Source organism: Pelobates fuscus, chromosome 4 (genome assembly GCF_036172605.1).
Source record: "Pelobates fuscus isolate aPelFus1 chromosome 4, aPelFus1.pri, whole genome shotgun sequence".
Taxonomy (NCBI): Eukaryota; Metazoa; Chordata; class Amphibia; order Anura; family Pelobatidae; genus Pelobates; species Pelobates fuscus.
The window spans coordinates 296874396-296936264 of record NC_086320.1 but is presented as its reverse complement, the minus strand read 5'-3'; the positions used below and the strand labels follow the sequence as shown (position 1 = coordinate 296936264).

The 61869-nt window shown below is 43.4% G+C and overlaps 1 protein-coding gene across 2 annotated transcripts; it reads right to left on the bottom strand.

The window, feature by feature from the left end:
* Positions 1–10467: 10467 nt before the first annotated feature.
* On the bottom strand, positions 10468–53405 carry CMTM8 (CKLF like MARVEL transmembrane domain containing 8). 2 transcript variants are annotated; one of them, XM_063450678.1, is made up of 5 exons: positions 53150–53405; positions 52633–52778; positions 19538–19711; positions 12626–12745; positions 10468–11205 (listed from the first exon to the last, which is right to left on the bottom strand). In XM_063450678.1, exons 1-5 carry the CDS (start codon positions 53316–53318, stop codon positions 11128–11130), a joined length of 687 nt encoding a protein of 228 aa, XP_063306748.1. In that variant the 5' UTR covers positions 53319–53405; the 3' UTR covers positions 10468–11127. The 2 variants fall into 2 exon arrangements, with proteins under 2 accessions (XP_063306748.1, XP_063306749.1); XM_063450679.1 differs by lacking the exon at positions 19538–19711.
* Between the last annotated feature and the right edge of the window lie 8464 nt (positions 53406–61869).

Below are 61869 nucleotides of genomic sequence, written 5' to 3'. Positions count from 1 at the left end.
GCAGACCTTCCTGCTTAAAACAGTTATATGCTAGGCAGACATATCATGGGGAAAACAGTAATATGCTAGGCAGACATATTATGCTGGAGACGGTTAGCGTTTTGGCATGTCTTGCAGACAGACAGGACTATGTGAAGATGGGTAAAGGAAGTGGAGGGCAAGATTAGTGAGCTGGATTCAGCTCGCTGGTAGATGTGTTTAACCATTACAGCGTGACTGTGAGTAATAGGGGGCACATGCATTCAACCTGCACCCTAGGGGGATGGTGTAATATGACAATCATTTTGTATGGCATATCACAGGATGGCATCTTCACAGGCTACAACAGAACCTGTTCTATGTTGCCTAGAGGACTTGCACATATTCCCTTCATATTCCTTAGTAATATTCTGCCTTAACAGGGAGTGAGAAGAGGAAACGAAAAATAGTGAGCTTGGAAAGCGTAACCTGTTATGCACATTTGCGGTCGAAGCCGGTTGAGTAAGGAGGTCAAACGCTTCATTGATAAAAATAAAAAATTGATCAAAATAAATAAATAATAAAAAAAAATAATAATTAACAAATAAAGTCCCACCGTCGTTGGTACATGACCAGTGTCCCTGCATAACTACATAGAGTCCTTTGGTGGTTGTGGGGAGGCAGGCCGCACGCCCGCATGCCGATAGGTCATCCTATTCCTCTGAGGGGAAACTGTGGCGACGGTGTCGGGTAGTACTGGAGCATATCACCCTGGGTATAAGATGCTGGGGTCTTTGAAGGGCAAGTGAGTCGGGTGTACAGGCGGGTTTCGCTTCGGTGCTTGGCGTCCAGGTAGCCTTGTGCTGTTTCCCGCCGCGCTGATCTGCGGCTCCGGCACCGTCGCGGAGTTGTTCTGGAGCCTCGAGGGGGATTTACTCCCACGTGGCGTCGGATTGCCGGGCGGATCCATTCCGCTACTGCTCGCATTATTCGCTTGAAGAGCAGTCTCCGGGCATGTAGCTGTATCCATATGCTGGCTCGGAGTCGTTCATAAAACTCCAGTGCATGCTCGGGAGGTTCGGTAAGTGTGTGTGTCGTTGTGGGCTGCTTCCTAGCCGCCATCTTGATCGGGCCATGCTCTCCCCGCTTTACTCTGGGCTTTGTCGCTTGGTCAGACTTTAGTGTGGGGGTAGCCGCCCCCAGCGAGGACCGGGATATCCCCCTCCGGTCCAGAGGGGGGGGTTGGCAGGGCAGTGTTTGATTGCCGCTCGTGAGGAGGTTCTGTGCCGGGAGATCGTCCGCTTCCCCCAGGCCTCAGGCTCCAGTCTGGTGTAGGCCGCGTAGCCGGTTCAGGCGCTCTTGTTATGTTTCGTTGCAGGACGGGTATCATTTTGTTCCCCGTGTGGTCCTGTTTCTCTTTTTGGGCTTCTCTTGTAGTTGGCTTCGTTTGGGTAGTCATGAGGGTCGCAAGAAACGCGTCTGGCCATGTTGCCTGTCAGGCCCCGCCCCCGAAGCCCATTTTCAAGTAAGGTTTGCAATACTTGCTTCACATACCTATGATGAGTGTGGAGATCGGGGGAATAAATGAGAATATAATCCAGATAAACTAATACAAAAGTATAAATGTAGTCTCTGAGAACATCATTAATGAAATCCTGAAATACGGCCGGAGCATTACATAAGCCGAATAGCATGATAAGATACTCATAATGACCACTTCTTCTGTTAAATGCAGTCTTTCATTCATGAACTCCTTAATCCTTACCAAATTGTAAGCACCCCCAAGGTCGAGATTTGTAAATACCATAGCGCCCTGGAGTCTGTCAAACAATTCTGAGATAAGAGGAACGGGATAAGCATTTTTGATGGTGACCTTGTTCAATGCCCTATAGTTAATACATGGTCGTAATTGTCCATCTTTCTTGGATACAAAAAAGAACCCCGCAAATGCAGGTGAAGAAGACTTACGTATGTGACCCTTAAGTAGAGACTCTTTGATGTATTCCTCCATAATCATACTCTCCTGAGGTGATAAGGCATATTATGCCCCTTTAGGGGGCATAGTGCCGGTTAACAAATCTATGGAGCAATCATAAGATCTGTGGGGAGGTAGCGTATCAGTGCTACTTTTACTAAACACTTCTTTAACCTCCCAGTAGGCTGAGGTGTAGGAGTAGGTAGAGTAACAATGCCCACTCTTTTAGTAATGGGTAACATACATCTACCACTACACTCTTTTTTTTTTTTCATTCTTTATTTTATTGAAGCATTGAGTGAGCGTTACAGATATGAAGAGGAGGAGATATATAACTGATATTAATGCAAGAATACATTGAAAAGTGACATTGCATATTCTCCCCAGAGGGACTGCTTCATATTATAGGTTATAGTTAGTAGCTTTATCCTAGTTGCAAAAACAGTTAGATAGAAACAGGTAGATAACGTTAATATGAGCAATCAGGTTTTAAGTGTCATGTATAGTAAAACGCTTATCTTCCCCTGAGGCTAGTAGGACACTTTGCTTAGTAAGGTATTCAGTCTGGAATAATACGCTATGTGGCATTCTTGCTGGTTCTGCACAATCTCATACTAGGCTATAGGAAACAAGCTAGTTACAAATTAGTAGTAAATAAACTGTGCTAGAATTACATACTATCCTGGCGTGCCACGTTCTTAGACATTAAAGGGTTAACTGACCAGCCAACAGAGTATATTATAACGTAGGTAAGCTTATTCAACATAGATAGCATGTCAACGGTTCACACATTTTAAGCCGGCAAACATGCGTGTTTTACCACCCCAGGCCCACCCCCCATCGACCAGATGTAAGTCCATGGCTGTGTGGCATGAAACCTGTCACAGAATAGTATCACACCTAGGACTAAGGATATCTTCTAACCGGACATTAGAATGGCCGGACTTAACGTACCAGAGAATAGTAAATATACTAGCTGAGGTCAGGGACACAGAACGAGACACAGCGATAAGGAAAAGCCAATAGTCAAGGATACCAGAAGTCAGGGAAGTCAAAACGAAGCCAAAGTCAAAAACCAGAGACACACGATCAGGAACACGCTCTCGGATAACCATCTAAGGGAAACCACGACAGGGCAATGAGCTTAACCCCTTAAGGACACATGACATGTCTGACACGTCACAATTCCCTTTTATTCCAGAAGTTTGGTCCTTAAGGGGTTAAAGGACCACTCTAGGCACCCAGACCACTTCAGCTTAATGAAGTGGTCTGGGTGCCAGGTCCCTCTAGGATTAACCCTTTTTATTATAAACATAGCAGTTTCAGAGAAAATGCTATGTTTATAATAGGGTTAATCCAGCCTCCAAATCCTCTAGTGGATGTCTCACTGACAGCCGCTAGAGGCGCTTGCGTGATTCTCACTGTGAAAATCACAGTGAGAGCACAAAGCGTCCATAGGAAAGCATTGTAAATACTTTCCTATGAGACCGGCTGAATGCGTGCGCAGCTCTTGCCGCGCATGCTCATTCAGCCGAAAGGGAGGATCGGAGGCGAAGAGGAGGAGGAGAGCTCCCCGCCCGGCACTGGAGTAAAGGTAAGTTTTAACCCCTTCCTCTCTCCAGAGCCCAGCGGGGGGGGGGTCCCTGAGGGTGGGGGCACCCTCAGGGCACTATAGTGCCAGGAAAACGAGTATGTTTTCCTGGCACTATAGTGGTCCTTTAAGGAATAAGTGAGTTTAAATAACCGTCTTGCAGATCCGATTGGCCGTACCTAGTCTTTTACCCCAAAACGTGCGTTTCCGCGTTTTTATAAATTGCATGTCGATAAAGTTTCCTGCAGCACATCTGGAGTCCATCAAGGCTTTACATGAAAAATTCTTCTAGTTGCATAGAGCAGTAATATCAAAGAGAAATCTACTTTGGGTAGTACTAAGGGACATATCCATAACACCTAAGACCTGTTCTCTTATGGTTCTTAGGTGCCGCAGTTTTCCGGACGTATGGGACAAGCATTTCTCATATGTCCTTTCTTGCCACACTATAAAGTTACACCTCCTCTTGGGATAATTCCATCTGACTCCATCCGACACTTGGGTGCTGTGTGGGGCTGCGCCAAATCATGGGTTTACCTCCTCACATCCTCCCCTATCGACCGGACTCCATTGGAGGACCCGCTTGGAGGTCTGCTCGCTTCTCCCTTCGACGAGCCTGGTCGGGTGAAACGCGCGCGTCAAGGGATTTAACATGCAGCCTGATACACTAAACAGGATGATGTTTTTCTAAAGTTCGCGCTCTATTTTGTCTTATGTTTTCTGACAAGCCGGGTGGGATTTAGGTGCCCTTGAAGGCACGGGCGGGCTATCTATCAACAGCTTACCTACAGGATATTATTCCTTACTTCTCTGTACTACTTATAATCTCTGTTTTTTTGCCGTACTTTTCGAGCACAGCATATTAGCGTGCTCTTTCTAATAAGCTCATTACAAGCATCAGTGGTATGTCTAATACAGATATGCACCTTTTTATGATCATTGAGGTCTACTGCTAAATATATTCCTATACTTGTTACCAATTGCTACCTGACAAAGTAACTATCGTTACTTGTTACAATATATTAAGCTATAGCCTCATAGAACCTTTTTTTTGACACATTGTCATTCAGGCTCTCTGTCTTCACTGAATATCCTTATTTCATACGGAATGCCCCCCTTTACAAGGTTTATCAGACATAGTTTCCCGGTATGCACAGATGTGTGCTTCAGTACATAATATATATAACAAACTTTAGAACCTCTTTATTCTTTAAGTTATCAGACCGTGGAACGCACTTTAGAATCTTCTTATTCTAAGTTATCAGACCGTGCATTTCATTTATTACATTTCCATTTATTCAGTTTATTTATTTTAGGTGTTCACTTTTTTTTAGTGTGAGTGTTACACTCTGGGTGATTGTTATTTTTAAACAATTTTTAAAAGTATATTGTTTCAACAAACTCTTTTTTGTTTTCAATTCTTAAGCCCTTTACTGGCATTTCAGTATATCTATAACACCTCCTCAGGTGTTCCCAGTACCCTTTACACTGGTACACTATCCCCACTTCTTTGTGTTCATTTCGATTAGGGGTTATCCCCCTTTCTCTGTAGTGTACCTAAGCGAGCTGTATTCAATCATTTTTTCATCTGCTCGCTTCTCTGCACATTGAGAGCGAAGGCAAGAAGTCAAGGCCTTTGAGATAGGCCGCATCACCCAACCTCAGCTGTTGGGGAAATATCACATCGCTGCTATTCTGGGATTCGGCAAGGCTGGGGCTTAGGATCTCCAACGCCAGAGGACACAAATCACTTGCGGTGGATACCGCAACATGTACCGCATCACCTCTTAAAGCTGTACCTCATACTTGCAACTACCCCCCTGTGCAGCCCCTTTAGGCCACACACAGGAGCTTCTTCCTCTTTTGTCAGGAGACTTTAGAGCCTTATCAAGACACCATTAAATATTCCTAGTGGTTATCAGACCTCCGTTCCCAACATCTTTCCTCTCTATTCTTTGCACTCACTCACTAACACTCTCTCAGTTGCTGGGCCATATACCTGCACACATAAACTCAAACTGATCTTTCTCTCCACAACACAACACTACTTACAGTCACATCCTCACTCCCTCTACTTCCTTTACACTCCTACAGCGAGATTGACTCTCTCTTATATGCTAACACCACTTGTCTGCTCTAATTTCCCTCCTCCTCTCTGCTATGGATAAATACATTGATAAATCCTCCTCTAAACGACATAGCAGCAAACCTTTAAAGACCTGCCGAGAAACAACACCTCAGACAATCCACACCTACCCTTTCCCCTACTAGCTCTTTTATGGTGATCTTCTCGCCCCTCAGTGCTTCTACTCTCATCTCACAGCAAGCTTCAGAAACAGCCTCTGAGGTGTGTAATCTCCTCAAACTGATCTTTGATTCCCAATTCAAGGACCTTAAAGAATCTATTGATAATGCGGATAGGTTATCCCACGGGAAAAGCAGAAGGGGTTCCAAATAACTGGAAAGGATGATTGGATAGGCAGAGTCCTCTGAGATGGGCTCCCTTCCCTTGAGGAATTCCAAAGAATACTAGGTTAGGTTTAGTACGTAGCCTGCCAGATACAAGATGCAGGATTGGACGCCATTCAACAAAGAAACGCTCTGTGATTCTATAAATTTGTAGTAATATGTGGGTGCAATCCAAGTAAAAGATGTGAGCCAGGCTTTTTGAAAAACTAGAATTAGATTATTGAGGAGTGCTTTTACTCTCGTAGTAGTATTTCTAGTTCCCACCCTCCATCCATTATCCCTTTAGATATAGGCCACGGGGGATGTAGGTTTAAAGAAAAATTGAAATATTCAAAACTTCTATAGATTTTGAATGTTTGTACAAGACCACAGTGTATGAAATCTGCTCCACATTTATACCAACTATTGGATAATGATAAATCGATTTGAAATTATAATAATGAGTAACATATGCTCATATTTTAAACTAATGTCTGAGGTGTGAAATATAAAAATTACATTTTGATATCCATACCTTGTCCTGGAATTGTCTATATTCATCTTAACCGTCCAATCATTGTTACAAGTTCTATTCTTGCTCCTAGCACGCACCATGGAGAAAGCATATTTGGACGTGGCGAAATGGCGTCACTTATATGTTTAAATAAGTGGCAGGTTTTGTAAAATATAATATATGCGCAGAAAATAAAAACTATCCTAATGACTTAGAATCTACACAGATAAGAGAAGGGGAGGCTTTCCCACTGCTTGTAGGGGGTCACATAACTGTAGAATGGCAATATCAAAGGGAATTTAAATTCTTGTTTTAGTTTATGGTGTGCCCAGTTGAACATGAAGGATTGACTATCCCAGCTTCCCTTGTGGGAGAATGCCTAAAGCTTCAGTTTTATCATAATTTATTTTAAAACTGCTGTGTGGAATTTATCAAAATTCTGAAGAAATGGGATTGGAGTTTTAGGATGTGGGAGGAAATGTAAGCGTTCGTTTGCAAATGAGGCTACCCTGAGTTTCACTGCCCAACATTTACACCCCTCACACCTTGGTAAATTAAAGAGAAGAAGTGGGCACCCCTGTCGAGTAGCACTCTTTTTTTTTTTTTTGAATATATCTTTATTGTTTTCACAATATAAACGCATATATCAAACTGATTTATGGTAATGCAGGTAGTCGCCCACGCAGGGGCATAAACAACAGTAGATAAAGGTGCAAACATTTTGTCGGTTACGCAGAAGCAGATTTGTCATAGCTTGTATAGTATAACGTAGTCAGTGAAGGCAATTATGTGCACCAAGAATAATATGTAGCTTTACAGTTCCATGGTGTAGCGTATTATTGAACTACATAACAGGAATTAACATAAGCCTAACTTTAAAGCTTTTGTGGCTGAAGCGGTGTATGTGTCTGGCATTGTGATGCTGTATTATATCATAGCTATTAGCATTATGCCAATGTCCCATTAATTGCACTATAAGCATGCTATGGATTAGGTGGACAAATATTAAAAATAATGGCTTTCAGGCTTTTAGCACAAGGAGTACATTTGTTGTTAAGCTGCTGTGCAAGAATATATAATGGAGCTATCTGATTAGCAAGTATGCAGTGGTAAGCGCTGTACTGCAGTTTTAATATGATAACACTTCAATCAGGTGCAAAATATGGGCAGCATAAATGTGTGTTAGCGAGACAGCTCAAATGCATTACAATCTTATTTCAGAGGCATGTATCACTAAGCAAATAGGTATCACTTGAAAACAGACAATGCCTGGTAGGGCGGCATCTAATGCGTCATGGAGGAGGCATGCAATATAACTAAATCTGTAAGCAACAATATAGGAAACGTCTAGAACTAGAGTGCATGTGGGCTCCCTTACAGAGGAGAGGCGACTTAGTTAGCTAAAACAAAACTGATGAGGGTCACCCATGGCCTGGTTGTGGTGCGTCTCCCGGGCCGCCGAGACTCCGTCAGTTTCCCCCGGGACGTCCTCGGCCCAGCACCTGAGTCCTCTGTGTTGCTGTGGGCACTCGGGAACTGAGACAGTCCGTTAGACCCCCACACCTAGAGTCCGCGGGTCACCCGCCCCCTGCACCTCCCCATCACCACCTCAAACCCAGTGAAGATTGTGTCCCAGTGTCTCTCCCGGTGCCGGCCTCATACTTGGGACCGGTGCACGCGGCCCCCGGTCCGCCGGAAGGGCCGCGCGAGCCCACCCCACAGGGCTCTCAGGGGACCTCCCAGACCCAGAGGCCCGGACACTCACTTCTCCTGCGGGCCGGCAGGCATCACGGGGGGTCCATCAGGGGCCCGGCAGCTCCGGGGTCCGCCCCGGCCATCCAGGTCATCTCCCCAAGGTGAGATATCTCCTTTGGTGCCTCTGCATTCCTCTTTCAATGGTGATGTCCATTGCAGCTGGCTGGCCGTCTCTCTGCCATTGCCAGGTTAGGTAGTCGGCATAGTGTCCATGCGGGGGCTCCCGCTGTGGCACCAGTCGCCACCATGTGGCCGGGATATCCCCCGCCGGCCATGGGGGGGGAGACGGGGCCGGGCCCCGGGCCGAGGGTCTCCCCATGCCGGGGATGTTTGTCTTGCGGCAGGTTGGCACTGTGTTACGCCATTTCACGGCGCCATGCCACTTACAATGGCGGCCGATGCTCATATGCCGCATGTAGGCCGAGCCCGCCCTCCATGCCCGCCCGCCATGCGGTCAGAGTTATGCGGGTATCGGGCGGGTGTCGGAGCTTTCCCCCGTCAGATGCGGTAGGTTGTGCTATTTTCGAGTGGGTCTGGGTCCTGGTTGGCGCCGTTCCCGGCGGCTTGCTGCTGGAGCTCATGCGGATGGCGTCCAGTCGGCCCGGCGGCCCGGCCCCCCTCCAGGGGCCGGCTTTGTACAAAGACTGTGAGTAGCACTCTGTTTTAAATAAAACAAAAAAAAAAAACCTGAAAAGTAAAATAAACATTGTGTAGTTTTGATTTGTGTAATCATTTGACTAACACAATTTAAAAGTGAATAAATAAAAATGAGTTGCTCTACATACCGGTTAATTGACACATGTATGGTCAACAGCCCTGAATTTGAACCCCTGATCAGTTTCCACTACAACACAGAAAGTTCCCATGAATGCAGGGCTAGATTAACATTACTAGCACCTGTAGGCACGGAATTCTCCAGTACCCAAAAAATAAAAAAGTGATAGTCTAAATAGGGGGGAAAAAAAATACAATATATGCATACACGTGTCAGTGTACTTGCAAGTGTAGTAATGTAAATACCAAAAGTGCCATTTAAGGCGCTCCTGTAGAATATTCTATTAATACATTAGCTGCAACTACCCTTGACTTAAGTCTCTCAAGCAAAACAATCCAATCACAAATCAGTGACAAAGTAGAGGTGCACTCTAAAACCAATATAGAGCTCTGTGAATGCCGTTTATAAGGGGCTCTAACTTAACTTTTTTTATTGTAAGGTATTTGTTTCTCATTTGTACAAATGAAGGTTATTTTTACATATGATTTACAGTTTGTGTACCTTTAAGTGTTATCTTTTAAATACAAAACAAAGTTAATGTAATTTAGGTCAGAAGCCCCTATATACCTTTGCCCTTTGCTCCATACTTCAAAAAAAATTACAGGGGCTCTCTGAACAGTCACATCTAGGGCATTAGCATTTGCCAACAGCCAGGGCCGCTTTCAGAAATTTTGGGGCCCCTAACACAGCTCACAGTCTGTGCCCCTGGGGGCCTGCACCCAGGGCCCATCTCCAACTCTCGCCCACAGGAATACACACAGGCACAAACACACGCACTGATACAAAAGGACACGGATACACACACACACACATACATAGTGGCACACAGACTGAAATATGTACACATACATATAAATATTCACATATACAAAGACAGACACAAACAAACATACATCTAAATTTTTTCAGCCACCCTCCTGTTTCTTACCTTTTCGTCGTTGCAGGAGGGTGGCTGGGGCTGATGGGAGTCGGCTGGCTCTCCCTCTTAATTGCCTGGCTGTCTCTCCTCCTGTGCAGAGTGAGCTTGGAGGAAGTGACCGGCTGGCTTTTAAAAAAATTTTTTTTTACAGGGGCCCGGTCGCGCTATTACACAGCCGCAGTGCTGACTGGGCCCTTGAAGATATAGGGCAGCGTGCGGGCCCGTGAAAACGATCATGGTTGTCACCCCCTGATGGTGGCCCAGCCAAACGCCAACGTGGGGCACATTTCTAAAATAGTAGTTTCAATAGTCATTACCAACTTAATTTTTAATTTTTTTTTAATTTTAATTTTTTTTAAATCAGCAGACTCCAATAACTACTATAATCAAACCAATCCCTATATTGTTAGACTTTCTTATAGGAAGAAAAAAAACAAAACAAAACAGACATTTGTTGTTGTGTAAACGCATACAAAACAGAGAATATAGAATGTGCATACAAATAACAGGGAGAAAACAAAGCAAGCATATCATTTCCAGTACTTTTATTACATAGTTTAGTTTATTTTCTTTTTTGGCACAATATTAAATTTAAAGTTAAGACATTTTTCACATAATATTATAGAGTGTGAATATTAAAACACAGACATTCATCCTACAAATATACTCTTTTTTTCAGGCTCCATGCATGCTTCTCCCCCGCCAACGTCAGCCAGAAAGGGAGACCTAATGTGTATGCGCAGCATTGGCTGCGCTCGCATTAGGATTTCCCCATAGCAAAGACTGAATCAATACTTTCCTATCTGAAAAATCTGACACTGGAGGTCCTCATGCAAAGCGCGAGGATGTTCAGCGTCAGATAACGGACCAAAGGTCTGTTTCAATTCTGGAAGCGCCCCCAGTGGCTGTCTGGCAGACAGCCACTGAGGGCATACTTCGAGCTGCATTGTAAGCTTTGCAGTTCTCTGGAACTGCAATGTTTAACATTGCAGCACTAAGTGCAATAGGGACATCTCACCCAGACCACTTCAGTTAGCTGAAGTCCCTATTGCACTTAGTGCCTACAGTGTCCCCTTAATAAACACATTGTAAATCAAAGCACTAAACATTACAGAGGTGAAGTTTCAAGGTGCAACTTGTTCAAACGTTGTGCAGTGTATGGAATTTGTAACAGTTTCTATTCGACTTGGTATTAGCTTCTCGTTCTCCAAGACTGGAAACTAAAATATGTGCTTCCAGCATAGCAGGCTGTGACCAGGAAGGCAAAAAACTATAAAAAATAAATAAAATATATATATATTAGATACAATTAGATAACAATGGATTGTGAATTGAGATATAGGCATATCAAATTAAAATGTGAAAATGTACACTGAGTCTTGCAATGGATTTTAATGTGATTCTTACAGTTTTATGTAACATACCTTACGCTTTCAAGGAAGTTAATTTTTTTATTAAACACAAAAGTAAAAAAAAAAAAAAAAAAAAAAAACAATAAAAGGCATCATAACCACTAGAGCCCAGACTGGTTCCCTGGTTATGAGGAAACAGTTTAGTAACCCGGTGCCCACTTACATGAGCCCCTGCCGAGCTCCAGGTATCCTCTCCTGCCGCTGACTAGCTGGAAGTCAACGCAGCCACCATTTATTCAGACTACCATTCCGAAACAATGAATCCAACTCTCTGCATTCAGGAATTCTAGTTCCGGGCTGGTACTGGCTAATGACAACTCCAGCAGCAGTAAGGTTAAACTCTGTACGTTCAGCATTTCATAGCGAAACGCTGCACACACAGACTCCAGGCACCACTGAAGTGGTCATAGTGCTTGGAGAAACTTTTTTTAAAGTGCTGTGGGTAAAAAAAGCTACACAACAAACAAAATGGGGAAATGTGAATTATAGTTCCAGTTGTAGTCCAACTAGGGGATAGTTAATACATATGTATGCAATGAGAAACGTGTAGTGTGAATATATGCGCAATCTATTTCTCAGCAAAGAAAGAAAAAAAAGAAAAAAGAAAAATCTTGTTCAGTCTTCTCCGCCAGAGGAAATCCCCTTGATATTGGTCCTTAAAGGGTCACTCCAAAAACTATAAACACAACAGCCTGCTGTAGTAGCTAGTGCGCAGTCCCATTGTAATCTTTCTAACCATTTTGGCATGGGTCCCACCAGGTGCCTGCACTGCTTAGGATTTTCTTGCTTTATAGAAACTGGGTGACATTTTTGTGCAAGATAGGAATTTACTCAGGAAATTATTCATTGGCATAGATACGTGGCTTCTACAGTGTGAGAAGACTACAAGCAGTAAGGATGCCTGACATGAACCAAGGTAAGTGTCCAATCATGCTAAAAACATTTTGGCAGTGTAGGGTGGGGTGAGGTCAGTGAACTCATGGCAGCATAACCACTAGAGCAGACTGGAGTAGTTATGGTAGAGGGTTTCTTTAATTTCACCCACAGGATCTACGCACCATATCCCCTTTTTTGTTGTAGTGGTTAGGATTTGTTTATGTATTTAAAAAACAAACAAACAAAAAAAAAAAACCAACAATTTAAATGTAGTTTACTCATATTGCAGATATTAAAGAAACACTTAAAAAAAATTAGTTGTTCACGCAACTGCAGTTGAGAGATACCTTTTAACTTTAAGTTTGTTTAAATAAATGTAATCCATGTTGCAACACTACTTACTGCTGATGCGGTCCAGCTGTCGTAGTTGTGCCTCTGATGAATATCTTCTGAAACAGAGGTTGCATCTACAATAGCAGCGATGAGATATAAAACACAGGCACTTCCATTAAACCACAGCCCCTAGTGAAAAGAAAAAAAACACAAAATTAGACAGCTAAAATGCTGACCCTGGTATTAACAAAATAAATGCAGATTATTTACTAAAAAACAGTAATGTTTTCGCTCATTTTCTATAGCCTTCCCACTTGCTTTATGTCTGGAAAGCACAGTGCCCCTTGGTTAGGAATTATTCCCATTTGCCCACACACACACCATTCTTATTCTCAAACTGATGTCTTCATCTCTCCACACTATGCTCAGTTTTGTTTTTGTTTTTTGCTCCCGACATATTGTGTTTAGACCATGCCCCTAATCACAATGCAGTTGATCAATTCTGCTAATTTCAGTTCATGGCCCTTGAGGTTGAATTCTCTACTTTTATAAATTACGGAACTTTATGAATTGATCTGTTCTAATATTACCAATGATTTTGTGGAGATCTCCACATCAGAGATGGCTTCACCTAGTATATGGGCTGCCCATCATGAGGCTTTGCAAGGCTCCTTTATCAAAACATATATACTTTAAAAAAAAAAAAATGGCTAGCATCCTTTCAGTATCTAGCGCGAGCTGGAATTTAAGCACAAATGTAACCCCTCCCCTTAGACGTATCAGGACTTTCTCTACACTCAACAGGACCTTCAAGTTTTTAAATATGCCTCTTGCGCACTCCCTCAGCAGCGAATCCTCCACTCAAACTGGAACATCTATTAAGGATACTCAAAGTACACTCTTTCCCTCACTACAGGTATTACATTAATATACATAATCACTCCCCTGCTCACTCTACTGTGGACACAATCAAGATTTTCCACCTGGAGTATTAAAGTCTGGTTTTGCTCACCTGGAGGAGGACTCCATTATTTATTTAAAAAAACAAACAAACTCAAAAAAAAAAAGAATGAATCTCCTTGACTGTATACACCAATCATGACTTTCGGCTGAGTGTAGTCCCTCCCCCCATGTTGAATCCATTATTTCTTTTGAGTTTCTGAGCTCCATTAATACCCATTGACTTTAAGATATTTTCAACTGCATAGTTGTGCCCTTCAAGTTAAAATACGTTCCGCAACTACCAGAGACTTGAAACATTTCAAATCCACTTGTTTGCAGGTGCGTCTGGGTGTCCGGGGAGAATGCTGGGAAGGCGGGCGGCGGGGTGGACGCTTCTCCTTACTTGGCCCCTGTCTTATGTCGTCTCGGGGGGCTGCCGTTTCCACTTCATGTGGCATTTTGGCGGACTTTGGGTCTGTGCTCTAATCGCCTCCAAAAGTCTTCACAGATCTTACTGAACCTGGCCTCAAAGCCCTCTCTCCAGGCCTACAGGGTCTCATGAGGTTGTGGCTCGGCGGCCATCTTTGTTACTGTATGCGAGCTTTGTTCCGGCCGGGTACTCCCCTGCTGTAGGTCTGAGGGTTTTTCCAACTGGGACCGGGATGACCCCCACCGGTCCAGAGGGGGGGATGCGGGGTGTTGGTATAGTTGCTGCTCGGTTTGGTTCTCATGTTGCAGTTTTTCCCAGCCATCAGGCTGCCTGTCATGCTAGGCCTTAGGCATGGAGTGTGGCAGATCTCGACGGAAAGTCACTTTTTTGGTGTCCACGAGCTCCCACTCGATGCAGCAATGAGCCTCCGTTATGTTGGTCTGTAAAAACCACAATTATGACGAATTTTCGTTGCTTTTAGGCTTAGCTGTGCCAGAGCTCTCTGCAAGTATGTCTGGCCAGCTCTGCTGTCAGGCCCCACCCCCGAAAAATCAATTTTTAAATAGAATTTTTCCCAATCTACAGGGAGTGCAGAATTATTAGGCAAGTTGTATTTTTGAGGATTAATTTTATTATTGAACAACAACCATGTTCTCAATGAACCCAAAAAACTCATTAATATCAAAGCTGAATATTTTTGGAAGTAGTTTTTAGTTTGTTTTTAGTTTTAGCTATTTTAGGGGGATATCTGTGTTGCAGGTGACTATTACTGTGCATAATTATTAGGCAACTTAACAAAAAACAAATATATACCCATTTCAATTATTTATTTTTACCAGTGAAACCAATATAACATCTCAACATTCACAAATATACATTTCTGACATTCAAAAACATAACAAAAACAAATCAGTGACCAATATAGCCACCTTTCTTTGCAAGGACACTCAAAAGCCTGCCATCCATGGATTCTGTCAGTGTTTTGATCTGTTCACCATCAACATTGCGTGCAGCAGCAACCACAGCCTCCCAGACACTGTTCAGAGAGGTGTACTGTTTTCCCTCCTTGTAAATCTCACATTTGATGATGGACCACAGGTTCTCAATGGGGTTCAGATCAGGTGAACAAAGAGGCCATGTCATTAGATTTTCTTCTTTTATACCCTTTCTTGCCAGCCACGCTGTGGAGTACTTGGACGCGTGTGATGGAGCATTGTCCTGCATGAAAATCATGTTTTTCTTGAAGGATGCAGACTTCTTCCTGTACCACTGCTTGAAGGTGTCTTCCAGAAACTGGCAGTAGGACTGGGAGTTGAGCTTGACTCCATCCTCAACCCGAAAAGGCCCCACAAGCTCATCTTTGATGATACCAGCCCAAACCAGTACTCCACCTCCACCTTGCTGGCGTCTGAGTCGGACTGGAGCTCTCTGCCCTTTACCAATCCATCCATCTGGCCCATCAAGACTCACTCTCATTTCATCAGTCCATAAAACCTTAGAAAAATCAGTCTTGAGATATTTCTTGGCCCAGTGTTGACGTTTCAGCTTGTGTGTCTTGTTCAGTGGTGGTCGTCTTTCAGCCTTTCTTACCTTGGCCATGTCTCTGAGTATTGCACACCTTGTGCTTTCGGGCACTCCAGTGATGTTGCAGCTCTGAAATATGGCCAAACTGGTGGCAAGTGGCATCTTGGCAGCTGCACGCTTGACTTTTCTCAGTTCATGTCAGGGTACCTGAAGTCTCTACCTCCGAGAGAGGTAGAGATCTAGACGTCTATCCGTCCGGACGGGCTGTGTCCTCTGTTCCTCGCGGTCCACCCGGTCACGTAAACGCCGGCCGCGAGGGAGTCACTTCCTTTTGTAGCAGGACGTCCGGAAACCGACGTCATGAGGCCAGCCCGGAACGACCTGTCACTCAACCCTTTAGAGACTAATCAGATCTCGTCGGAGGCGTGTCTATCCCTCTGAGCCAGGGTATTTAAACTTGCTTCTCCCATTTGCTCATTGCCCTGTCGTGGTTCTAGCCTGTCTAGTCACACAGTGCTCTGGTATTTTCTGTTATCCCTTTGGTTCCGACCCGGCTTGTTTGACTTACTCTGTTTACCTCTGTTATCCTTGACCCGGCTTGTTCCTCGCTTACCTGTCCTCTCGTTCCCTCGACCTCGGCTTGTCTCTGACCATTCTCTATACTCTCCGTACGTTAGTCCGGCCATTCTAAGGTCCGGTATACGTATCCTGTACCTGTTTGTACTCTGCGTGTTGGATCCCTGTCCCGATCCTGACAGTTCATGGGCAGTTATTTTGCGCCTTGGTTTCTCCACACGCTTCTTGCGACCCTGTTGACTATTTTGAATGAAACGCTTGATTGTTCGATGATCACGCTTCAGAAGCTTTGCAATTTTAAGAGTGCTGCATCCCTCTGCAAGATATCTCACTATTTTTAACTTTTCTGAGCCTGTCAAGTCCTTCTTTTGACCCATTTTGCCAAAGGAAAGGAGGTTGCCTAATAATTATGCACACCTGATATAGGGTGTTGATGTCATTAGACCACACCCTTTCTCATTACAGAGATGCACATCACCTAATATGCTTAATTGGTAGTAGGCTTTCGAGCCTATACAGCTTGGAGTAAGACAACATGCATAAAGAGGATGTGGTCGTCAAAATACTCATTTGCGTAATAATTCTGCACGCAGTGTATATATATATTTACTAGAAAAAGTGCTAGTGTGGTGTAAATATCAACTTATGTTCTTTAAAGGGACACTATAGTCACCTGAACAACTTAATGAAGCAGTTTTGGTGTATAGAACATACCCCTGCAGCCTCACTGCTCAATCCTCTTCCATTTAGGAGTTAAATCCCTTTGTTTATGAACCCTAGTCACACCTCCCTGCATGTGACTTGCACAGCCTTCCATAAACACTTCCTGTAAAGAGAGCCCTATTTAGGCTTTCTTTATTGCAAGTTCTGTTTAATTAAGATTTTCTTATCCCCTGCTATGTTAATAACTTGCTAGACCCTGCAAGAGCATCCTGTATGTGATTAAAGTTCAATTTAGAGATTGAGATACAATTATTTAAGGTAAATTACTACATCTGTTTGAAAGTGAAAGTTTTTTTTTCATGCAGGCTCTGTCAATCATAGCAAGGGGAGGTGTGGCTAGGGCTGCATAAACAGAAACAAAGTGATTTAACTCCTAAATGACAGTGAATTGAGCAGTGAAATTGCATGGGAATGATTTGGAACAGGAATTTATCGGAGACCCGATCGGTATGTGAATAAAGGCCTTTTACTTCCTGAAGACCCGTGTCCATATCTCTATGTGTGGCTTCTGTGGTTTGTTCCTGTTATTTCCCCTGTAACAAAACCAACTATAAAACCAAATTTTTAGCAATGTCAGTTTGTACTAAAACAGTGACTTTAAATGCCTAAATCTAAATTTGTTAAAAATAAATAAAATATGAAAAGACTCTCCCACTGAGATTAAAAAGTGTGGGTGACATGCAAATCTAAACTGTATATAGACTTTTTTTGACATCTTGTTACGACAGCTTAAATTGGATTTAAATTTGCATAAATTCACAGACATTTCTCAGTCTCAATTAAAACTCAAATAGTGTACATGAGAGTTTATCGATATGGGTCTGCTTAAAATAATGTAGCTGGGGGCACTGACTATAGAACCACACTAAAAGTACAAAAGGAGAACTTTAAAAAAATATCTGTAAACGTCATGAATAAAAAAAAAATAGAATATATATATATTTTTATTATATGTTTCTGCCCACCTTTTTGGGCACCCTGTGTAAAAACAAGCCAGCTCTCTTGAAACCAGGATTACACTCGCAAGCGACTTGGAATACTGCAGGATTATGAACCATTTAGAATTATTGCATATAGAGTTAGAGTAGGTGTTTAGGATTATTGAAGTCAGGGTTAGTATTGGGATACACTGGTTATTAGGGCGAGTTAAACATAGTATTAAGATCAGTGGTGTACATACCGCGGTCACAGGGGTCGCAGCTTGGACCAGACCAGTCACTCCAGGGGGCCCGGCCGCCCGCCCTGCGGACCCCTGTGACCAGGTACCAGCCACCGTCTTTTGCGGCCCCAGCCCGCATGGCAAACCGCCGGGGCCGCTGTCCAAGGGGTCCATCGGGTGGCCCATGCTGTTCAGGCCACCCGGTCAGCGCTTTAACAGCGCGACCTGGCCCCCTGAAATCACACGCTGGGAGGAAGTTACTGCACGTCACTCCTCCCAGCTAACACACAGATCCCGCGTGGGAGGAAGCCGAGTGGGAACTCTGACTCCTATCAACCTGAGCCACCACTGGACCCCAGGGAAAGTCACCCTCCTGCACCTAAAAGGTAGGAAACAGGAGGGTGACTTAAACATTTTGTGTGTGTCTGTCGGTCTGTGTGCCTGTCTGTGTGTGCGCTTATGTATGTATGTATGTATGTATGTATGCGCCTGCTTTTGCACTTGCATGGCAAGTATATGCAATGTGGTCAGGAGATGTTGGATGGTAGACCTAGCTTGACAGATGTCTGTGGATATGCTTCTTAGCAGGCCCTGACTCTCGGAATCGGTCTGGACATCAGCCTTCATGTATGCAAGGTACAGTTTTAGGGCCTTCATAGTCGTCCATGTGTTGCATATGGCCCTGGAAAGGATGCCAATATCTCTGATCTCGGCATGAGCAAGAGCTAGAGGCTTTTGGGATCTGCGTCCCATCGGTGTAGCACATTTAAAGGAGCTGGGCTGTGTGGTGGCCCATAGGATAGCCTCTTCATATAACTTGTGGGACTTACAGGTCCGAGGAGGTGTGAGGAAAATTAATCCAAATGAGTTGAGCGCATATTATAATAAAGTGCTCAGTGCATTATCCAAACTCACATAAAAGTGCAGAAATGCCTATCGTTCACCAATCTCAATAAAGAGCTCACAATAAATACCTTAAAAATAAAAATAAACACAAGGTTGAGGTTCATTTATTACTGCCTGCTAAAAGGATATTTATCCTGCATTATTGGATTGGTATATCTTGGGAGAATCTAAACTCAAACAACTAAAGCAAAACAAAGCAGTTTTTACACATGGATATTTTGTGATTTCCTGAGTATTTTGTTAGAAACCTCCAAACTATCTTCCATCAATAAATGACTAAGGTATGTCTAGAAATACAGATATACCTTGATAACATCCCATAGCAACTAGAATGAAGTAAACACATTTGAATATGGTAAAATGCTTAAAAGGAAACGTATGCCTTCATCTGACCAATTCTGGATAACTTCCTATGCTGATTACATTACAAAATGTTTTGCTTTCATAAATGAGTGCTAGAATGATATCGGAGTTCTATTCATACCTTCTTTACTTTGAGACCATATAATGGGTCTCTGGTTTGCATATGAATGATCATGGCTACAATCAGTTAATCTCACATTTAGTTTAAACTTGTTTTCACCCTTTATCTGTGTAACCTTTAAAATACCCATATAGTTTAACTAAAACTTTGCTAAATTTAATCTAGTAGTTCCTTTACACGTCCACAATATGGGGGGAAAAAAATAATAAAAAAAAAAAATTAAAATTAAACACTTACAATTAGCGTCCAGGGTACTTTTGGTATTCTTGTGTATGCCCTTGTAATGTAAATTATTAAAAAGAAGACTGAGAGCACCCAGTAAAATACAGCTACGAACATCACCCAGCCAAAAGCAGGGAAGTGAAAATATTCAGACCCAGCTATTAGTGCCCAAACCAACAAACCGAATACCTAAAAAAAAAAAAGAAAAAACCAAGATCAGCCATCTGTGAACTGTAACAAAGAAAAAAAACACAACTTACTGAACTTTAATAACATTTGTGCTCAAAGATACCCACCACTCTCATATTAGACAGGAACGCAAGCTGTGTAAGTGGCCACCACAGCAACCACACTTTGATGGTAAAAACAAGCTCACCCGCATTACCCGGTGTTTGGTCTCAGCAGGAGATAGGAATACAGATTTGTATTTAATGCTTTGGTGTTCCTTTAGAACTTTTCTATACTGTACACTGTCACTAGCGCCTTATTGCTCCTGTCTATCTATACAAGTCCTCCCCTAGTTAGTCATCCGACACCATTTACCTCTCCTACACGTACGCTCAGAGATGAGCATTGAGGATCTGATGCACGTGTGTTGAGTGCCATGCACACATCAAAAACTCATGAGTAATCCAATGCTGGGACAGCCCTCACTGCAACCACTACTCCTAGAATTAAGTAATTGGGTCTAATGACTTTTTCCTGATCCAATGCTTCTCATTAAAAAGCTTTTTTTTGGTTGTGCATAGATATACAATACATGCTTGCAATGCTCTAATTGTATATGCAAGTGAGACAAGGTTCAACATTTGAGGCATTTAGAGGAGTCTGCACATTTTAAAATAAATAATAAGACAGGTATGACATGCATTAACAAACCGTTGCAAAGTTAAATAAGGATATCTGCGCGGGTTAAAGGACCACTATAGGCACCCAGACCACTTCAGCTCAATGAAGTGGTCTGGGTGCCAGGTCCCTCTAGGGTTAACCCGTTCTGCTGTATACATAGCACTGTGATTGGATCAGGCCACCACTTCTGATGATGTCAGACGCCGGCGATCGTGGTATGGGGACTCACCTGGGAGCCCAGGGAGTCCCCCTCCGTCAGTTTCGGCCCCCCTGGGCCATGTGATCACGAGGTTCTTGTGAGGACCTCACGATCACATGGACGGTGTGACAGGGACCTGCCTGACAACCCTGCACTATATTTAATCCTGTAACTTTCCAAGACACCATAAAACCTGTACATGGGAGGGTACTGTTTTACTTGAGAAACTTTGCTGAACACAAATATTAGGGTTTTAAAACAGTAAAATGTATTACAATGATGATATCGTCAGTGACAGTGAAGTTTTTTGCCTTTTTCACACACAAATGGCCCTTACACGGACAATATAATTGTTGTGATACGTTTTACTGTTTTAAAACACTAATATTTGTATTCAGCGAAGTCTCCTGAGTATAACAGTACCCCTCATGTACAGGTTTTATAGCGTTTTCAACAGTTACAGAGTCAAATATAAGGCTTGCGTTTCAGTTCTCACATTGAAATTTGCCAGATTGGTTACGTTGCCTTTGAGACCGTACGGTAGCCCAGGAATGAAAATTACCCCCCATGATGGCATACCATTTGCAATAGTAGACAACCCAAGGTATTGCAAATGGGGTATGTCCATTTTTTTTTTTTGGAGCCACTTAGTCACAAACACTGGCCAAAATTGGCGTTCAAATTAGTTTTTTACATTTTTCACACACAAACAAATATTAACACTAATTTTGGCCCGTGTTTGTGACCAAGTGGCTACTAAAAAAGACTGGACATACCCCATTTGCAATACATTGGGTTGTCTATTTTTGCAAATGGTATGCCATCATGGGAGTAATTCTCATTCCTGGGCTACCATACGCTCTCAAAGGCAACATAACCAATCTGGCAAATATTTCAATGTGAAAAAAATGAAAAATTTAACATGCTATATTTGACCCTCTAACTTCCCAAAACACCATAAAACCTGTACATAGGGTGCACTGTTTTACACATGAGACATCGCTGAATACAAAAGTGTATTTTATTGCAGTAAAAACAAACAGTATTATGACATTCACAGTTAGAATGTCACGTAGAACTAAAAATTTTCTCCCATTTTTCAATATTCTATTCATATTAAATTAGGTTTCATATCTAAATATTTGATGTTAAATAAAAGCCCTGTTTCCCCTGAATAAAATGATATATAATAAGTGTGGGTGCACTTAATATGAAAGAGGCGAATTACGCCTGGACTGACATACAGCGCAAATTCAAGGTTTGTTTTTTTTATCACAACCTGTACATTTGGCTCAGTCCTTAAGGGGCTAAATGGTGTATATTCCAGAGAAGTGTAATTTCCACTTTAATCCAAGGTTTCACCAGGAGAAACAAAACAAAAAAACAAAAAAAATGACCACACACAAAAAAAAAACCCCATATATTTTTACATTACCAGAGAAAAAGAGTAATCAATGCAAAAGCACTACATTATACTACTTGAAACTTTATATAAACATTTTCTCTAAACTACAATGGCTAAAATTTGCACTGTCTGCCATTTTGTAATCCTATGATGGATTGTGTGCATTAATTAGCCATCACATGAAAAGCATCTGAACTCTTCATGACTATTTATTAGTTGCTGCAAAACAAAATTTGCAGAAATAAATGAATCTTCTGAAAGCATCATTTTAAAATGACTTCTAAAAGAGAAACGGACAAACAAAAAAAACCAACAAATAAAAACACCACATTGTTTACAGGCTTGCATTATTGCTGAATGAGTGTTAGAAGTGTCTAATATGGTAGCATCCTATGCACTTTGCCAACATTGTGACTTATTGCTAACTGTCCCATTAAGAAAGCTGAAAGCATCCATCACTGATGGGATCTTGTTTCAAATAATGAACACAAAAAGGTTTAGTACAGGCCAATTACTACTAATCCAGTATAAATGCTAGGTCAAATTACCAAACTGCATTTCCAAATATATACTCTAGATGGCACACAAAGAACACAAAACTTGCACACAAAAAAAAACAGGTAAACCGCAAGTAAGCCAATGTGTTGTGTTATATCCTTGCTAAAATGAAAATGTTAATTTACAGAACTACTTGTCTTTCTTACATTACACACAAAGAATATATCTCTTTTTACCCATTCGGGTAAAATTTATTTAAAAAAATAAATTAAAAAAGTTTATAAATTTCCTTCAATTTTAGTCCAATGCATGGACATTTCCTGCACATAGCAGGTACCAAAGCTTTCAGGCACATGTCTAAAGTGATTATGGTGCCACAGTTGGACTTCTTACATGGGGTGCAACAGACGTCACTCCACACCTCCATTACTTTAGTCAGAGACAGAAACTCTCTGTCTGAGCTAATCCTGGCAGCACAAGCCTTAGCTCATTGGCTGAGAGTGATCAGCTAACAATCTCAGCCAATAAGCCGATCCTGCACTGGGCATTACAGTGTTCTGCTTGGTGTCCGCCCTCCTCATTCAGTAAGCAGCACAAACGTTAGTCTACTTACTTTTTATCCCTGCACCAATCCCTCGGCTACTAAAAGGAAGTGCCTCTAATGGCTGTTAAAGCCAGTAAACAATGCTGTTATGCAGAATGTCAATGTTTTCCGGTGCAGGGTTAAAACTACACGAATATGGCACCTAGATAATTTCATTGCGATGAAGTCGCTTGGGTGCCTATGATGTCCATTTAATCTCTCAATGGGCTAGTGATATATAGATAGGGAGATCAAGGTTAATAGATCATAGATCAAGGTTAACAACCACATACATTTTTTGCCTTCACAAGGATTTCAATTACATTGTAGGTTGAAGGTTACATCCATTCTCCAATTATGTTCCACGTGGACATTGTAATATTTGTGTATCATTAAGATACCTCTAAATGGACATTTCAGTTATTAATCACATTGGTATTTAGGTTATTTTTGTTACTGTACTTATTTGTCCTTCATGGAATGGTTTTGTGGTGGAATCTCGGTAAAAATAAATTTAGTAGGCCGAGATTACCACGTGGCATGTGTACGTGCATATGCTGACGTATCGATCAGTTGGTTGCACGAGGCAAGATACGATCAGTAGTGTACGGAGCATGTGCAAGAATACAGGATGTAGTATTCCCCCTCCTCCATTGTGCTGGACAAGCCATGCGGTCAAACAGGAAGTTAATTCTTATTTGTGTTGATTGGTTAAGAGAATGTGCGGGTGGAGCTTAATATGGGAGGAGTTGTGTGCCTATATAGGGAGCCTGCACTATTGTCCGGGGCTCAGAACTTGCTGTATTTTGGTGACGCTAGTCCCTCTGAGTCCCGATCGGTGATCCAATAAAGAATCTCTTCCTTCCTGAAGAAACCTGTGTCCATCTCTCTGTGCTTCGCTTCCGTCAGTTTCTCCGGTATCATTTGGTGCATTGGCCGGGAAGCTCATCGTTCAACGGTAGCTGAGAGGCAGAGGCGTGAGACGGTCTATCTTTGCCCACGTTCTCTACGGCTGCACCCCTGAACTTCTGCGTGGACCTCCCTTCGTCTCGGCGCCACTGGTCTGTTGTCCAGGAGATCATCGGCCTCTACGTGAGAAGTGCTGGGGTGTCCCCGTCGATGAGTGTGAACTCAGGTTCAGGAACGAGGAGGTAAGACAACTGCTGTTTTAGACGGCAGGACCCACTAGGGGTATACCGATTGTGCGGTAGGCCCAAAGGGGTTTTGAATCTGTGTATCTGCCCCCTCTGTCGGAGGGAAGGAGCGAAGGCGCACCGCTCGATCGAACGCTCTTTAGTCAGACCGTTTGATTCTGTTAGTCAGGCGGGGCTCTGGTGTAAATAGCCCTAGCCGGACACCGGTGTCTTGTCTAGACTAGCGTTCTAGGGTGTATATTTTGTTCGCTAGGTCGGAGGGACCGGGAGACTAAGCGGCGTCTGTGTAAATTCGGTTTGCTAGCTCTCATCCTATCTGGGCTAAGTGGGAAGGCGTGTAAATTTGGAACCCACTAGACTTTTGATAGTGCGACTAAGAGGCGTCTGTGTAAATTCGGTCCTCTAGCTCGCTATATATGGTGATTGGGCAGTGTGGCTAACCAAAACGTATGTAGATTGTTTTTAGGTAGTCCATTCAAGGTACTGGCCAATAGTTTAGTTGGGAATTGTAAATGTGTTAAAGATTGTTTAGTAAAGTGTATATCTTGTTAGATAGCGCGAGCTCAGCCGTCTAGCGAGAGTGTTAATAGTGTGTTGCTGTATTATAGTGCACGGTACCATAACCCTGTATATTTACTGACACTGTATATAAGTACTAATCATTGTCGTCCATTGCATGTTTAACACCATAACCACTAATAATTGTATTGTGACCTTAACTTGTGCTTTGACCTATGCTAACCGTACTGTAACCGCTATTTGTAAAAGACGATGTTACTGGGGTGTGTTATAGACGGGTAATTCGTATATAGAGAATTATAGCGTGGGTGACTGTATAGTTACGCCAAAGGGCATAATATTGATTATCTAGTGACTGGTGTAACAGCTGTGTGTGTACGGGAATTCCCTGAGTGTTTATTGTGTTATTGTGTACGTTTCACTTGGTAACTGTACCACGTGGTGCTGTTGCCAGAGGAAACGGGTGTGACTGTTGAATAGTACGCGTGTATAGTATTCGTTGTCGACGACGTTCCATTGTTAAGTATGGGTGCGTCGCAGTCAACGATTCCGGATCCCTTAGGTTGTATGGTGAAGAATTTTAAAAAGGGATTCAAGACATGTGATTTTGGGGTTAAAATGTCTCCTGTACGTTTGGTCACTTTGTGTACTAGGGAGTGGCCTACTTTGGTTGCGGCATGGCCGCCACGTGGCAGTTTGGATCCAACTCTGGTACAGCGCTTACACGTGGCTGTATCGGGTAGGCCTGAACTTTACGGCCAGTTTCCTTATATTGATTGTTGGAGACAGGCCGTAAATGACTCGCCAAAATGGCTCCGGACATGCCACGAGGAGCAATGTCGCCTCATGGTAGCTAGGACTTGTTCGTCCACTAGGACTGGTGTTAGGCCCATTTTGGACACGCCCCCTGAGTCCGAGATCCCTTTGCCGCCCCCTTACTTTCCGTTAAGAAGAAGTGACGCAAATGCAGGAAGTCCTGCAACCCTCCCCTCATTACCCCCATCCACTTCCGCTTCCTCCTCCAGTACAGGATCCACCCCCCCTCGTACTAAATCTCCCCTTCCGGAATCAGAACCAACCCCCATTAAAAACGAATATCCTGATTTGGCGCCACTTCAGACTTCCGGTCAAGCTTCATCTAGCTCGGCTCGAAGTGTTTTATTTACAACCTTTTCCCAAAACCAAGCTCCCACATCCCCATACCCTATTTCTCCCCGACTGGAACCTATGACTGACGCCCCTCCACGTAGCCCCATACAGACCCGACAGTTGACCGGTGCCCAACAATTAAAACACTATCAGATGCCTCTTCGTCTGAATCCTGGGCCAGCCTATATCGATGCCGCAGGCCAAATGGCACATGCTGACCCAGTCTTTGTATATGTCCCATTCACGACAACCGATCTCTTAAATTGGAAGACCCACAATTCCTCGTATTCTGAGAAACCACAAGCTATGACTGATCTGTTCACCTCAATAGTACAGACACATAACCCGACATGGGCTGATTGCCAGCAGTTATTAATGACTTTATTTAACAATGAGGAAAGGACAAGAATTAATCAAGCGGCCATTAAAGCACTAGAGGATAAAGCCCGTACTTTAAACCAAGCCAATCCATCAGCATGGGCCGCAACACATTATCCCAACACCGATCCCGATTGGAATGTAAATGGTGCTGATATGGTTCAACTCAGAGCCTATAGAGACGCTATAATTGCTGGCATGAAAGCCGGAGGAAAGAAAGCTATTAACATGTCAAAGACAGTTGAGGTGATTCAGAAAAGTGATGAAGCGCCCAGTGTCTTTTATGACCGATTATTGGAGGCATACCGCTTGTATACCCCCTTTAATCCGGAAGACGCAGACAATTCCCGAATGGTGAACTCCGCCTTTGTCAGCCAAGCTTACGGAGATATTAAGCGCAAGCTACAAAAGTTAGAAGGGTTTGCAGGTATGTCAATCACCCAACTAATGGAGGTAGCGAATAAGGTTTATATGAATAGGGAAACAGAAAGTAAGAAAGAGGAAGAGCGCAAGATGCGTAAAAAGGCTGATATGCTAGCGGTAGCGATCGCAGGCGTAGATAGACGGGGCCCAGATAGAGGCGATAGTAGATGGAATGAGGAACCTCTAAGTAGAAATCAATGCGCATACTGTAGGGAAGAAGGGCATTGGAGAAATCAGTGTCCTCGAAGAGAACAGTGTGAGAGAGACAGACCTAGGACAGGTTACGGAAACTTTAGAGGCAGAGCGAGAGGTAGGAGGCGGCCCCGGAGGGAGTAATGGTAATAGAGGGAGTAATGGGAACAGAGGAAGTGTTAGGGAAGACAGGTATATCCCAGCAGCGCGATAGAGAAGGTAGGGACTTTGTAGGATTGGCTGACACTGTCATGGAGGACTATTGATACCGACCGGGCTCCATCCCCCTTGGTCGAGCGGAGCCTATGGTCGATGTATCAATAGGGGGAAAAAGGAGTGCGTTCATGATCGACACTGGTGCTGAACATTCAGTGGTGACTAATCTAGTTGCTCCTCCATCTGGAAGGACTATTACTGTGATAGGAGCAACTGGAAGAAGTGCTGAAAAACCGGTTCTTAAAAGTCGACTCTGTACATTGGGAGGCCACGTAGTAAAACATCAATTCCTTTATATGCCTGAATGTCCAGTCCAATTGCTGGGACGTGATATGCTATCAAAATTACAAGCGCAGATTACGTTCCTACCAAATGGAACAACATCCTTAAAGTTTAATGGACCTTCAGGTATCATGACATTATCCGTACCAAAGGAAGAAGAGTGGCGACTTTATACAGTGTTGACTAGCCAAAACCCTAGGAGTGATGAGACATTATTTAACATACCAGGAGTTTGGGCAGAGAACAACCCACCAGGACTGGCCCGCAATATTCCACCTATAAAAATTGAACTAAAACTTGGGGTTTATCCAGTGAGCCTAAGACAATACCACATCCCGCAGAAGGCTAAGAAGAACATCCAATCCTATCTGGATAAGTTCATACGGTATGGTATCCTAAAATTCTGTACTTCCCCCTGGAACACCCCATTGCTGCCTGTTCAAAAGCCCGGTACAGATGAGTATCGACCTGTGCAGGACTTGAGAGCAGTCAATGATGCGGTTGTTAGTATACATCCAGTTGTACCCAATCCATATAACCTGCTTGCTTTAATTCCGGGCGGGGCTACCTACTTTACAGTCTTAGATCTCAAAGATGCCTTCTTTTGCCTCCGAATTGCCGCAGAAAGTCAATGTATTTTCGCTTTCCAATGGGAGAACGCTGTAACGGGCTCAAAACGCCAAATGACTTGGACAAGACTGCCCCAAGGGTTTAAAAATTCACCTACCCTATTTGGTTCAGCCCTAAGTCAAGATCTATTGGATTTCGAGTCCATCCCAGGAGAGTGTGTATTGTTACAATATGTAGATGACTTGTTGATAGCAGCAGTTACAAAAGAAATCTGTCAGCAAGCAACGCACGATCTACTACACATTCTATGGAAGGCAGGATACAAGGTGTCTAGAAAGAAGGCTCAGTTGTGTTTGCCAACTGTCAAATATCTGGGATTCCATATCTCTGAAGGTCAAAGAATTATGGGGCCAGAGAGAAAAGAAGCTGTGTGCCAAATACCGATACCCAAGAATAGAAGACAAGTGCGAGAATTCTTGGGGGCAGCAGGCTTCTGTAGGATATGGATTCCCAGCTACGCGATACTGGCAAAACCTCTGTACGCAGCTATCAAAGGTACAGAGCACGACCCCTTCTTATGGACCCAAGAACAGCAAACGGCATTTGAAGATGTGAAGAAGGCTTTGATGAGTGCCCCAGCATTAGGTCTACCTGATCACACACGACCATTCTACCTGTATGTACACGAGCAAAGAAGAATGGCTGTGGGAGTATTGACACAGTACTTGGGATCATGGCAAAGACCTGTTGCCTACATGTCTAAGCAATTGGATGCAGTGGCCAGCGGACTTCCACCTTGTCTAAGAGCCGTAGCTGCAGCCGCCCTGCTAGTAGCTGAAGCTGACAAACTCACTCTGGGTCAAGAACTTTATGTACGAGTCCCACATGCAGTACAGACGTTGTTGGATTACAAAGGAAATCATTGGTTTAGTAACAGCCGTATGACCAAGTATCAAGCAATGTTGTGTGAAAACCCAAGAGTGCATTTAGAGACTGTAAACACCTTAAATCCAGCTACCCTTTTGCCACAACCTACTGAAAGTCAACATGATTGTTTGGAAGTAATGGATGAAGTATTCTCAAGTAGACCAGATCTTCGTGATTTTCCCATCCAGAACCCCGATGTTCAATATTATACCGACGGCAGTAGTTATGTGAAAGAAGGGATCCGCTATGCAGGATATGCAGTGACAACAATAGACAAGGTGATAGAAGCTCGGCCACTGGCGAAAGGAACATCAGCACAAAAGGCAGAATTGATAGCACTGACACGAGCATTACAATTGGCTGAAGGTTTAAGAGTAAACATCTACACGGACTCCAAATATGCGTTTTTAACCACTCATGCCCACGGAGCTTTGTATAAAGAAAGAGGACTACTGAATTCAGAAGGCAAAGAAATCAAATACGCAGCTGAAATCTTACAACTATTGGAAGCAGTGTGGGAGCCGAAAGAAGTCGGTATCATACATTGTCGAGCGCATCTGAGAGGAGATGGTGATGTAACTAAGGGAAATCGGATGGCAGATAGTGCAGCTAAGCGTGCTGCTGAATCAGGAAGACAGGAGTATGTGGGGCATATAGCTGCTCTTATACCAACTCCACTGTCCCAATGGACTCCAGTTTATACAGCTCAAGAAGAGGAGTGGTTAAAGACTGAACCAGGAAAGTATTTGGAGAACAAGTGGTATCAGCTAGAAGATGGAAGAATAGTCATACCAGCATCACTAGCGGTAGAAATTGTCCAAAATTATCATAACGGGACACATTCTGGGAGAGACAGTACAGAGGAATCTCTCAGGAAACATTTCTACATACCAAGATTGTCCAACTTGACTCAGGCCATTGTACGAAGATGTGTAACGTGTGCTAAAAATAATGCAAGACAAGGACCAGTAAAGCCACCAGGAGTCCAGTTTATGGGGGACTCCCCATGTCCGATCTACAAATAGACTTTACAGTGATGCCTAAATCGGGTGGACATCGTTACCTGCTGGTAATTGTGTGCACCTATTCAGGCTGGGTAGAAGCATGTCTTACTCGTACAGAGAAAGCAGGAGAAGTTGTGAGATTCCTGCTACGAGAAATAATACCCCGATATGGACTACCCTGTTCTATAGGATCGGACAATGGTCCAGCTTTTGTTCATCAGTGCCTACAACAACTGACTCATATGCTTGGTATAAAGTGGAGGCTTCATACGGCATATAGACCCCAGAGCTCTGGTAAGGTAGAGAGAATGAATAGAACTATTAAGAACCAGTTGGCTAAAATGTGTCAGGAAACCCAACTTAAGTGGAACGTTCTCTTACCCATAGCTCTATTGCGAATCCGCAGTACCCCTACCAGAAGGATGGGCCTCTCTCCTTTTGAAATCATGTATGGGCGACCACCTCCCGTACTTGGTAACTTAAGGGGGGACTTGAGTCAGTTGGGAGAAGGAATTACCCGGCAGCAGGTTGTAGAGTTGGGTAAGACTATGGAGGAGGTACAGAAATGGGTACAAGATAGATTACCTGTGAATATTTATCCCCCTGTTCATAGTTATCATCCAGGAGATCAAGTGTGGATTAAAGAGTGGAATAATGTACCGTTAGGGCCCAAGTGGAGAGGTCCTTATGTTGTTCTTTTGTCTACCCCTACAGTGATAAAAGTAGCCGAAGTGACTCCGTGGATACATCACTCCAGGGTTAAACCAGCAGCAGTCGATTCTTGGCAAGTTACAGCAGATCCAGAGAATCCCTGCAAGATCCGGTTAAAACGCACTACTCAGTCGGAGCAACGAGGAACTATTGTGGATTACAAATTTCATTGTTACAGGGATTTGGTGAAGTGAGTGTTTTTAGACGGCCATAATAAAGCCTGTCCGCTTACCGACATATAGTTTATAAGCCAGGGAAAGTCTCGAAGGGACACCTGTGAAGACGAGCAGAACTCCATTCCCTGCAGCCCTTACATCCTGGAAGCTGAGGTGCCTTCGCACGGACGAAGACTGAGGATGACGGCGAAAGATGTGTTTTTGATAGTGTTTATTTATGTGTGTTTTTATATTCAGGAAGGTAGAGGTACCGACACTCCTAGCTGTGAGGTATGCATTAAGACTACAAGAACAGGTAACCATATTTCCCAAACCCTAATTTGGCATTCACAATACGAGTGTAAAGGAGATGTATCGAGATGTAGATACTTAAATATAGATTATAGTGTGTGCCATTTAGGAGTAGGAGAACCTAAGTGCTTCAGTCCGGAGTATCAACCCCGTACAATTTGGTTGACTCTCAGGAATGGAGATCCTCAGGGGACCCTAATTAATAAGACGGTGTTAGAATCCGTACATTCTTCGGGTGTTCTGCTATTTGATGCGTGTAAGGCGATATGAAGTGGTAGAAAGCCGTGGAATGTATGTGGGGATCTTAGATGGGAGAGGACGTATGGGTCTAATGATAAATATATTTGTCCCAGTAGCAAAAATAAATATGTGAGTCCTAGATGCCCAAATAAAGACTATAACTTTTGCCCATATTGGTCTTGTGTGGGGTGGGCGACTTGGGGACAGACAGTAGACAAAGACATGATAGTGACTAAGTTGCCGACTAGCCCATATTGTAAGTCTATGGAATGTAATCCCATCCATATACTTATAAATAACCCCGATAAGTTCTTAGACAAATATGGCAATTTATTTGGGTTTCAAATATACGGGACGGGTTTAGATCCTGGGACAGTATTGTTCATAGGGATAGAGACTGATACGGTATCCTCCCAAACTCATCAAGTATACCATTCCTTTTATGAAGAGATGAGTATAGATAATAAGATCCCCCATAATGCTAAAAACCTGTTCATTGACTTAGCTGAAAGTATTGCCGGTAGTCTTAATGTTACCAACTGCTATGTGTGTGGAGGTACTAACATGGGAGACCAATGGCCTTGGGAAGCAAAGGAGGTAATGTCCGGTTCTGAGGCAGTTGACCAACTAATATCTACACAAGCCGATTATCATTTGAGTGTTAGAGGTAAATCTGAGTGGAGATTAAAGACCTCCATCATAGGTTATGTTTGCATAGCAAGGAAAGGAATAATGTATAATACTTCTGTAGGAGAATTAACTTGTCTAGGGCAAAAAGCTTATGATGATGATACAAAGAATACAACTTGGTGGTCGGCTTCAAATGTCTCAGAACCATCTAACCCGTTTGCTAGATACGCCAATTTAAAGGATGTGTGGTTTGATTTATCCATCACATCTACCTGGAGAGCCCCAGCAAATTTGTACTGGATCTGTGGTAAGAAAGCCTATTCGGAGTTGCCACAGGACTGGGAAGGGGCATGTGTGTTGGGTATGCTCAAACCATCCTTCTTCTTGTTACCGATTGAAACAGGTGAGACTTTAGGTGTTAAAGTGTGTGATGTGAATCATAGGAAGAAAAGGGGACCCATAGAGATAGGCGCCTGGGAAGATGATGAATGGCCTCCCCAGCGTATCATAGATTATTATGGGCCAGCCACGTGGGCAGAAGATGGTACCTTTGGTTACAGAACCCCTATTTATATGCTCAACCGCATTATAAGATTACAGGCGGTGGTTGAGATTATTACTAACGAAACATCACAAGCGCTCAATCTTCTAGCGAAGCATAACACCAGGATGAGGACAGCAGTCTACCAAAATAGATTAGCCTTGGATTACCTTTTGGCAGTAGAGGGAGGTGTATGTGGGAAGTTTAACCTGAGCAATTGCTGTCTTCAAATAGATGACGAAGGGCAAGCAATAGCTGAGCTTACTAGCCATATGGTTAAACTAGCGCATGTGCCTACTCAGGTATGGAAAGGGTACAATCCAAGTAGTTGGTTTGGTAGCTGGTATGAGTGGTTTGGAGGGCTTAAGGCAGTGGTAGGTGGAGTCCTACTGATTTTAATGTTGTGCCTACTCCTGCCGTGTCTTATACCCTTAGTAGTTAGGTCTGTGCAAAGCCTGATAGAAAATATAGCAGAGAGGAAGGCTGCTGCACAGATAATGGCGATTTATAAGTATAAGGCTTTAGATCAGGGAGAACCAATGCAGGAAGATGAGTGTTAAAAGATTCACATCGTAAGATAAGTCTGGTCTGGTTCAAGGTAACTTGCGGTGTATGCAAACCAAGGTTAAAGTGATGCCTCAAGTAATTGTGAAATATCAAGAGGCATCAAAGGGGGGAATGTGGTGGAATCTCGGTAAAAATAAATTTAGTAGGCCGAGATTACCACGTGGCATGTGTACGTGCATATGCTGACGTATCGATCAGTTGGTTGCACGAGGCAAGATACGATCAGTAGTGTACGGAGCATGTGCAAGAATACAGGATGTAGTATTCCCCCTCCTCCATTGTGCTGGACAAGCCATGCGGTCAAACAGGAAGTTAATTCTTATTTGTGTTGATTGGTTAAGAGAATGTGCGGGTGGAGCTTAATATGGGAGGAGTTGTGTGCCTATATAGGGAGCCTGCACTATTGTCCGGGGCTCAGAACTTGCTGTATTTTGGTGACGCTAGTCCCTCTGAGTCCCGATCGGTGATCCAATAAAGAATCTCTTCCTTCCTGAAGAAACCTGTGTCCATCTCTCTGTGCTTCGCTTCCGTCAGTTTCTCCGGTATCAGTTTGTCAACATTAAGTCAGGAGAGGAGTTTGTTTTGTTAATGCACTTAACACTTACAAATATTTTGGAGTGTTAGCTATTTCAAGTCCTTTGAGGGGATGATGGTGCTAAGCATTCAATGGTCATTGAAGTTTCTCCTCTTCGGCAGGAATGTGATTGCTGAAACTTGAGTGCTTTACATAAGGCAGCAGGCCCATGTTTTAATGATTTGAGAATGATACAGGTTGCATTGAAAAACATAGGAATGGTAGAATTGTAATTGTTTCATTGTAAAACAGGTCATGGCCAGACATCAAGTTAACATTCTGCTGACATTTTTTATTCCATAAAATTTAATATAGATATCACCTACCTGCCCCCACCCCCACCAAAAAGAAAAATCGCAGCAATTCTGACTACTAATGATGCAAATGTGTACGTCTCGAATAATATATGTACATATTTGTGATCTTGTGATGATGATCAAGAATGTACACCACTGTAATTCTATGGTGGGGCCTTCCTGCTCTTGTACTTGCCGTTGTTCTTATGTTCTGCACTGTGACAACCCAATAAAATTCGAATATGGGGGGTGGAGGGGACTTGCAAAAATTGCAGAGCTCCTGTCTGCAGCCTTTTAAAGCCCCTCTCTCTTTCCTACGCACAGATTTTAGTCTATGCCAGTGAATACACCAAAGGTGTCTCACTCAGAAGCTGCAATAGAGTGCAAAGATGCAGGCACAGCTTTCCAATGCTTCTCAATGAGCTGTCATATAGCTCATTGCAATGGGGAAGGGAGAAAGGAAGCACGCTCTAATGCACTGAGCCAGCCCTTATAGTTGCTCGGTAGAGCCAACGGAAGCAGAAGAAAATCTGTTTCAGACAGCAAGGTGAAGCACTTTGTATATAGAGTATTAATTTAAAGGTTCATAAATCTGACATGAAATTGTAATTTCTCTATACCCATTTATTTTTGTATGTTAATTTTTAGATCACAAAAAATAAATAAAATAAACCCTAGGTACAGTGAGGGGAAAAAAGTATTTGATCCCTTGCTGATTTTGAAAGCTGGTCCACTGACAAAGAAATGATTAGTCTATAATTTTAATGGTAGGTGAATTTTTAACAGTGAGAGACAGAACAACAACAACACTTTTTTTATAATATATATATATATATATATATATATATATACACACACACATACATACATACACCCACCTCAAAAAAATAAAGGGAACACTTAAACAACACAATGTAACTCCAAGTCAATCAACCTGTCCAGTTAGGAAGCAACACTGAGTGACAATCAATTTCACATGCTGTTGTGCAAATGGGATAGACAACAGGTGGAAATTATAGGCAATTAGCATGACACCCCCCAATAAAGGAGTGGTTCTGCAGGTGGTGACCACAGACCACTTCTCAGTTCCTATGCTTCCTGGCTGATGTTTTGGTCACGTTTGAATGCTGGCGGTGCTTTCACTCTAGTAGTAGCATGAAACTGAGTCTACAACCCACACAAGTGGCTCAGGTAGTGCAGCTCATCCAGGATGGCACATCAGTGCAAGCAGGTTTGCGGTGTCTGTCAGCGTAGTGTCCAGAGCATGGAGGCGCTACCAGGAGACAGGCCAGTACATCAGGAGACTTGGAGGAGGCCGTAGGAGGCCAACAACCCAGCAGCAGGACCGCTACCTCCACCTTTGTGCAAGGAGGAACAGGAGGAGCACTGCCAGAGCCCTGCAAAATGACCTCCAGCAGGCCACAAATGTGCATGTGTCTGCTCAAACGGTCAGAAACAGACTCCACGAGGGTGGTATGAGGGCCCAACGTCCACAGGTGGGGGTTGTGCTTACAGCCCAATACCGTGCAGGACGTTTGGCATTTGTATTTTGTATTTGCCAGAGAACACCAAGATTGGCAAACTCGCCAATGGCGCCCTGTGCTCTTCACAGATGAAAGCAAGTTCACACTGAGCACATGTGACAGACGTGACAGAGTCTGGAGACGCCGTGGAGAACGTTCTGCTGCCTCAACATCTGCTTCAACATCCTCCAGCATGACCGGTTTGGCAGTGGGTCAGTAATGGTGTGGGGTGGCATTTCTTTGGGGGGGCCGCACAACCCTCCATATACTTGCCAGAGGTAGCCTGACTGCCATTAGGTACCGAGATGAGATCCTCAGACCCATTGTGAGACCATATGCTGGAGCTGTTGGCCCTGGGTTATACGCACATGCAGACAGACAATCTTACTGATGCACACAAATAGGCTCATTGACAGACTGACACACACAGACAAGGTTACTGGCACACACACAAATTTAGTACAGACAAACTCTGATACACACACAAGCTTACTACAGACAAGCTCACTGTCACACACGCTCCCTACAGACAAGCTCACTGATGCGCACTCTCCCTACAGACAAGCTCACTGATGCGCACACACTCTCCCTACAGACAAGCCCATTGATACACACATGCACCCTACAGAAGAGCTCACTGACACACACACACACACACACACAGATGCTCGCTCGCTCACTCACTCACTAGCAGATGCACACACAAAAGGCAGACCGTCACTGACACCGAGGCAAACATCCACACATACAGAGACAGGCAGACTGTCACACACACAGGCAGACAGTCACACACACACACACACAGACAGGCAGACAGTTACACAGGCAGTCACACTGACCTGCTTCTTACCTCCACATCCCTTGGAGCTCCTGGAGGCTGGTTGTTGGGGAAGCAGGGACTCCTTCCTGCTTCCCATGCTGCAGTCAGCTAGGCCCCCGCCGCACCGCAAGCTCCGCCAGGCCCCGCCCCACACTAGGCTCCGCCCCCGCCGCACATTTTTTTTGTTTTTTAAAAATGATCCCGGCCGGCCATGTGTGAGCTGTGCCGGCTGCCTGGCCCCCCCTGCTCCCATGGGGTCCTGTGCGGCCGCACAGCTCGCACATGGCCGGCCGGAATCACAGGAGCCTGATCACTGAATGGGGCTGTCAGCCCAGCCCCAGGTGCCACGGCCCACCGGGAATTTTCCCGGCATCCCGGTGGGCCAGTCCGGCCCTGCCCACAGCAGCCAGAGGTACCTGAGGTAGTGGATCTCATAGACTGGTCCTGGGAAGACCCACAGATGGTAGGCGGAGATGGGACCGAGGTCTCTGCCAGCCCTACAGGGATGCTGGGCAGCCGGCCAGATCCCCAGCAGCAGTATACTTTACAGGGAGAGGAGATAACCGGTCTCCCTCCCCATCGGCGTTCTGCCCTGCTGCCAGCTCTTCCGCTGGGGTAGCCTGCAGTAAATCAGGCTCTGGACAAGGGTAAAAGGGAGGGCAGAGGCTAGCAGCACTCTGCCTGGATGCCAGCTCTTCTGCTGGAAGGGGGTCAGTGGGTATCATAGGCTCATCCACTGCCCCCAGGACCCGGTCAGGATGTAGCAGGGGAGGGGAAGGCTCGCTTACCTCCTCCTCCTGGTATCCCTGCGGGGAAGGTTGGGGATCTGGACCGCCCGTCCAGCATCCCTGTAGGACTGGCACAGAGACCGTGGTCCCATCTGCGCCAGTGTGGTTAGGGTTGTTTTCTCCCCTCTCCCGGTATCTCCGGCTGCTGTTGGAGTGGGAGGCCGGTTGCCTCCATTCCCCAGGATGCTGGTTGCTGTAAGATGGAGGGATCAGGCATCACCTCCTCCTGGAACTCATGCCGCCGCTGGGGAGGGAGACCGGTTATCTCCTCTCCCTGTAAAGTATACTGCCGCTGGGGAGCAGCACTGACTGTCCTTACTCCTGGTAGTATACTTGGTCGCTGTGCTAAGCTGAACAGATGTTGGTAGCTCTGCTCCAGCTCCCACTCCATTGTGACTAGATGAATCAGGTCTGGCCCCAGGTAGTCTGCTCGGGGAAGATCCAGCAGAGTTTCCCTGATGTCGTGGATGTCCCAGAGCCGACATTCTGTGGGGCATCCAAAGTCATTGCCCTCCTCAAAGGCCTCCCACAGTAAGCCCGGGCCATTATAATCCTCTCCTTCCGGCAGATAGTGGTTAGTTATCCAGGGGTTGCGCACCACTTTAGTGCCCAGTAAGCTTCATCCAGCCACAACTCCTTCCAAATCAGGTCCCACAGTTCCTCCACCCACTCATCTAGGGGTTGTTCTCCTAGGAAGGGTCTCTGCAGGGCTACGAGTACCTGGAACCGCTGTTCACTGGGAAGGCTCTCTCTTCGCCGCCGCTGTACCTCCTCTAAGGCCTCATACCACAGCTCCTTCCGAGTGGCATCTCTCCAGTCCAATATGCACTCCTCTGATACAGGCCCATCCTGTTGAGCCAAGTGTTGCTGCAACCTCCAGAGAAACACTTCCTCCATGTTGCTGTAGATAGGGACGCTGCACGGTAGCTAGCTCTATCCCTTCTCCCGAGTTCCTCCTGTAGACAGGGGCACTGCATGAGTGCTAGCGTTGCCCTCAATTTGTAAATCCACAACGTTACCGGTGTCTCAGAGCTGCTTCTCATCGCACTAGGACGCCATCCCACTTCTGCCACCAGTTGTGACGGACCACTGGCACTCCGACAGAGTACCTCCGCCAATCGATGCTCCTAGCGCTTACCGAGGACTCCGAGCACTCCAACCGACACCATCAGCACTGCAGACCCCACTTCCAGTGATGCAGCTGCGCCAGGGTCTCACCGTCTCTCACCCACCCTGGATCCAAGGCCAGGATCCAGCTTCCAGTGGGTGAACCTCTCCTAAATCCAGAGAGCAGGAACCAGGAACAAAACAAGCTCTTGCAAGAGCTGACTCTGGGGAGTATGTGATTATAGCAATCCCCAGAGTGTAGTTATCCCTTCCCCTAAGCATGAGCCAAGGCTTCAAGAAAGGTGCAAGTAGGTCTGGTTTATTGAGGGCTACCTGCCCCGTATTTATGCAAGTGTCCACCAGGTGGACACTCCCCTAGGGGACCTGATGGAACAATGGGACACATATTGGATATTAGCTAATCACAGACAATACAAACAAAACACTCCCACAGTGACATCGCAATCCATCCTCTCTATCCTGGAGGTAATTGGGAAGTAATCAAATTATCTCCCAGGACAGAGGCAAGACTCCATTAACCACATGGTTGCAAAAAGACATAAAATTAGACAATGTTACAATTACTATATAAAACATATACCTGCAACATATCCCCAGATAGCTTAGATCTGAGCACACATTATTACCGAATGGCGCTCAGATCACATACATACAGTTCAATCGCCATGGAGCCAAAGTCTTTTGTTACACGAATAGGCTCCATGGCATAGCTATCTGGGGTAGCACTACTCACATACTGAAAGTCCCGAATGCCCCGGCAAAAATACACAACTAAACCTTTCTGCAGGGTAAAATACAGCAATCAGCACAGGGGCCATAGTCACATGGCAGGAGGCTGGCAATTAGTCCTCTCCAGGCCCAAGTGACGAAGGGCACTTCGTAACACTGATCATTTCTTTGTCCGTGGGCAACGTTTAAAATCAGGGGTTGAAATACCTTTTTCCCCACCTCACTGTACCAAATATAACAAAGCATTCAGCAACCATTTGCTAAACTGGTTTCCACTACTCAACGCTTTGCTGTCAAGATTAACCCCTTAAGGACACATGACGGAATTATTCCATCATGATTCCCTTTTATTCCAGAAGTTGTGTCCTTAAGGGGTTAATAACGAAAACAATATAAATAATGAACAACAAACACAGATACTGCTTGGTAAGGCATTTTTGTAACATTCCTAGGGACGTCATCTCTTGTAATACATGCAAACAGAAGGCGATAAGCAAAGCAACAATTCTCAATATACATTAAAATGTAACTGCTAGCCAGAACAACCCCACTGGGACACCACGTATTTAAGAGCAAGTAAAAAAAAATAAAGACATACAACACATTCTAAACAAGATCAAATATCCAATTACTAGAAAATCCACAATTTATCCTGTGCAGTCATAATGACAGCATCATTATCATCAGAGGTTCCGGACTGCAATTGCAAGTTATTTTCTGTATTATTTTCAATTCAATGTATAATCTCTAATCAATGACACATTACAGTCAAATCAATGTCGCTTGAGGAATTCTTGTGGAAATATACAATGCTGGATTACTGTGACACTTTATTCTTAATTGCTTTGGATTAACTTGACCATTATCTTTTTCCCTTGGTACATTCTATAAAAATACATGTATGTATGTCCATTTAAATACAATTAATCACAACCGTACAAGGCAACCAAAACAAGCAAGAATTATTATTTTTAATTCATATATACACATATACATACATACATACATACACCGCCCTTTGTATTGATCAAATACTAATCTTGAAACAGCAGGATACTTTCTAATAGAGTGATGGCACTCCAAGGAATGTGTTGTTTTTTTTTAAACCAAAAATCTGTATTTTTGGGTGGGTAAGATTTTTGTACAGAACGATGCTCCTTTATTCATGCTCTAGGAGCTTGCTACACAAGTAGAAAAATGGCGTTTGTCTAAAAGATTCCAAAAATGGCAAGCACAAGCAGTTCACTCTATGAATTATTTAAACACCTATAACATTTATTTGAATGTATTTATTAAGGCAGTAGCCTGGAGTTGCAGGAGAATTTGTCTGGATATTTACAGGACCTCCATCATATCTACAGACACCGTCCAATGCTGGCTCACATTGAATTGTGGGGTTGCTAGGATAGGACTTCAGGTTCCAGGGTCTTGGCAGGTACTGGTGCAAAGCACAGGCTGCTTCCAAGACACTGGAGATTGTACATAGGAGGTCTGGCCCCCAGTCAGTCTACCTTGGCTATTTTTTAGCAGACATGCAGCAGTATCTGTATCTGTAACCTCAAGTCACTCGACCCAAACATAGATAGAGACTATATCGCCACTTGGCACCTAACATGGCCTCACCTGTCATGCGCCTAGGTAGTGCTTTACCTCTTGGACCTAGGTGGTCATCTAGTTTAGGGTTTTCGGGTGGTGGGGAAGCATTTTCTTTTCGCACGCTTGGTTAAATTCTCCATAGTAGTAGATTTCTCAGGAATTGGAAGAGAGCGATGAATTCTCCATCTCTGAAACCCAGGATTCTGCAAGTGCAAGTTCCATAGGACTATAACGAGGATCACAGAAGAACCAAAGAGAAGGATATCCCAGTCCCAGCCATAGCCAGGAAAGCTGAAGTATTCAGAGGAAGAAAAAAGGAACAACCTGAGAATGAAGGAACTAACAGCGAAGGTACCATTAGTAACAGCCTGGCAGAATTGCCACCAGGGATGGTAAACATCATGCTGCAAGCCCTGGTGGTCCAGTGGTGGCATGTTCACTTTTGCCTGCAACTCCAGGTGAACTTTTTTTAATTCTTTACTTTTATTGTGCAGGTGGGTACATAACATAATCAAACGCCACCACAGCGTACATAGAAGTAGGCAGGTTAGACTGTGAAGTGCACATTTTATTTTATTTTAAACAAGCTTAGTATAACTGGTGTTCTAGTATAAATGAGAAACCGTAATGTAGTACAGGCTAGTGTCTTGTGTTAAACATGCTGTGTATGTGTTAGCATTAGTGCATTACAAGATTGTGTCTTGTGGTAGACCGGCTGGAGATGTGCTAGCAGTAGTGTATGACAAGCTTGCGTCTAGTGGTAAACAGGCTGGGTACATGTTAGCAATAGTGTATGACATGCTTGAGTCTTGTGAAATTAGCTGGAAAAAAACCCAAAACATATAGAAACAATAAGCCATCACCAGTCACTGACATGGGCAGCATGAGGTATAAACGCTCATCTCATCTGCAGTGATAAGTGTCCGGTCAGCCAACTCCCGCCGCGGGTATGTCACAGTCCCGGTCAAGTATAGAGTATTCAGTAAGGGGCATCTGCCCCGGTCTCCTCCAGCTGCTAGTCGGAGCTCCGCGTCTCTTGCCGCCCGGCGTGGGTATGGGAGAGGGCTCTACATGGTTGTCGTGCCTGGCGTTGGTGGAGGCTTGAGTGGGGCTGGCTTCAACCCGCTTGGGAATTTAGCAGTGGTCCGGTGTAGGCGTCGTGCGGGTTTGGGTGTCGTTATGGAATCTCGCTGTTTTTGGCGTCATTTTCCGGCGTGCCGTTTTTGGTTCCTCGTGCCGCCGATCCGTGCACGTGGGGGTAGTGTAGTCAGTGAGAGTTCCACTGGAGGGTTTGTTGCAGCCTGTCATTCGCCCAGCTTGCGCCAGAAAGCCTCAAGTAAGGCATCCAGCCTCTCCAGCATGTCATCTTGTCTTTTCATGGTGGTCGTTCGCCGCCATTTTGAGGCTGGATCGACTCTGCTGAGTTTGGTGCCCCAATGCCTGACGGGGCCCTCCTGTGGCCGGGATAACCCCCACCGGTTGTGGGGGGGGGAGAGAAACCTGCTTAGTCGGGTTGCGGTTCGTGGGGAGCGGTCAACCCCCCTCCGCGCCTGCCGTGTGCGTAGGCCGCCGAAGCGGAGATTTCGCTTAGATGGGCCTCATGAAATGCGTCCCCAGTTAGGTCCCAGTTCAGTTTACCATGGGTAGGGCAGTATGTGTCTCGTCCCCGCTGAAACATGCAGTTTTTTGGCTTCATTTGTTGTGGGAGCCACAAGGAGACGCGTCCGCAGGGCTTTGCGGTCAGGCCCCGCCCCCTCAGGTGGATTCTCTTGTCCTTCTGCGAGCACAGCACTGTAACGGAGCATTGCCTCTGCTGGAACCAAGTGCCAGCGGGCCCGTGAAGGAGATATTTGATCTCATCAGCCTGAGAGAGTTTACAGCAAGGCTGGCAGGGGAGATTAAAGGATCTCCCCTGCCGTCCTTGGTCCATGGCCATCAAGACCTCCCGGGCGTTTTCTGCAGAACCCACCACCACCCACCTGAAATCCATGACCGCCCACTAGTGGGCAGTAGGGCCCAGGTTAACTACCCCTGCCGTAGGCCATGCCAGAGTAATATTGAATAATACCATTTTAATTAAATTATTGACATCTCTACTCAAAAAAATTCTCGCTCCAATATGCTACCACAGATAAAGATATATAGGCTATGGTTCTAGCGGGGCCTAGGGCCTGGTTAAAGAAAACTGGTATTTCAAATACACTCCATTTACTTGTGTCCACCCCTCAATGTGGCATCTACATGGGGTTAAGATCCTGCTTAATCGCTAACAGTCATTCATTATTGGGATGATTTCCTGACTATTGCGAAAAACGCTAAAACTCCATACAGCATTTAGGACATTACAGTTATGTTCACGAAATTGGGTGCCCCATGTTAGCAGAGAAGACAGAAGGTCCTGGTACTAGGATTACTTTCCTAGGTATTAAACTTGACTCAAGAAAAGGTTTATTGCATCCTTGGATTCATTAAGCTATGCCTTCAGCATAAAAAGTATTGTACCCAGAGAGACTATTTTGTCTTTTACCAGGACTTCCTGACGATGATTGTAAACTATCTCTAGCTGCCTACACAAGGGCAGATCTGAACAAGTGGCAAAGATGCCAACTGGAAGGGAGGTTCATGTTTCTTCTGCCACTGTCAGACAACTCTCCAGTAGTTTGGACCAACGCAGCAGCCTCAACTGGATTTGTGTGACTATTGCCTTAGGAATTTCAGGCATCCAGAAACAAAAGAAGTGGTTGACTTTCACAAAACATTTGCCTTGTTTGAAGTCTACCCAATTGGGGCAGCTGCTCAAATATGGACTGGCCATACAGTTAAAATGTTTTTTCCAACAAGCAGCCAGCTTGTCACATTATAAACAAAAAGGACATTTCACTTCTATGAAGATACTTATCAGGAGACTAACATGGCTTGCATCCAGACATCAATTCTCTTTAGTACGTGCGCTACGCCTTTGTCACCTTAGGCTTAAAATTATACCTCACCAGGGTACAACATCATATGCAAATGTTGGCCTTGATTTATTATTTTGGATAAACTTTTAAAACTATCGAATTATCTAATATACTGAAAAATATAAATAAAAAAAGTTTTAATAATATATTATTAAAACCCTTTGTCGCCATTTCAAATTTAGATTTTTTTTATGTAAATATTTTTCAATATATTAGATAATTAAAAAAAAAAAAAAAACACAAACCCCCCCCCCCCTACATTTAGTATATGACAGCATTCTAGGAGAGATATAGAGATATACCGTATATACTCGAGTATAAGCCGACCCGAATATAAGCCAAGGCCCCTAATTTTACCCCAAAAAACTGGGAAAACGTATTGACTCGAGTATAAGACTAGGGTGGGAAAGGCAGCAGCTACTGGTAAATTTCTAAATAAAATTAGATCCTAAAAAAAATTATATTAATTGAATATTTATTTACAGCGTGTGTGTATGAATGCAGCGTGTGTGTGTGTATGAATGCAGCGTGTGTGTATGAATGAAGCGTGTGTGTGTGTATATAATGAAGTGTGTATGAATGCAGCGTGTGTGTATATAATGAAGTGTGTGTGTGTGTGTATATATAATGAAGTGTGTGTGTGTGTGTATATATAATGAAGTGTGTGTGTGTGTATATATATAATGAAGTGTGTGTGTGTATATATATATAATGAAGTGTGTGTGTGTGTGTATGAGTGCATGAGTGCAGTGTGTGTATGAGTGCATGAGTGCAGTGTGTGTATGAGTGCATGAGTGCAGTGTGTGTATGAGTGCATGAGTGCAGTGTGTGTATGAGTGCATGAGTGCAGTGTGTGTGTGTATGTGTGTGTGTGTGTATGAGTGCAGTGTGTGTGTGTGTGTGTGTGTGTGTATATGAGTGCGTGTGTGTGTGTGTGCGCGTGTATATGAGTGCGTGTGTGTGTGTGTGTATGAGTGCAGTGTGTGTGTGTGTGTATGAGTGCAGTGTGTGTGTGTGTGTGTGCGTGCGTGTGTATGAGTGCAGTGTGTGTGTGTGTATGGGTGCAGTGTGTGTGCATGAGTGCAGTGTGTGTGTGTATGTATGTATGAGTGCAGTGTGTATGTATGTATGAGTGCAGTGTGTGTGTGTGTGTATGAGTGCAGTGTGTGTGTGTGTATGAGTGCAGTGTGTGTGTGTGTATGAGTGCAGTGTGTGTGTGTGTATGAGTGCAGTGTGTGTGTGTGTATGAGTGCAGTGTGTGTGTGTGTATGAGTGCAGTGTGTGTGTGTGTATGAGTGCAGTGTGTGTGTGTGTATGAGTGCAGTGTGTGTGTGTGTATGAGTGCAGTGTGTGTGTGTGTATGAGTGCAGTGTGTGTGTGTGTATGAGTGCAGTGTGTGTGTGTGTGTATGAGTGCAGTGTGTGTGTGTGTGTATGAGTGCAGTGTGTGTGTGTGTGTATGAGTGCAGTGTGTGTGTGTGTGTATGAGTGCAGTGTGTGTGTGTGTGTATGAGTGCAGTGTGTGTGTGTGTGTATGAGTGCAGTGTGTGTGTGTGTATGAGTGCAGTGTGTGTGTGTGTGTATGAGTGCAGTGTGTGTGTGTATGAGTGCAGTGTGTGTGTGTATGAGTGCAGTGTGTGTGTATGAGTGCAGTGTGTGTGTATGAGTGCAGTGTGTGTGTGTATGAGTGCAGTGTGTGTGTGTATGAGTGCAGTGTGTGTGTATGAGTGCAGTGTGTGTGTATGAGTGCAGTGTGTGTGTATGAGTGCAGTGTGTGTGTATGAGTGCAGTGTGTGTGTATGAGTGCAGTGTGTGTGTATGAGTGCAGTGTGTGTGTATGAGTGCAGTGTGTGTGTGTATGAGTGCAGTGTGTGTGTGTGTGTGTGTGTGTGTGTATGAGTGCAGTGCGTGTATGAGTGCAGTGCGTGTATGAGTGCATTGTGTGCGTGTATGAGTGCATTGTGTGCGTGTATGAGTGCATTGTGTGCGTGTATGAGTGCATTGTGTGCGTGTATGAGTGCATTGTGTGCGTGTATGAGTGCATTGTGTGCGTGTATGAGTGCGTGTATGAGTGCATTGTGTGCGTGTATGAGTGCATTGTGTGCGTGTATGAGTGCATTGTGTGCGTGTATGAGTGCGTGTTGCAGAGCCTTGGTGGGGGGTGGGCAATTTTATTATTATTTTTTAATTATTTTAAAAAATGTTATTATTATTTTTTATTTAATTTAATTATTATTTTTTACTTTATTATTATTTTATTTTTTTTCGTCCCTCCTCCCTACTTGATACATGGCAGGGAGGGGGGCTCTCACTGGTCCAGTGGATGGGCTGTGTAGGAGGGGGGCTGGCAGAGCTGTTACTTACCTCTCCTGCAGCTCCTGTCAGCTCCCTCCTCCTCCGCGCCGGTCCATGCAGCTCCCAGTGTAAGTCTCGCGGCCGCACTATGACCCCGCGGCTCTCGCGAGACTTACACTGGGAGCTGACAGAGGTGCTGAACGGACCGGCGCGGAGGCGGAGGGAGCTGCAGGAGAGGTAAGTAAGAGCTCCCTGCCAGCCCCCTCCTACACAGCCCCATTGTCTGTATTATGGCAATGTAAATTGCCATAATACAGACAATTGACTAGAGTATAAGCAGAGTTGGGGTTTTTCAGCACAAAAAATGTGCTGAAAAACTCGGCTTATACGGTATATATAGATATATCTATCTATACATACACACACACACACACACACACACACACACATACACACCTTTGGTCAGACAGTCTCTGGTCTTCCCTACTTCACTCCCTGCACATAAACTAGAAAGATAGATTTTTCAAACACTGTCTGACCCAAGGTACATTGATATGGCTGAAGGATACTAAAGATTGGGATAAGATTTTCATCATTTTTGTACATATATTTAAAAATTATACACTTACTTTCAAAACTTGTTGAAAGGATAGTTCTACTAAAAATTGTTTTGAAGGGACAGCTGTCAAAAAATCTTACGAGTCTTAGTGCTTTCTATATTGTTTCTTGACTACATAGACCAGCGTTTCCAAATTAGTGTTCCGCAAGACCCTAGGGTTCCAGGAGAACAACATTGGGGTTCTGCGGCATTTTGCCACATCCAAGATGACCGCCGCTACCTGCTGTTCCTGGAAGGTCAGAAACAGCAGAGATCCGGCAACAGCGATCTCATGAGAGATCACAGGAGCGTGATCTTAAGCCCGCCCTGCCATCAGCACGGTAGGGAAATAGAAAGACTGTCAGGGGCAAGAAACTGTTAACTGTATTTTTCAAAGTGTTCAAATCTTTTTGCTCCAAGTCGAACTCAAAAATCCTGCTTAAGTCCAGTTCTTTTTAAGAGCGTTATCAAAATCAGAATCCTTTTCAGTCAGGTTGTGAGATGTGTAGTTTTCAAAAATTTTTTTTTTTTTTTAAGCCAATAAACCACCATGAACTTGGAAAGCTGGTTAAAGCAGGGAACTCTTCAGAGAAAAATTACTACTACTTCTACCTCTTTGGCACTTATAGAAACAGAGAAAGAAGATACAACTATAAATCCAGAAAAAACATGCCCGAAATAGTTGAATCTACTGTTCCTCAAATAGCAGAGACAAGTGACAAGTCAAAAAATAAATAAATAGCACACAATGCTAGCCAAACTTCGCAAACAAAGAAAAGAAAATATGATGGTAGCTACTTGTTATTTGGATTCACAAGTGCCAGAAATGAAGATTGTCCTGAAGCACAATGCGTACTTTGCAATAAAATATTGCCAAACAGTTCATTAGCATCTGTTAAATTACGTAGTCATTTTGAGCAAAACCACGCAGAGTACAAAGATAAAGACACTGACTTTTTTAAGCAAAAGCTAAAAAGGAGTATCAGAAGAGTAAACATTTTATGATTAAAAAATTTCAAAATGCTACACAGAGGCTTCTTACAGAGTGAGTTACCACATAGCACTTGCAGGAGAAGCACACACAATTGGGGAATCACTAATAAAACCATGTGCAAAAGAAATTGTGCCATGTATTTTAAGTTGAGTAAAACAATGAAACTGAGCCACATTCCAACAACAGTTTTGCGCCGTATTCATGATCTTGCTGATGACATCCATACTGACATTCCAGGCACTCCCCTTGCTGGCACTGCTATGGACGGCTATTCCCCCCCCCAGCTCCGCCGGCCCCCTCATGCTGCAGCCGCCCAAGCGCTCTGCAGAGAGCCTCAGGCGGCTGCAGCTTTGCCCGGGCTGGTGCATCCATGAGGGTGCACCGCCTGGGCGCAGCATGAGGAGAGGGGCTGACAGGAGGGACAGTGTCACTCCCTCACTGTAGCGTGGCGGAGCCCTGTATGGTCCGCGGGTACAGGGAGCATCTGTCTCCTGTACCCGGCCGGACTAACAGGAAGTGCACACTGAGTGTGCACTTACTGTTAGTCCGGCCGGGTACAGGAAACAAAATCTCCCTGTACCCGCAGACCATACAGGGCTCGGCCACGCTACAACATAGGTAGGGGAGGGGGGCGGAAGAGAATGACAAGGGAGGGAGGGAGGGGGAGAAAAAAAAGTGACAAGGGAGGGAGGGAGGGAGGGAAAGAGAAAGTGACAAGGGAGGGAGGGAGGGAGGGAAAAGAGAAAGTGACAAGGGAGGGAGGGAGGGAGGGAGGGAAAGAGAAAGTGACAAGGGAGGGAGGGAGGGAAAGAGAAAGTGACAAGGGAGGGAGGGAGGGAAAGAGAAAGTGACAAGGGAGGGAGGGAGGGAAAGAGAAAGTGACAAGGGAGGGAGGGAGGGAAAGAGAAAGTGACAAGGGAGGGAGGGAGGGAAAGAGAAAGTGACAAGGGAGGGAGGGAGGGAAAGAGAAAGTGACAAGGGAGGGAGGAAGGGAAAGAGAAAGTGACAAGGGAGGGAGGGAGGGAAAGAGAAAGTGACAAGGGAGGGAGGGAGGGAGGGAAAGAGAAAGTGACAAGGGAGGGAGGGAGGGAAAAAGAAAGTGACAACAAGGGAGGGAGGGTGGGGGAGAAAGAAAGTGACAAGGGAGGGAGGGAGGGGGAGAAAGAAAGTGACAAGGGAGGGAGAGAGGGGGAGAAAGAAAGTGACAAGGGAGGGAGGGTGAGAAAGAGAGTGACAAGGGAGGGAGGGAGGGAGGGTGAGAAAGAGAGTGACAAGGGAGGGAGGGAGGGTGAGAAAGAGAGTGACAAGGGAGGGAGGGAGGGTGAGAAAGAGAGTGACAAGGGAGAAAGAGTGACAAGGGAGGGAGGGTGGGGGAGAAAGAGAGTGACAAGGGAGGGAGGGTGGGGGAGAAAGAGAGTGACAAGGGAGGGAGGGTGGGGGAGAAAGAGAGTGACAAGGGAGGGAGGGTGGGGGAGAAAGAGAGTGACAAGGGAGGGAGAGAGATTGACATCCATCACACAATCACACAATCATGCAACCCTTACACACACAGAAACACACAATGCATTCCTTACACACACTCAATGCACCCCTCACAGACGCACACACTGCATCACGTACATACACAGAAACACACCTTGCAGCCCTTACACATACAAACACAGATTCACACATATCAGGACATCCCCTACACACTCCACCTCCTGTGAACAAACTCATTGGTGGAACATGAAGGTGGACCCTGGGACCCAGACCTTGAGCTGTGTAAAGGGCACCCCCCCAAAAAATGGAGCTGCTTCCCGTTCTACCAGGACATTGATTTTTGTGACCACAGTTACAAACAGCCTCCAGAGAGCCTGTTCTACACCAGACCAGTGGAGCCAGACTGCAGCTAGAGCCCATCATCATCATCCTCATCTGGTTGTAAGTAGGCAATCTAGCATATTATTCGTGGCACTAATCTCTAATTTACCTCACATTAAAGAAACACTATAGTCCCCAGAACCACTGCAGCTTAATGTAGTGGTTCTGGTGTCTATAGCCTGTCCCTGCAGGCCTTTTAATGTAAACACGGCGGCACTCCAGCACTGGCGTTAGTTAACATGGCAGAAAAATAATTGGAAAGGGTTACGGGGGCTCCTAATAAGGATAGGGGGAGAGGGGTAGGTAGAAAAATAATTGGAAGGTTTTAGGGGGGCTACTAATATGGATGGGAGGAGGGGGGAGGTAGAAAAATTATTGGAAGGGGTTAGGGGAGTACTAATATGAATGGAAGGGGTAGAGTGGGTTCTAATATGCGTGGAAGGGGTAGGGGGATTAATATGCGTGGAAGGAGTAGGTGGGGTTCTTTTGTGCATGGAAGGGATAGGGGTGGTTCTAATATTCATGGGAAGGGTAGGGGTGGTTCTAATCAGGAGGATCCCGGCGCTGTATCCGGGTAAGTAAAACCCCTTCCCTGTAGTGACCCTTTAATGTTATTATTTAATCATTTATATAGCGACTGCAAATTCCGTAGCGCTGTACAATGGGATAAACAACTCCTAGTTTACTGAATAAGAATATACCCGGCAAGTAAAAATGCTATCCCCCCCCAGATTTCTTTGGGTTCCTACGCCCATGCTTGGATCCTGATGTACATGTGGATTTTACTTTTACACGTAGCACCTACCTAAAATCCTTTAGGTCCATGATGGCAGTGGCCTCTTTCAGCAGAATAATGCACCCTGCCACACTGCAAAAAATTACTCCGAAATGGTTTGTGAAACTTGACAAAGAGTTTAAGGTGTTGCCTTGGCCAACAAATTGTCCAGATCTAAATCCGACTGAGAATCTATGGGATTTACTGGAACAGCAAATACGATCCACGTAGGCCCCACCTCGCAACTTGCGGAAGTTAATGGAATACTAAAGTCACCATGTAGTGGTTATGACGTCTATAGCCTGTTCCTGCAAAGGCAGTGTTTACATTGCTGCCTTGTAACACCTTTAGTGGCAGTCACTCAGACGGCCACCAGAAGTGCTGGTGCTTTCTAGTCCAGTGCTGCATATTGTGTAGCACCTACGTTCAGTGTCTCCATGCTCTGCAAAGAGACCCTGAACGCTCCCCATAGAGATGCATAAATTCAGTCCATCTCTATGAGCATATGCTGATTGGCGCAGTGCTGTGTTTTCCTCTTGCATGCACAATAGCCTCCCAATGGTCTCAGCCATTAAGTTGGGCCAGCCACGGCAAGGGAGAAAAGGAAAGTTTAAATGCATTTTTAATTCATAGAGAGGGAGACGTTAACCTAAACAGCCACTTTAGCACTATAGTGTTAGGAATACATGTTTGTATCATAATGTTCCTTTAAAGCAAGGGTGCCCAAAAGGTAGATCTCCAGGTGTTTTAGAACTAGAACTCCCATGATGCTTTGCATGTTTTTAGAATGACAAAGCATCATGGGAGTTGGAGTTCTAAAACACCTGGAGATCTCCCTTTTGGGCATCCCTGCCTTAAAGGATCTGCTGCTAATGTGGGTGCCAGACATGATGCATCAGAGTTGTTTTGGCAGTACGAGGGGGACCTACATAATAGGGAGGTGGTGTTAATGTTGTGGCTTAGGTGTGTAAAACCAAATCTAAAAATGTTAAGGTAAAAAAGCAAAGATGGGGAATGAAAACAAAAACAAAAACAAAAAAAAGATACACACTGAAAATGTTTCAAAAGCAGATATTTGGTCTAAAATTTGCAATTCTGTGGAGTTTTTTTTTTGTTTTGTTGTTTTTTTGTTATACACACCACAATTTACAGTTTAAAAAGAGTTACTTCAGGCACCATGACCACTATACTAATATTAAGTGGTTATGGTGCATGTATGTGCAGTGTTTGACAATTTGAGTCAAAACTTTGTGTTATAAAATACTGGAGAAGAGGCCCATATGGGTAGCAACTAAAGATAAAAACCATGAATAAGACTGTGTAACTTTAAAAACAGGTGAAAGGAAGGAGCGTCAGGGATTACTGAAATAGTTTAGATGACAATTTTCAATACAATATTTGCAAAGTACAAGTTATTTAAAATGACCTGCTTTCACTATCCCACTGTACTCAGAGTTGAAATTACACCAAGGAATAAAACTTTGGAGTATTTCTTTGACAAGTTATTGGTTATTTTCAAACACCATAAACACTTCAGCAGTTGAATGTCATGGGAAATATCTAGATAAACAGAATTACCAAAGTTTTCACTCCAATCATTTTTAGCCTCCCTTCTTTGCAGTGAACTGTTGCTTGAAAACTCAGACCCCTCCACTTCAAGTGCATAGGTAACATATGAACCAACCAAACTATTTTGTATTTTTGCAGCTTTTCACCATAGCATGAGATCCCACTCATCCATAGGAGCATTCTATAATTATTATTACATCATTATTCATCATTATAATAACGCCAACAGATTCCGCAGGACTGTAATGAGCTTGTGCCCATTTTACGTTTGTTTTCCCTGGTGTTTTTGCTATACATTTGATAACTAATACAGAAAATATTAAAAATCGGAATGTACCTTGATTTTTTGTTTCCCAACATATTTTATGTGTATTCTAAGTTTTATTTAACAATCTAACTGAACATGTTGGGAAATGCTGACCTTAGGATACTTGCAGAGTGCATCTCATAGTCCTTTGCCACATCACCTCAATTTAGTAAATAGAAAGTTTTACAAGAATTAATAAAAAAAAAAAAAATAATAATAAATAGCATGGACACTCACTATACGATGAGAATCAAGACCAAGATCTCACCTTGTTTTACATTAGCACTTCTAATCAACACAGGTGTCCCAGATATCATATATTAACTGTAACCTAGGTCAGTGACCACCACCATGGCTCCTTGCCTCTTCATCTGCAGTGATTTCCTTAATCTAATAATAATTTCATAATTAACTTATAACATGTAGACATGTAGTAATAATTTAAAGGACCGAGAGAAAATCCTTCTATCTAGATATGCAGAAAAAAACAAAACAAAACCGTTAGCCAACTTTCCTATGGTCACCGGCTAAGAGTGATAGGACTTGCACTCCAACTACAGCTGCAAAGTAATGGGAGTTGCAGTCCTGCAGATTCTTTGCTGTTTCCGTCTGCTTGCAGCTTCCATAGAAATCAATTTATCACATCAACCCATTGATGGAACAGGATTAATAGTGTTACAGCCTCTTACAGTAGAGGAGAGAAACTCAGATACAAACCAAACACGTTTTATAGCAGCTGTACGGCTACAGATGCAGCTGTAAGATTAAGATAAATAAAAATAATATACTCACAATTTCAGCCAGCAGGAGCAATCCAGGTGCAGTCCTGAGAAAGAGCTTGTCATAGGCGAAGCTGGCAGTACTCGAGAAATTCTCACTGTAGGTGCTTGCTGTGGTGTTCACAGTCTGAGACCGGGGTCGTTCCTCGTCCATCTCCCCTAAACAGATCCCCCCCCCAAAAAAGATATTTAGATAGAATTCTTCATACAGACTCGTACATCTCAAACCCCTCCAACTGGGAATCAGATCTCTGATCTACAGTAATGATGCTCCAACAAAAACTATCACAACAGTAACTACACAATGGGGGCTTCCTGTCCTATTTGTGCCCAAACTTAATCTAATTTACTGTCCATGGGTGTTAAAGGTACAGGAAAAAAAGTCTAAACAAAGAAGTAGTGAAGTGAATTCTCCTCCTCCAGGTTGGGGGCAGGGGTGGGGCGGTGCACAGGGTTGGTACTGTGATACATTGTTCAAGGCTGGAACGTTGACTTTGCAAAGTGGATTATGATACATAAAGTTCTACTACCGGTAGTGAGTTTGCCACATAGTCCCTGGTCTTCATGTCTGCTGCTGATGGCGGTGGGGGTTTTGAAGGGAGAGTGTGTGATGATAAATTGGCTGGTCAAGCAAGCTGACGCAGGGTGATGCCATCTGTCATACTGAGAGGGAACACGTCTTGATTTATTGCCCTCCATTGAAAGTTCTATTGCCTGGGGGGAGAGGGAGTCACTCCTGGTTGCTGTGCTGTTGGTTTCTATCCAGGAGGAAGAGGGAAATGAGCTGAGTTTTGAATGGGGAAGATGACAGTAAAACCAGGATGCGGTTACCCGGGTTAAATAAATTGGATTAATAATTGCAAGGAGGGAGTTTAATCCGAATCTATCAGAACTCCATGCTCCTTGTTATAGTCGGTAGTCAGGAGGCGTATAGCTTGAGATCAAAACAAAATAATTGTTTGCTTAATTGATGTAGAATATTTTTAACCCGACCCGAGAGCTAGCTAATTTTGTCTAAATAAAAAATGGTAATAAAAGTAAAAATCAAATATTGTTTGCTAGTCTGATAGCAGGAGAGGTAATGCAAAACGTCACTTAAAGGCATAGTGTACACTAAACTTGCTAGTGTGGCGATGAAATTAAACTCCTTGCCAGGAATGGGTTTACTGTTTAAAAAAAACAAAAACAAAAAAAAACTTTATTCATCAAATGTGAAGCGTTATATATGTGTTTGTGGCAATTGTTCCTTTTACAGAAGGTTGACCCTGACATTTTTTAAATATACATTATAAGCCTTTTTAAATCAGCACATTTAGGATACTATGGAAATGGCTCCCAGAACTTAAATGCTGATAATGGGATATATTCACTAAATGATGATTTGTTAAAAAAAAAAAAAAAAAAAAATAGGGCCCGCGCGAGGCAATGGGACCTAATAGAAACCCATTATCCCTCAATAATTTATAGGACGACGAGTCTCTTCTCTGACTTATTTCTTCAGGTCAACCTTATCACAGATGTTATAATAGCCCCTATCCGCTTCAAAGATACTCCTCGGCTGTACACGGCCATTATGATGACTGGCGTATCTTGTCCATACACTACACAGTCACTATCTAGCTCACACAGAATTGATAAACCTACCCTTTTGCAACCGATTATAGGATACAGATGTTTGCATATTTACTACATGTACCGTAACGAAGCTAACAATGTTGCTACTGTACTACCTTCTACTTGTTAATATTGTTTTGGTGTTCATCACTTTATATTTATATGGCTGCTCCCACTGTTGCGAGACCTGCGTGTCTCCTATTATACTATCTTATCGCATTGTTATACATATCCGATGACACGAATAAAAGCCGTTTAAATCAAAAAAAAAAAAAACAATTTCCAAAATTCAGGCCAAAATATCTGAGTTGGAAACGATTTTAAAACACCACAGTTTGGAGTTTAGAGAATAAACTAAGAAGTCTCTTAACCTCATTGGAGTTTATTACATAAACACCAAATTGTAGTGAATTGAAAACCAAACTGCAAAATCTAGGCAAAAATCACCAAGTTGGAAAAATTCTACAGCTCTTACCTGTTTTTGCGATTCAGTTTTCAATTCACTACACTTTCAGAGTCAATACAAAGTGAACTTCAAATTTAAAGGGACACTAGAGTCACATAAAAAAACAACTTAATGAAGCCGTTTTGGTGTTTAGCTCATGTCCCAGCAGTCTCCCGCAGTGAAACTTCAGAGGCATGGTCTAGACACAAAAATCGCTTTATTAAGCTAACGTTGTTTTGGTGACTATACTGTCCCGTTAAGGCCAGAGGAGCTGAATGCATATCTGACTGAGAGAATTTTTTCCAGTTTGGGATTTTTGACCTTTAATTTGAACTTCACTTTCATTTCATTTTGAATTCTCACTTTAGTGAATAATCCTGCATTGAGTGTGTGAATCCCATTACTTCTCCCTATGGGTGGGTGCAGCTTCATTTTCATTCAGTGTAATGGAGTTTGACACAAAAGACAATGCATTCCTCTTGCTGGGGGGTCTTTTCACTTCCTTCCTCTCATTACTGTGCATTGGGTATAAATCCTCAGGGTTTGTGTGCATGACATTGTTATTTATATTTTGAATTTTTATACTGTACTATATTTGCTTGCTAAATACAATAACTTTCCTTTTTGTTTAAATCAAACTACACATGGGGCAGCATTAAAGGCCACTATACAACAACTTTTATATTTAAACCCATGGCATAAAATATGTATGTAATTATGCCAAAACACACTCCTCTCCCCACAATCTGCTTGTAAACCAGTGAGCTTTACCAGTAAGAAACTGCATGGATATCACTAAAATACATAAAATATTCAACACCATGTTGCACCAAATATACCTAATGTATGATGGAGACAATGTGGTGAGTTTGGAAGTTGGAACTATGCTAATCTGTGCTTTGTGGGCCTCCCCCATTTTACATAAATTCTGGTCACTTTTCCTGTTGAAACATGAGTAGCTCTTCTGGTCATGTACACTTCCTTTGCTCCTACAAAATTTTATTGCTTCCTGTCCCATATTTTCTCAATAGCTATATAATTATTGGGTAACAACTGGCGTAAGCCCAGGGTTCTGTGATAGGGCCTTCATGTTTGTATATGACATCACAAGAATGCTGTCATTGTTTGTGAGCTATATTTTGACATACACACATTTCATTGATGATCTGTTTTTTTTATCTGGACTGGAGAAGTAAGATGGACGAGAAATGTTCACAGAACTGAACATACCTTGATCTGCACTATGATGGAACAAGTCAAATGTTTTAATCTAAAGTTCTTTCTACAGGATGGGTGTATCCAATACACATTATTTCAAAAGCCTATTGATAGGAAAATAGCACTCCAAACAACTTGTGCCTGAATCAGAGAAATGCAGACCACTCATCCACTCACTCCACTGTTATCAGATTATGAGAGTGCTAAGAAGTAGCTTGAAGGGGATCTTCAGGGTCACCAGCTAGTTGAGATTACGTAGTTGCATAGTCACATAATAATATACACTGAAAAAAGACTCAAGTCCATCAACTTTTCTAGTTCTACCGATGATCCAAAAGAAGGCAAAAAGAAAATAAAAAATAAAGGAACTATAGCGCAAGGAATACAAAACGCCATAGTGCCTCTCTGCCCTAAAGTTATTAAATCTTAAAATAATAAACAAAAAACCCAACAACTCTTTAAGCAGATAATACTCCATGTATTGTTTGCTCATTCTATACTGAACCATTTATTGTCCCATAGATAAAATGACCGTTCGAAATGGGTGACATCATGTCCTTGGTACAATCCTATTCACTTGGAGAAATTCCAGCTGTGCAGGCAGTGTAGCTGCACAGGACCCTCAAACTTGGAGGCCCATTGGGCATCCCTCACACTTAGGGCCTTGGTCGAACATTGCGCCCCTTTAACAGTGGGACCAGACTCCTGTCAGATCGGCAGTGAGATTAGGTTTATCCCAGCTAACAGAGCACCAAACATGAAGGGCTAGGAAGAGGCGTATATATGTGCATTTGTGTCGGTATTTGTGTGTGGCAGTGTATATGTATATGTCCATACATCCCAGCATTCAAACGCCAGCTATGTACACAAATACACCCCTGCAGTCAAACACCAACACTACACACAAACACACCCCTGCATTTAAACACCAATATTCTATACAAACTCTCCCCTGCTCTTATATTCCAACACTACACACAAATGTACCCCGGCATTTAAACACCAACAGTTGAGGATTTACTTTTTAGCCACCCTTTTGCAATTTCTTGCACCATGGCTCTCTCTGCTCTGCCAATGGTCCTATTAATGAACACATTACAAGAGGGACATTTGTACTGGTCTTCCATACATTTATAGCATGTTATCATATCTCCTCTGAGATGCGTTTTTAATAATGTTCACTATTTTTTAGTCTTTCTTCATAAACAAAATCTTAAATTCTTCATATTAGTTTTGTAGTATATCTGAACTTTTCCAGTTACATCATATCCCTCTTTAAAACAGGTTCCCAAAATGTATTGATATATGAAGAGGCGAAATTATATTTTAAAACCTAGTTGAGCACTCTTTTTTTACTTGACAACATCTCACTGGCTTTTACAACTGCTGAGTGACATTGTACATGGCTGCCTAGTCTCTTGGTCTCCTTACGCATGCTCATTTATCGATCTCCCTAAGTCAGTCTAAATTTCTTGTGTGTTCCTCATCTCAAAATGCAGAACTTATCTACATTACATTCTAGCTATCATTTCACTAACTTCCTGCCTAGCAAGCACAATATATAAATAAAACTAGGAGGTCATTACAACAGGAATGTCTTTGAATAAATGCCACAGAAACTGCGGCCTCCAAGACAGTCAATTAAGTTGACATATATTATTAAGCAATATCTTTAAAACTACAATTAGTGAAAAGGTAATTGGGAAATACAATGGGTACACTATGCAGTATTTTGCTGAGACAGAGGGAGGAGACAGCAACCATTTTATTTTCAAGTGTTACTATAAACTGTGACACAAAAGTCTCTAATTGGTTTTCTATACACCAGGATGTATGTTGTTGATACAGTGATAACATCATGCTAACCTGCACCAAATGTTCTAACCTGATTCAGCCCTGGATAAACGAAGTCCCTAATACCAGTCTTGATTTGGTGCCACAATTTTTAAAATTACACTTTGTTATTTTTTTTTTTTATATTAAGCTAGTTTTACTAGATAACATAAAATACACCATTGCCAAGCAATTCAACTGTGCAGACTGGATAAGATAATATTACCAGCTATGTACAAAAAAACTCAGCTGTATAATTTTTTTTAAGCATGCAGCTTTCTAAACAGTCAAAATAATGTAAAAAATATGTTTGTTTTTAGGTATAACATCCAGATAAAGTAAGTACAGTTTCCTGGCTGAACCAGTCATCTGTATTATACAAATCATAGCAGGCTGCTACAGTAGCCCATAAATATTCCCTTCTTAGTGCTCAGATCACTTCCCTAGCTACTAAAATGTAACCTTTTGCTTTCTTGACCTCTTAATGTCCAATATTATTAATAGGCTTTTAGATTTGCTCTGCCAGATGAAGAGGATAAACTAGAGCCAGCGAAGAGAAGTTTATACAGGTAAATGTACTGCAAAACTAACTTTAGGGCATATTTATACTATAAATAATTTTTTTATATTTGTTGGGAACGGTGTAAACTTTAACTCAGCAAGTATTTCTAATGCTAAGATTTGATATCGAATGTATCCTTATTATCAGTCTTTATTCAAAAAGAACACCTATTAAAGGAATAATCCAAACACCATAACCACTACAGTGCAATCATTTGCTGAGGATGTCCTTTTAAGCCGTCACGCTTTGCTCAGAGATTTCTTCTTCTGTGTAGGCAGCGACGCCAGGTAAGAAGTTAGGCCATTCTAAAAACAAAGGCCTTACTCAAAGGAATTATGTAATCCTTCTACGGTTGGGAAAGTATGTTAGAAGATAAACAGAATCTGGCACAGAAATATAATAATGTGTGGGTGTCTACAACAAGATAAAATATCAAAAAAACACCTGTCTCCTTCCTGAAGAAAGTTAATGCTCATTAGACTAGCAAAAACTTTCTTCTGAGGACTTCAATAGGTCAGAATATAAAGAATGCACTCTTTGGGGACCTGAAGTTATAAATACCGCAGGCTAATCGAAGCATTATAAAAGCCAGGTAAATAAGCCTGATATGGTCGCTGCACACATATAATAATTGGCTTTGTTCCCTTACTCTGTAATCTGTTTGTAATGTTTGCACATCCACAGAAGGGCCCCAGCACAGTAGCAGCCCTGATCTCACTGTTCTTCAATAGACATGTTTACAGAGTAAATAATTAATAGTATACATTACAATACAACAGGATATTACTGACTGTGACAGGGTTAGGCAAGAGAGATACAACACATTGTTAAGGAACACTGCGGACAATAAACCAGTCTTTTTTGTGTCACTCCATTTTCTAAGACCTTGTTTATCATGAAAATGTCCAACCAGGTCTGCTGGTAAATAAAAGCTGCTTATGTAGTTTATTTGGATATGGTTCAGGAGTATTTAGGAATAGTGATGTACCGAACTGTCCGCCGGCGAACAGTTCCCGGCGAAATTAGCGTGTTCGCGTTCGCCGCGGCGGGCGGACACATGAGCAGTTCGATCCGCCCCCTATTCGTCATCATTGGGCAAACTTTGACCCTGTGCCTCTCGGTCAGCAGACACATTACAGCCAATCAGCAGCACTCCCTCCCTTCCACACCCTCCAACCTCCCTCCCAGCATCCATTTTCGATTCATTCGGAAGATGCATGCTTAGTGAGAGGAGGGAAAGTTTAGCTGCTGCTGATTACATAGGGAAATTGATAGCTAGGCTAGGGTATTCAGTGTCCACTACAATCCTGAAGGACTCATCTGATGTCTGCTGTAAGGACAGCACCCCAAAAAGCCCTTTTTAGGGCTATAACATCAGGCTGCTTTTTTTTTTTTTTTTTTTCCTGTGTAATGTAATTGCAGGTGCCTGCCTGCCAGCTTCTGTGTGAGGTTCACATTGGATACTGTGCCTATTTGCCCAGTGCCACCACTCATATCTGTTTTAACAATAGGTTAAGCTTTACATTTAAAATAAATATTTTTTTTTCACTGTAATAGAAGAGCAGTTGCCTGCCTGCCAGCTTCTGTGTGAGGTTCACATTGGATACTGTGCCTATTTGCCCAGTGCCACCACTCATATCTGTTTTAACAATAGGTTAAGCTTTACATTTAAAATAAATTTTTTTTTTCACTGTAATAGAAGAGCAGTTGCCTGCCTGCCAGCTTCTGTGTGAGGTTCACATTGGATACTGTGCCTATTTGCCCAGTGCCACCACTCATATCTGTTTTAACAATAGGTTAAGCTTTACATTTAAAATAAATATTTTTTTTTCACTGTAATAGAAGAGCAGTTGCCTGCCTGCCAGCTTCTGTGTGAGGTTCACATTGGATACTGTGCCTATTTGCCCAGTGCCACCACTCATATCTGTTTTAACAATAGGTTAAGCTTTACATTTAAAATAAATATTTTTTTTTCACTGTAATAGAAGAGCAGTTAGTTGTCTGCAAGCGTCTGTGTTTCAGGCCTACTTCAGCGTGTGCTCTGCAGACCTGTGCCAGCGTGCTTTGACAGTTGCCAATCATATCTGGTGTCTCTATAGCGTGCTTTTACAACCAAAATTTTGTTTCCACTGTAATAGAAGAGCAGTTGCCTGCCTGCCAGCTTCTGTGTGAGGTTCACATTGGATACTGTGCCTATTTGCCCAGTGCCACCACTCATATCTGTTTTAACAATTGGTTAAGCTTTCGATTTAAAAGAAATAATTTTTTTTCACTGTAATAGAAGAGCAGTTAGTTGTCTGCAAGCGTCTGTGTTTCAGGCCTACTTCAGCGTGTGCTCTGCAGACCTGTGCCAGCGTGCTTTGACAGTTGCCAATCATATCTGGTGTCTCTTTAGCGTGCTTTTACAACCAAAATTTTGTTTCCACTGTAATAGAAGAGCAGTTGCCTGCCTGCCTGCCAGCTTCTGTGTGAGGTTCACATTGGATACTGTGCCTATTTGCCCAGTGCCACCACTCATATCTGCTTTAACAATTGGTTAAGCTTTAGATTTAAAAGAAATAATTTTTTTTCACTGTAATAGAAGAGCAGTTAGTTGTCTGCAAGCGTCTGTGTTTCAGGCCTACTTCAGCGTGTGCTCTGCAGACCTGTGCCAGCGTGCTTTGACAGTTGCCAATCATATCTGGTGTCTCTTTAGCGTGCTTTTACAACCAAAATTTTGTTTCCACTGTAATAGAAGAGCAGTTGCCTGCCTGCCAGCTTCTGTGTGAGGTTCACATTGGATACTGTGCCTATTTGCCCAGTGCCACCACTCATATCTGTTTTAACAATAGGTTAAGCTTTACATTTAAAATAAATATTTTTTTTTCACTGTAATAGAAGAGCAGTTGCCTGCCTGCCAGCTTCTGTGTGAGGTTCACATTGGATACTGTGCCTATTTGCCCAGTGCCACCACTCATATCTGTTTTAACAATAGGTTAAGCTTTACATTTAAAATAAATATATTTTTTTCACTGTAATAGAAGAGCAGTTAGTTGTCTGCAAGCGTCTGTGTTTCAGGCCTACTTCAGCGTGTGCTCTGCAGACCTGTGCCAGCGTGCTTTGACAGTTGCCAATCATATCTGGTGTCTCTATAGCGTGCTTTTACAACCAAAATTTTGTTTCCACTGTAATAGAAGAGCAGTTGCCTGCCTGCCAGCTTCTGTGTGAGGTTCACATTGGATACTGTGCCTATTTGCCCAGTGCCACCACTCATATCTGTTTTAACAATTGGTTAAGCTTTCGATTTAAAAGAAATAATTTTTTTTCACTGTAATAGAAGAGCAGTTAGTTGTCTGCAAGCGTCTGTGTTTCAGGCCTACTTCAGCGTGTGCTCTGCAGACCTGTGCCAGCGTGCTTTGACAGTTGCCAATCATATCTGGTGTCTCTTTAGCGTGCTTTTACAACCAAAATTGTGTTTCCACTGTAATAGAAGAGCAGTTGCCTGCCTGCCAGCTTCTGTGTTAGGTTCACATTGGATACTGTGCCTATTTGCCCAGTGCCACCACTCATATCTGTTTTAACAATTGGTTAAGCTTTAG

What these genes read in the sequence shown, in the direction of transcription:
- CMTM8 (XM_063450678.1), bottom strand. Translation starts at nt 53,318, where the DNA reads ATGGAGGGCAATAAATCAAGACGTGTTCCCTCTCAGTATGACAGATGG. An exon ending in TGCTCCTGCTGGCTGAAATT is followed by an intron (nt 19,712 to 52,632) that starts GTGAGTATATTA and finishes TTTTTTTTTTAG; the next exon opens with GTATTCGGTTTGTTGGTTTG. An exon ending in ACAGCTGGACCGCATCAGCA is followed by an intron (nt 11,206 to 12,625) that starts GTAAGTAGTGTT and finishes TATTTTTTATAG; the next exon opens with TTTTTTGCCTTCCTGGTCAC.